Genomic DNA, 72,089 nt, shown 5'->3' with positions numbered 1-72,089 from the left:
TAGTCGCCGCCTATCCTATCTTTTATTTCTTAGTATTTAATACCCTCCTTTACTCCTTTAACCGCTATATTAATATAGTCTATATCGATAAAGATTTCTTCTATTATAAGAATATACCCTTATATTCCTATTTTACTATTATAAAGAAAGAATAAGCATAGGGAGGCTCTATAGAATAAGCTAGTAAAAAGAGGCTCTATAATATAGTCTAAGGGAATAACCCTTAAAGATAAAGACCTCTACTAGATATCTATACCTTCCTTTAGGAAAAGCGGGTTAAGATAAGCCTATCCTAATAATATAAAATATATATAAAATGCATAAGTTAATTACGAGTAGAACGGAAACCCTATTGCCTATTTTAGCCTAGCGGTTCTAAAGATATCCGCGATATAAGAATAGGTAGGGCATAAAATATTCTAGTTAAATCTACTACTTATACTAGAACCTATAGTCTTACGTTAACTATTACGTTATAATTAGACCACCTACTAAGTTAGGAAGACATACTATAGATAGAGCTTTTTAAGCACTATAGAATATACTAGAAAGCTAACTAATTAGTATACTAGTAGGCAAGCAATAGTCTATAAAAGACAAAGGATTTCCCTAGGAGTAGTAGATAGAATAAGTAAGTTTATAAGTATCCTATATAACGCTATTCTTTTAATATATTATTTAGCCCCTTATATACTCGTTATAAATTCCGGACTAAATCCTACCCTATACTCTTTTAACCGATCTTTCTACTTACGTTATCGATTACCTAATTCTATGCTTATTACTTATACCTTCTTATATCTATAGACTTAAGTAAGCTTATATAAACTTAATAGAGGACCGGCTAAAGAGGGCTAAGGTAGAGATATAGGAGATAAGGATAACGTCGGACCCTAATATATCGGTCTTACTTTATAAGCTATTAATCTTTAGCTATATATAGCCGCTCTTAAACGAATCCTATTTACTTATATAAAGGAAGATATAAGCTTTAGATATCTATGCTAATATACTTATAATTTAAATTACTATTAGTCTTAATAATATTAATAATCTAGTAAAGATAAAGCTTACTATTTATAGGCTATATAATTATAAGTCTATAAAGGAACTTTTAGCTAATTTCTATAAAAGGTATAATAAAATCGCCCTTAGTACTATAGATCTAGTTAGCTTAGCTATCTTTTTTTATTAAGAAGTATTTTTATTCTTTAAAAAGTATATTAATATAAGCTAGGAGTCTATCTTTAAGAAGATTAACTACTACTATACTATAATAGAAATAAATAAGTAAGGTAGCTTTTACTTATATAGACTTTTTTAGCTAAACGGCAATATATAGTTACTAAACTTAATAAGCGATATAGCTAATCTTATAAAAGAAGTATATTATACTTAGGTAATTTAATATATAGACCTTATTTTTTATAAGTATCTAAATAAAGATACTAGGAAAGCTATATACTAAAAGAGAAAGCCTATCTACCCTATAAAGGAGGTTATAGCTAGTACCTTAGCTCTTACTATAGCCTTCGACGATAAATCTAACTTTATTATATACTATTACTAAGTATACTCTTATATATATACCTACCTTAAGTATTCTTTTAAAGGGATCGTAGAATAAAGTATAGATCTATAAAGATAGATAGCCTACTACTTTAAAGTACCTTAGAAAATTATTAATAAGATAGGGTTTATAAAGAATAGCTTACTTTAGATTTAGTATAACTACCTACTTATTAATCGGTATAATAAGTTATTAGCGGTCGGCCTTTACTATAATTATAACGTCTTAATAATCTTAACTAAAACTAAGGGCCTAGCTATAGTATACTATATTATAAACTGTACTATTAAACTAAAAACACTAATATAGAAATATATTACTCTTACTACTAAGGTTACCTATTAACTTCGCAAAGCTAGTAGTATAAGGCTTTATATACTAGGTCCTACCCTACTAAACGATAGGTAATAAGTAGTTTTAAATAAAAGCTATTAGTTCTTAATAAAAATAGTAAGTTAGATCTTTTCTAAGTAATAACTCTTAGCTATAAAGGTCTATTACTATCTATTTAAATATAATACTAACTTTACTAACGTACTATATTAGTCTTTCTTAAACCTAACGGCGCTTTACTAGATAATCTTTTAGCTATAGGCGTATCTCTACTATTAAGCTAGCGAGCTTATAGACGCTAAATAGCCCTTAAAGACTATCCCTTTAAAGTAAGGAGGGCGAACCCCTCTATACCTAAATATATACGCCTACCGCGGTTATATTCTATAAGACTTATACCTATATAACTATATATTAATAGTTTACTTAGTACGTTAAAATAGTCTAAGTAAAGATAAGTCTTATATTTTTCTCGATAAGTAGGGCTTTAACTATAATAGCTATATATAAAAGCTTCGACGGCCTAACTAATACGCCGTCCCGATCTTTTAAGGATATATTAGTAATAACTATAAGGATAATTACTTAGTATATATTAAGCGGTACGCTCTAACCCCTTAGTAGTATTTTAGCCCCGTTTAATAGCCTATATAGAAATTCGGTCTTATATTTATCGTTATTCGTCCTTTAGGAAAACTTCGTTTTTAAAAGCTAAGGTAATATAACTAATATATAAATAAAGTATTAAGCGGGGCTTTATCCTCGCCTCTATTTCTATATCTTTAATATTTATCTTTTAAGAAAGTCTACTAAGGATACGCGTAGAGATATAAAGCTCTAGGCTAGTTAATCGGAGGGTAATAATATAATTAACGTTAAGTACCTACTTAATACTAGCCGCTATAAAGAGGAGCCTCTAGTAATAGCTTATCGTTAGGCCTATAAAGCTCTACTTTAGATTTTATAAAATACTATATAGGATATAAACGCTATTAAAGACTTACCTATCCTTAAAGGTTTAATTCGTAATCTATATAAAGAGAACCTAGTTAAAGAGGAGTAACCTTTTATTTAATATTAGGAGAATTTATAATAGAATATACCCTATAATTAAGGTAACGCTTAATATTAATTTCTAATATCTTAAGACGATATCTAGGTAGCGGCTAAGGCCTAATAACTATTATATCTTTAGATACTAGATAATATTAAGGGTAGTTCTTAGGGGACTATCCTTTTTATAGATAGCGCCGATATCGACGATACCCTAGCTTACTATAGCGATACGGAAACTACTATTATATACCTAGGAAGTAACCTTAATTAATAAGGGCCTTAAATACTTATTACCGTTAGTCTAGTATCTAGCTTTATAGAGATAAGATATACTACTATAGCTACCTTTATACTAAACTCTTAATAAACTATAGCCCTTTAACTTATTTATATATTTTTAAATAGGTATACCGCTAATTAAAACTTAGCCGGTTAATATCTTTAATATACTAGCGGGCTAAGTAGTATAGGAAAGTTAAGGATTATTAATACCTTAAAGGATATATTTATAGTAAGGAACTAACTATATCTTTTATAAATAACTAATATATCGGGCAGTTTAGCGGCCTAGATTAGTAGTATAACGATCTACTTAGCCTATAGGTTAGATTCTTATTACGATCTAAATAAACCGCCTCCCTTTTTTTTAGAGGCAAAGAAATAGATATAAAAATAAAAGCTAGTACTTATAATTAACGAGGTTAGTATACTAAGAGGAGCTACTTTATATAACGTTAGTCGTTACTTATAAGTACTCCGTAACTATCTAAATAAGCCGTTTAATAAGATGCCTATCGTTCTACTTATAGGAGACTTTTATTAGTTCGCCCTTATATAGGAAATAAGACTCTTAATTAATAGACCGCCGGACTAAATATAGACCCCCCTATAATAAGCGACTATCTCTTACTATAGCGGCTATAGATTATAGTATCTATTTAAAACCGTTATACTCCTTAAAGACTAAGTCTAGGTATATAACGATCCCTAGCTTTATATACTCCTAGATTAAGTTTATAACGGCCGCTAGATATAGTAAGACCTTGCTTTACTTAATAAAAATATCGTAGGACGCTCCTAAATTACCTTCTACGATAGTTTATATACTATAACGCTATTAAACTATACTTAGTAGGCCCTTAATATAAAAGCTATCGTAGGCTAAGCGCGCTTTAATAAATAGTATATCTATATCTTTATCTTAACTTATACCTAGTATAGCGGTATACTTTCTCTAAAAATTATAGTATAAACTATAAGGTAGGGTAACGACTTAGCCTATAAAGTCCCTAGCGTCTTCTTTTACGCTTAAGGTATACTTATTATTATAAATAAAAATATCTATATTAGCTTAAAAGTTATAAATAAGGCCGACTTTACTACTATAGATATAATACTTAATCCTAATTACCTAGGATACTACTTAGCGGGTAGTATAACTATTTACTTTAAGCTACCGCTCGGTATTCTCCTATAGTCTAAGGAGATAAAGGCCTTAGTAATACTATCCCTCTTAGTAAGGACGGTACTTATCCGCCTTATATTAGATATACTTAATTTAACTAACTCTTACTTTAAATTCTTATTAGTAAGATATATATAATATAGATTACCTATTATACTAGCGTTCGCCCTTATTAATTATAAAGCTTTAAGGTAAAACGTTTATCGAAGTACTATTAAAGCTATATAGAAATTATATTACTAATAGTAAACCCTCTAAGTATGATTTTATAAGCCTTTATATATAACTATCTAAGTATACCTTACTTTAGGGTATTAAGCTTCTTAGTCCTATAAGATACTATAATTTTAATAGTAATAAGCTAGATCCGGCTATAATTAATAAAATATAAAGACTTAAGAACTTAGCTATAGAAACGAGACGGTTATATAAGGACTAAGGTTTTAAAAAGTAATAGTAGTATACTAACTATCTTAATAGTTTAACTTTTTATACGTTATAACGCAGTAGGTAAACGTCCTATACTTTATAAGGTAACTAGACTATACCTTAGTTATCTAGATCTCGCTCCCCTCCCTTCTTAAAGTATAAGTGCTTTTAGCTTTTATAATAATTTACCTACTATTTCTTAAAAGCGTAGCAGCTATAAAGCTATCCTAGCGGCCCGTTTCCTTCCTTAAATAAATCTAAGATATAGTCGCAAAAAACGTCTATATACCTTTATAAAGAACTATCTTATAGTACTTATATCGTTTAATCCTTTAGTTAGCTATAACGACTAGTATTATTCCTAAGGGATAAACCTATTAATAGGTTTATATTAGTAGATATAATAGGGCGTGGTTTAAGTAATAATAAGTATATTACGTTAGTAATAAGTCGGAGGTTATAGACTATAGGCTATAACTAGGTAATTAAGTAATTAGAATTAAAGATAGGATTATAATAGAGATCGTAATAATTATATTAAAAGCTATCGAGCTATTTATTTAAAGGAGTAAAAGTAGGTAGCTATATATACCTATAAAGACTATCCTTAGATTATAGGCCTAGCTATAATCCCTAACGTAGGATCGTATAGAGCGTAGTAATCTTATTAATCCTAGATTACTTAGATCTCTACGATCCCCTCGATCCTATATCTATTAAATAGTTATACCGACTATTTATCTATTAGACCGTATTATATACTTAACGCGGTCGACCGTTAGCGGCTTAGTAGCTATAGTTATAATATAATATCTCCCCTCCTTTTAGTCTTATCTATAAGACCTACTATAGCTACCTTAGCCGCTATATATAAATATACCCTTATTGCATTATACGTAAGTATATCGTTCCTTATTTCTTTATCCTTTTAGGATATACTACTAATAGTATATCTAGTTATATACTAAAAAATCGTTCCTAAAAAGCCTCTAAGCGCGCTACTCTTACTAAATATATCGACTTAAGTAGAGATCCTATTAATATACTATATACTTAATAATTTAAGGTAAAAAAGACGAATTATTAGATAGCCGAAAATTCTTCGCGCTATAATAATTATATTACTAGTAGTCGTCCCTATTATAATAGTATTTTAGTAGCCTCTTCTTATAAGTATCTTTTAATTCTTTCTACGCGTAATAGCTAATATATTTCTTTTAGTAACTAAATTATTAGCGGAGTAGTATAGGCTATATTTTAAAGAGGAGGAAGCTAGGAAAGCCTTATTAAAGCTTTAGGCATAGCTTATAAACCTTTAGTCGTAAATATCTATCGCCGTTAATCGTTTAGCTTATATTTAAAAGATTTAAAATCGTACGAAGGAAAAGAGTTCTAAGTTATTTCGTTATAGTATCTAAAAAGTAGATACTAAGGATAGCGTTTTATCTACGTATAATATATATAAGCATTAAGTAGTAAATAACTTATAATTATTAAGCGTTCTTAATAAGGCAAATTAGTCCTTATTTAGTATTAGTAAGGAGTTTATAGATCTTAGTCCTTTAATCCCTCTTAAACCTTCTAGTAAAATTATTAAAGTAGAGAGCTATAGTAGGTTAAGTGCTTAAGTAGTTCCTAGGTATTTTCCTTTAGTTTATATCCCTTTTACTTAATAAGGTATTCTTATTACTAACCTTATTTTCTTATATTTAGTATTTATTCTACTTTATATTATTAATTATTATTAACTTTAATTTTTTCCTATAGTTTAGCGTTTTATAGCGCTAGTTTTAATAATAAGATATAAAATATTAGGTATATCTATATTATTATTAGTAGCGAAAGTTTATAGTTAACTTTTAAAATAGTTTTCTTAACCTTAAATAGTCTAAGTTTCTTAAAATCTAATTTATTACTTAGTTATTTTATTTTAATATTTCGTTATATAAGGTAGACTATATCTCCCTCTTAAAAGATTAGTCCCTATAATCTTTTCTAATTATAGTAAGTAGATATTCGTTCTTTAATAAATTAAAGTTCTTATTATATTTCTTTATATAATTTTTATAGCTAATCTACTTATAGTATCGCTCGTTTTACTTATAGTCCTTATTAAGTAACCTTAAATACTTCTAGGTTATATTTATAATTAGTATATACTAGTAAAAGCTTAGTTATTTCTATAACTAAGCTATTATAAGCTAGGTACGCTATTAATAGCTATTTAACTTAATCGTTTTATTTATAGCTAATATAGTATTATAAATATTATTTAAGCGTTTAGTTAAGTCGTTTTATTTATCTATTTATTTATAGGTAATAAGCTATACTAAGCTTATATTTCGTCCTTAATTATATTATAAGAGCTTACTAAAACTTAGCTATAAATATACTTTCTTTATTAAAGATAATCTTATTTAGTAGTCTATAATTACTAATAATTATTTATAGGAATATATATACTAGCTCTTCTATATTACTTACTTCTTTATATAGTAAGAAGTATTTATACTTTATTAGTCTATTAGTAATAATAAATATACTATTATACTTAACGTTAGTTATAGGTTCTTTTAATAGTAGTAGCTTTATAATATAGTTAAAAGCTATTAAATCCTATGGTTTTTCTAATACTAATAGCGGTTATAATTCTCTATATAGTTTATATTATTTAGCTTTACTTTATACGTAAAGTTTATATTCTTTAATAACTTATTATACCACTCTTTTAAGCTATAGGAAGTTATATTATCGTTTAATCCGTTCTATTATTCTTTAGATTCCTTAGTATCTATATATTAAATATTTATATATATCTTATATAACTTTATCCTATAATTCTAGTAGTATCTAGATTTTATTTTTATATATTAGAACTTCTAAATATTCTATATTATATCCGTTTAATACTTTATATTCTTTTATCTATTTTAGGATCTTTTAGTATATTAAGTCGTTAAGTTAAACTTTAAATATTATATTTAGCTATCGTTACTAATAGTTCCTATTTTCGTTAATTTCTAAGAGCTATCCTTTTACTATAAGTATAATAGCCTTAACTTAATCTTATAGTAGTAGTATAGCCCTAGAAAATATCTACCTTAGTATACTTATTTACCTCTCCCTTTATTTAGTCGTCGCGGTAGCTTTAAGCTAGGCTATTAAGCATTGCGCCGATTACTAAAACTAATAAAGCTATTATATTATTACTATAAGCTCTAGCGACTTAGCTATTACTTATTTTATACCTATTATACCTTAAATAATATCGATTAGCCGCGTTATATCGCTAATACTATTAAACTAATATATTACTATAGATCTTATACCCGCCTCGCTTATCCCGCCCTCCTTAATATATATAGCTATAGGGTCGCTATTACTAAATAAGGCTACTTATTACTTAGCGTTACGTTTTATATCTTTAGCTAATCGTCGAAGTAGCTATATATTATTAACGAGATATAATATCCTTAGGCTAGCGCGTCCGCGCTATACTTAGATACTATTAATCTCGCTTATTCCTTTACCTAGGAAGGACTCCTATAGTATAAATAGTATAAGATACTATATAGCTACCCTTTAAAGGGTTAAGTTAGCCTCTTTAATAATACTTACTAGTAAAGTAATTACTATATATACTTTTAGTAGCACGACTTATTATTATTATAGGTAAAGTCCTTACTTTAGTAGCTATTAAAGTAAATAGTAGCGTGCTTACCTAGGCGCCTAAGCACCTAAACCTAGCGTCTTCCTAGCGCTTATCTATCTTTAAAAGATACCTTCTTTTAAGCCGCCTAGCTCTTATTATTACCGATATATTTTAGTCTAATAATCGATATATAATCGTATAGGTATAGGCCTTTTAGTAGCTCTCCTTAGTACTAGCACGCCTTAATATAGGAGATTCTTAGGTTTACTTCTTTAACGACGACTAACTTATCTAAGGTATTATTTATAGCTATAGCGCTACTTACTTCTTAGAGATACTACTATCGCTAAAAGACTTCTTAGTATAGTAAAGATATATTTAGGTATACTTAGGCGCTACTATTAGTAAACTTAGCTAGATATCTAAAAAGATAAGCGATAACCTTAACCTATAATAGTAGACGCTCTATAAATACTTAGTTTACTACTCTTATTAAGAACTATTACGTCTTATTCCCCTTAATAAGGTTATCGGTAGTAGTGTCTTTACCGCTATCCTACCCTTTATTAGCCGTGCCGTTACCTATTAAAGTAGCTAGTAGCTCGGCCGCGGCCGTTATATACTTCTATACTAGGTCCTCTACCTTAGTCGCGTAGTTTATAATATAATAGATAAGGGCTATAGTCTTACGCTATATTATAATAAAGAAAATATTATAGTTATACTAAAGCTTAATAGCGATAGCCTCGTTCTATTAATTAACTATACTATATATCTTCTAGATCTATAGTACCCCGTTTACTATAAGGGCGGTCTTATCGACTAACCTCTATAGCGCTTTAAACTAATAAAGATCCCTTTTCCGCCCCCTTTTACCTAAGGAATACTTTATATAGCTCGGGCTATATATATATATTTATATCGCGCTAGTATAAAAGTTAGCCTCCTCGTTAAACGCGTCTAAGAACTACTTAGTATTATTTAGTAAGGAACTAATATTAGATATTATAGATCCCTCTACTTATATAGCATGGAACCCTTCTTAGTCTAAATCCTATTTTATATATTAGCTTAACCTATTTATCTATTAAAAGAGCACTTTAAGCCGCTAGTAATATACCTTAGGTATTCTTACTTAAAGAAGATACTATCGACGTATTAAATAATTCGTTTATAATATACCGCTTAATCCTCCCTATAAATATTAGTAAGTATTAAGCTAAAATATATAATTCTTTATAACTAAAGTAAGCTATAAATATAAAGCGCCTTTTATTTATTAGTCTTTATAGCGCTATAGTACTTACTAATATACTTAAATACTAACTCTTTACTAACTTTTATATAATAATTAAAGAATAGCTTTATCTCTTAGTAAAAAAATATAGCGGAGCTTATAGGGTCTAATATAGCTAGCTATGCCTATTTATATATATTTCTAAGGCCTTTTAAGAACTCCTTAGCTATATTAAGATCGCGTATATAGTATACCGCTAGTCGTAGCTTTACTAGGTTTATAATATTATTTAGGTTAATAGTAAACTAAATAGCTAGTATACTATAGCTAACGATAAGCGACTAGATTTTCCGCTATATATTAAGGCGGACCTCTCTTAATATAGGCTATTAATAGCTATAAAGTAAGAGGCTCTTAAGAAGCTCTTTTATACTACTATCTATTATCTTACCTAAGCTCTTTAACTTAACCCTCGCTACCCCTAACCTTTCTATAGTTATTAAACGTACTATACGCTCTACCTTATAAAAGTTCTTCCTTACTATACTTAATATACTAACCTAGCGGTTCCTTAACTATACCTTTATATTAAAGATAAGAAATATAAAGATATAATATAGCGCGAATCGACTACTATAGCGCTAGAGTACGATATTAGCCTATATCTAAAGGTTTAAGCTTTAAGAGGATATAAGATCTCCCGCGGCCGCCTCTACCTTAATAGCCCTACCTTATAAGTTAGCTATAGCCGTCCCTACGTTAACTATAGTCTCTTTAACTAGCCTTAGTCCCTTAATACTAAATAAGAATAAGGTTAAGAACGTTTTAGTAAAGAAGGATACCTTAAAGGAATTAGTAAATTCGGCCTCTTATAAAACCTAGATATATAGCTTATAACTATTATTACTATACGCTCGAACCCCCTTTACTAAGGACCCGACCTATACTCTTAGGCCTATATAGCTATTATTAATACCTTTACTAATAGCGTTATAAGTAAACTATAGCTTCTTTACGTCCGCGACGTTTAATAGTCTATTAAGCGTAAATATATTAAAAGACGTTACCTCGTTAATTACTAGAACGTTTTAATTAAAGCTATATTTAATTCTATTATAAACCTCGCTTTCTCCGTTAGGCCTATAGCCTTTACCCTAGCCCCCTACTTCTTACCTATAGTTAAGTAGGGTAAAGAGCTCCTTAATCTCTACCGACCCCTTATTATCTATAGCACGCTTTATAAGAGGTATAATATACGCCGTCTACGCCTTCCCTTACGTAGATAGCTCGTTCCGCTGTATATAATCGTATATTAATAACGGTACCTTATTTATCGGATCTCCCTAGCTCTCTATCTCCGCTATATCGATCTCGATCTTAGCGTAGTAGGGATTATTCCTCTTTAGCTAAATATAGGCCCTCTCGACTACCCGCCGCCTTATTAATAAGAGACTTAATAGGTCGCTTAGTACTAGCTTCTCTACGCTTTACCGCGAGATATAGATCTTATTTAGTACTTATAAAAGGGGTTATAATAGTACTTTAGTCGCTAGCTCCTATATATTATTTAGAAATACTATAATATAGCCCTTAATATACCTTAGGTATCTTACGGCCTACCTCTAGCTACCTAGAATACTATACCTTATAATAAACCTATAATATAAGTTTAGTAAGACGAGCTTCTCTTTAACTAGCGTAAGTCCCTTAAGCTTATTAGGGAATATATACTTATAGCTAAGGCGACTATAAAGGTAGACGGCTAGCGATAGACTCCTATACGCTAAGTATTAGCTATACTTAGCGTATACTAATATAGACTTACTTTTAGGAAAGTAGCTCTAGTATAAGAATAGTAAGCGGCCTCCTTTTAAGACGTAGCTTAATAGCTATTAATCCTATATAATCTCCCTTAACTCCTTTCTTATATACTTATAGTAGTATAGTATATATATTTATATTAGTAATATACTTATATCGTAAAACGCTTAGTAAAAGTCTTATACTATCGATACTTTCCTCTTAAGCGATATTAGTATATACTATATTTAATTATTAAATAATCTCTCTTTTATAGTAAAGTCTTCCTTTAAAAAGCCTAGTATACTCGCTAGGTCCTTAGCCTATAGCTCCCGTCTCCTTTACCTTTTAATTCTACTTTAAACTTATTTTATTAAGCGCTCGTCCTAGCTATAAAGATAGGCTCTCTTCTCCCGCTTCCTAGGCTACCTTTATTTACTTAGCTTAGCGTCTACTAGCCCTACCGCGCTATTATCTATACCCCGATCTAGTACTCCCTTTACCCGCTAACTCCGTCCTTAATATCGCTTAAGTAAACCCTATATAATCGATACTATTAATTACTCGCTTTATCTTAGGTTTTTAAATACTAGCTTCTTAGGCTAGATAGGTCGAAGTATCGCTCCCTTTTTTAAACGAACTCTTAGTATATCGCTAGCCGCCGCTATATCGCCCTACTCTAGACGATAGGGGTCTATAGCCCCTAAGCCTTTATATTATCTACGCGATATAGGCCTTAAAATCTAATTACCGGCCCTAATATAAGCAACCGCCTTACTTAGCTTCGCTATAGGACTATCCGCTATACTACTACTACCTTAATATTAAGTACTATAAATAGATAATATACTATAAAGCTTTAGCTTTAAAGCTCCTTTTCTTAGATAATCTCGCTTACTAATAACGCTACTTCTTTTAAGTAGGAAACTTCTTAGATTACTTCCCTTATTACTATAGTATTTCTTTCTTTATAGTACTTTCCTACTATACGCGTAATATAATAATAATCCTTTATATTACTTTATTACCCTACCTATATATATCTATACTCCCGGTCTTAGCTAGCCTATATATATAACTTATTAGCCTAACTTTATTAAAAGCTGCCCTTTTATTACCGCGCTCTCTCCCGCTTACTTTAATAGATCCCCGATAACCGCTATACTAAGAAGAACACTATTATATAGTTCCTTTTCCCTTTAATATAGACCTCTAGTATATATAAATATCGGTGCTAACCGCCTACCTTATACTTTAAAGTATACTCCCTAGCCCTTTAAATACTATCTTCCCTACCTTACTTATTAGTTCTTAAATAGTATCTATAAGTCCGCCTTAGCGTATAATATACTTATAGTATTAAGGTCTATCTAAACTAGACTATCGTACTAATTAAGGCTATTATTACTAAGAAGCTAGCTAGATTCCTCCTTCTAGATCGACCCTAGATATCTAACTTTACTATATCCTAATAGTAGACTTAATATAGCTCTTACTTAGCCGTATAAAATACCTATCTAACTACCGACTATAAGAGTCTAGGCGTTGCTTAGACAGTTAATAAGTATAGTTAATTAATAAGCTAGGCAGCTTAGTTAATTCGTTACCTTTTATCGCGTGCGTGCAATACACCGTACGTAGTAGAGGGGGGTAGTGGCGCGACCACAGCCTATGCCCTCTTAGGTCTACTCTATAATATATTAACTAAGCTACCTACTAGTCGTAGGTTCGAGTCCCCGTGCGTGAGGCTAAACAGGCGCGTATATATATAGGCGCCGTAGCCTAGAGGCGTGTGCATAGCGTAGGCAGCGGGGGATCTCAACCTAGGCTAATTAGTAGTGCGGCACCTAGGGGTAATAGCCTATTAACTAAGGGAGTAATGGAAGAGAGCGCGGGAAGAAACTATATATAAGAGTCAAGGCGTTGCCTAGACAGTTAATAAGTATGGTTAATTAATAAGCTAGGTAGCTTAGTTAATTCGTTACCTTTTATCGCGTGCGTGTAACACGCTATACGTAGCAGAGGGGGGTAGTAGCGCGGCTATAGCCTATGCCCTCTTAGGTCTACTTTATAACACCGACGACCTTTTAAGAAGGATTCCTATAATACTACTATAATCTCTTTCCTTCCTTTAATTTAATTTACCGCTACTATCTACTTTATAAAACAATATAATTAAAGGATATAACTAAACTTTCTTTTTCTTTTATAGACTTACGCTTAATACTTATTATTCGCTGACCTCTAACTTCCTATAATATAACTATTACCTTACTTAACTTTTAACCCTTAGCTACCGACGTTACTTATAATTATTAGGCTAAATAGTTAAGGCTCTTCTAAAATCTTTCCTAGCTAATTCCTATATACTACTACTTCCGATCTATTACCTATTAAAAGGGAGTATTTACTAACTACTATTAAGTCTCCCCTACCCTAGCCGCGAACCCTCTTTCGACCGATAAGAAAACCTACCTTATAGGATACCTACCTCTACTCTACGTAACCCCCCCTCCTTTATACTTCTACGCTAACTATATCTACTATATCCTTATAATATTAACCCTTTAGCTAAATATCGATACCTCGTCCTCCCTAGTCCTTACGGCAACCTCTTAATAGCTAGAAAAATACTAGCGCCGATATATCTATAATAGCCTTTATCTAGCCTAGCTACCTATCTAGGTTCGCCTACTAGAATAAGCATCGTATTAACGGGCTTAACGTAGAAACCTTAGTAAGGGTCTTCCTTTTAATACCCTCGTAGCTATCGACTCTAGAGTATATAGCAATCCGGTTAAATACTAACGATCTATCGAGCTATATCTTCTTTAGCCTTAATATTTCTATATATAACTAATAGATAATCCCCTTTAAATAGACTAAGCAATAGTTTTTTATAGTCGGTCGTATTTATCCCTTTACCTTAATATAGGAAATCGAGCAACGTAATAGCTTAAAGTCGGACGATAATAATATTATAGAATATACTATCCCCGCGCTTATTATCCGCGATTATAGCTACTTTAACGGTAGCTATAGCATATACCTAAAGATATACCTACGCTAACGGCAATAGTAGCAGCTAGATACCGAAGGACGAGGGGGTCTAAGGGGAACGAAGGAAAAGAGAAAGCACTAAGTAAGGCAAGGCAAAGGCAAAGAGGGCTAAAAAGGTATATTAGCAGAGAAAAGATATAGAAGAAGATAATACTAATACTGTCTACTAGCTAAGGAGGAAAAGAGACCTCTTTTATAGACTAAATTTTCCCTCCTTCTTCCCTAGACGAATAGGGGCCAAGGGATCATCTAATTAAGAAGAGGGCTAGCTAGAGACTCTGCTAAGGATCCTGCTAAGGATCCTACTAAGGACCCTGCCAAGGACCCTGCTAAAGACTCTGCTACGCGGGCTATATGTTCCTTAGGGTATAGATGCCCCCGTTAAACTCCTCTATAACAAAGAACAGACGCCCTCGTTTGCTAGGTAAGCAAGCAGGCAATAGCCAAGGAATAAAGAAACAGATAAGTAGGCAAGCAGGCAAGCAGGCAAGCAACAGCCTAACGGGAGACCAAGGAATAGACTAAGCAGCGGGTTAAGAAATAGGCTAACTAGAGACTAATAGTAAGAAATAGCAATAGAAGAAGAAAAAGAGATCCTTATAGGTAAAGGAAAGAAGAAGCTAACGAGGAAGGTAGAGGAAAGAAATCTTAAAGAAAAAGGGGGAAAAAGTCCCTAGAGAAATACCTAGAAAAATCATTTAAAATTCAAAAATCATACCCTCTTTTCCCCTAGCGACTTTTACGTCTAGCTAGCTTTACCTAGGCAAATACCTATGCCTAGGAGGAGAATACCAGAGATTGCTATTCTTATCTTATTTATTTTAGGTATTTTAAAAAGGGGGGATTTTTCATACTTTCGTTAAGACTGCTTAAAGGTGCCTGCCGCGTCGGCTGCTGCGGACCGTGCCGGGAATAGCGGAAGGAAGGATCTCTTGCGTATGCTATTATTGCTGTCGGAAAGGTCGTCTATTACGGAAGTCGTCTGCCAAGGAAACAGGTCCATCGAGGAACACGCTGTCTACCGTAGAGGAATTCGTCTGCCATAGAGGAATTCGTCTACCGAAGAAGCTGTCGGAGGAAGAAGTCGTCTTTCGAGGAATTCGCCTGCCGAAGAAGCTGTCTGCCGGAGGAAATCGTCCTTTAAGGAATTCGTCTGCTAAAGAAGCCGTCTGCCGGGGAAAGGTCCGTCTGCTATAAAGGAAGTTTGCCGGGGAAATCGCCTGCTGGGACAGAAAAGGTTGTCTGCCGGAACGTCTGCTGAGGAAGAAATCGTCTACCAGGACGGAAAAGGTTGTCTGTCGGCATCGTCTGCCGGGAAATCTGCTAAAAGGGGGGGAAACAAGGCAAAAGAGGGGTGCCTGCAGTCTCTAGGTGCGTAATCGGATAGTCAGAATAGGTGCCAAGGGGAGCCGTTGGTCGGGCCGTTGGTGCGAAAGGGAGCTGTTGGTCCGGGCCATTGGTGCCGAAGGAGCCGTTAGGACCATCTGATCGTGCGGGAAGGAATAAAATCAAAGGAAGCTGCCGTGCTAGACGAAGACTGCCGTGCTAGAGGCGCTGCCGAGGAAATTATCGAAGATTACCGAAAGAAGAGACTGCCGAAGAAGAAGACTGCCAAAGAAGACTGCTGCAGAAAGAGCTTGCAAAAGACCGTAGCCGAGGGGGCTGTCGAGACCGTAGCTAGGGAAGCTGTCGGGACTGTGGCCGAAGGAGCTGTCGAGACTGTAGCCAAGGAAGCTGTCGGGCTATAGAGACTGCCAGTCCCGTAGAGCTGTTGGTCCCGTAGAGCTGTTGATCTCGAAGAGCTGTTGGTCCCGTGGAAGCTGCTGGTCCCGTGGAGCTGCTGGTCCCGTGGAAGCTGCTAGTCGTATAGGCTGCAAAAGAAGTTGTCGTATTAGCAGAGAAAGAAAACCTAGAAAATGTCCGCTGCTGCTGCTAGCGCAGGTGTCTTCCCTCTATAACAAAGACTAGACGTCCCCGTCTGCAACTAAAGCAGCTACCGTAGATAGAGCCTACCGGAGAGCTTTATCGAAAAAGAAAGCTCTACCTAGGAGGAAAGTTCGGTTCGTTAAAAAAAGAAAGTTCCGTCTAGTGCAAGGGACTCCGGCTAGGGCAGGGGACTTCGGCCGGGATAGGGGCAGGGGACAGGGGCAGGGGCCATGGTCTAGGCCATCGGCTAGAGAAAAAGAAAAAAAGTCGGTGAAATCTTTCCCTGCCTAGCGCTTATCTCGACGGGAAAAGTGCGGCAGCACCGGCGTAGTTCGTTTAGCTCTGCCCTTTTCGTATCTTCTTCCTCTTTAAGAGAGAGAGAGAGAGAGAGGGAAAGGGAAATAGAAGCTTCACGCCCTAGAGACTAGTTTTAATAGTAGCTTCTTCACGCTCTAGAGACCAGTTTTAGCGGTGGCTGCGGCATACACCTAAAGACACACCCACGCTAACGGCAATAGCAGTAGCTAGATACCGAAGGACGAGGGGGTCTAAGGGGAACGAAGGAAAAGAGAAAGCACTAAGTAGGGCAAGGCAAAGGCAAAGAGGGCTAAAAAGGTATATTAGCAGAGAAAAGATATAGAAGAAGATAATACTAATACTGTCTACTAGCTAAGGAGGAAAAGAGACCTCTTTTATAGACTAAATTTTCCCTCCTTCTTCCCTAGATAAATAGGGGCTAAGGAATTATCTAATTAAGAAGAGGGCTAACTAGAGACTCTACTAAGGATCCTACTAAGGATCCTACTAAGGACCCTGCTAAGGACCCTACTAAAGACTCTACTACGCGGGCTATATATTCCTTAGGGTATAGATGCCCCCGTTAAACTACTAGCTATAGGTCTATACCCTTAACCTCTCCTTCGCTACTACCCTCCCTAACGATTACCGTAGAGTCGTTCCTTATACCCTTAGCTCGGCGGATGCCTTCCTAACGATATAACCTATTATCTCCTTTACGGGACTAATTATCGGTTCCGGCCGTGACCTTTTACGTAGAAACTCGGCCGCGGCCCTTAGCAATACTTAGCTAAGGTATTACGGCTTTATCTAGCCCTCGACCTTTATTTATCCTAGGATTCCCGGTAAAATACCCTATAAGGGCTTTAATCCCTTTTAAGTTTTTATTATCTTCCCTATTTACGCTAATCCTTAGACCTCCCTATATAAGAGGATAACTAAGAGGCCCGATAGCTAGTTCTAGCTAAACGCTCTCCTTACCTATATAGGTAAAATCGCCGGCTTACTAGATTACTATATTATAGCGTATACCCCGGTCTTCGAGTAAGACTATATCTTCTTTATCGTCCTTAATATATAGACCTTCCTCGATAAGGCTATTATATCTAACTAAGCTTCTTTTATAATATAACTATTACTAACGATACCTAAGCGCTTAGTTAGAAATCCCTTTAACTATACCGATATATTAGCTAAGTTTACCTCTCCTAAAAAAAACTAGGGCCGCCCTAGGCCGCGTCCCCTCTATACCGCCTATATCTAGGTCGGTCGATCCTATTATAATAATATTAAGCCTATTATTGCTAGACTCTAACTAGACCCTAACTAAGAGATAGCGACTTTCTTTAGAAACTTCTACTATAATTACGAGCGGCGATGGTTATAGCTTTATTAAATCTTTTCTTTTTTAGGAGGATCCTAAAGAGTTAAAGACGGATATTAAGCTAGTAAATTACCTAGACGTATCTATCTCTAACTCTATTATACCTCTTATATTAATCTTAACTAAACTAGGCCGCGCCCGATATCTACCTAAGAATATTCTATAATCTAATTAATATAAAAATATAATATAACTAGGAATAAGTTTTATTATCCTTAAACTTAAATATAAGAGACTTAAATAAGGTATTTCCTTTACCTCTTATTCCCCCTTTTATATATATAACTAAACTTCCTTAATATACTCCTTACCTAATAAGTTAAAACCTATAAGTTCTAGTACCTATAAATCCTATAAGCCTTTTACTTACCTAGACCTATATTACTTACTTATATCTATCTTCTTAACCTACCTTCTCGTTATACCTTTTACGCTTTTATAAAGTAAATCTCCTTATAGCGGTCTAGGCCGCCTCTTTAATACTCGGTCTCGATTTTACTTATATAATACCTCTATCTCTCGCCGCCTCTAAACCTCGCTTTTCCTATCCCTTCTTTTATCGCCTACTTCGTTCTAAAAGGCCTCTTTACGCGAGCCGCGGCTAGCGAGCCTTCCCCTCGTTTAGCTTAAAGGGCGTTCTACTTAGTTAAAAAGAATAGAGTATAAAACCTCCTCTAATTAGCTAATTAGTCTCCCTTATACTTAACTTATATAGGATTTAGTCGACCGCGAACGCTACTAAATAAAGGCCTTAGCACTAACCCCTAAGTATTAACCCCTAAGCGTTAACTAGGTAACTAGTAAGCTCTTTAAGGGCTTTTAGTTCTTCTTTACTTTAATATAATTTATTTATCGAACTTCTAAATATAATTCTAGCCTAATAAGCTACGTGCCCTATATTCTTTATACTAGCTTAGATAGCCGCTGCTTCCCTTTCCTATCGAATCTATTAAACCTACTAGTTTACTATAGGTATCTAGGTTTATATATTACCGCTATAGCTAGCTTACCTTATAATATTCCCTAGTTACCCTATCTCTAGGAAGTAGTTTAGTTCCCTCTTAATTATTTAGACCTAATCTAACTACTTTAGATAACCGCCCTATTAAGGTCTATTATAGTATTAGATATTAGCCCTTATAAAGCCTTACTTTCTAAGCTATACCTAGCGGTCTAGGTATTAAGAGGTAGATATATACACGGTTATATAGAGCACGATATACCTTAAGTAGTTTATAACTACTATACTTATAAGTAAGACCTACTTAAAGTTAAATTTTAAAGCGTAAAGGATACTACTAAGTTTATAGGATAGTATACTAGCTATAAGGCATACTAAAAGGAACGGGTAACTAAGTTTAGAGCCGCCGTTACCGCGATATAAAAAATCGCCTTAAGGCTACTACTACGTAAAGCTATAAAGAGAACTAATTCGCTAGCTAACCTAACGCTTCTAAGGCGGATTACGCTAACGCCTACGTTTATAAACAGCTTATAACCTCTTACCACGCCTGCCTTATTCTATAGCCTAGCCTCTATACTCTAGGAGCTACTTAGATCTCTACTAAGGCTATCTATCCTAAGCGTTATAAAGGGACCTTCTCCTATCCCTTCTACCCTTAGCCTACTAAGGGTAGTTCTAGGCACGCCGATTCTATAGAACACTCTTCCTACTACTTCTTCTTTACTATTATAGGATTATTATCGCGGCCGTTATACCTATTAAGGTACTTTTAACCTATAGCTATAGCTATAGCTTTAAGAGCGATAGTTTAATCGGATAGTTAATCTACCTTTTATAGCGGACCTTAATCTACCCGCCCTTAGTAAGGAAGATTAAGAGCTTATATAAGAGTTTTATACTACCCTAAATAACGATAAGATATATAGTTATATCCGCTACTAAGAGTAATAGTTCGATATAAAGCGAAATAGCTTAAAAATCTATAGTCGCTATATTAGTCGAGATAGGAAGAAAGCCCTTAATAAGCCTTACTTCCTTAGCGCTATAAATTACCTTAACTTTAAGGAAGTCCTTACTAATCTACCTAATCTAATAATAGTTAAGGAGATACTTATCGCTAGGGTTAATATATATATAAAGTCCTATAGGTGCGCGGCGCTTAGTATAAATATCGGGGCTATATTATTTACTTCCTTTATAACGTTAGTAGGCTTTTTAAAGAGCTCCTAGCCCTACCTAAAGAGCTAGATATCGTCCTCCTACGGCCTCTTAATATAGAGGGCGACCCTCGCTACTAGCAATAGTTTGCTCGCGATTTCTAGGTATATTATTTATACCTACCAGCCTAGCTATATTACCTATAGCGTTACTACCTAGGCTATTATAATAGTATTATTAGCTAGAATCGCCTATACTAGATTCCTCTTAATAGTAGTATAGTTACTTTTATTACTAGCTAAGTAGCTAATATACTTAATAGCGAGGTTCCTTAAGGCCCTATTAAGGAGGTTATAAAAGAGGACCCTAGCAATACTAATATATTAGCGATCCTAAATTTATAGATTTCTAATACTAAATTAAACGCTCTATAGTCCCGATTTCTTAATAGGACCCTTAACCTTAAGCGTATAACTAATCTAAAGTATATACCGCGTAGTATATAGACTTAATATTAGATACTACTACCTTTTATTCGTAGGACCCTTATCGACGAATTTAACCGTTCTTAGCCGCTACTATCGCTTACGTTCCCTACCCTCTACCTTAATAGTAAGGCCGACTTTATAGAGCCTTATTTATAGAGCATTATATACTAGGATTACCTTAGCTATACGATAAGATAGTATAACGGACGTTTTACTTACTATAAGATATAGCCTTTCGTCGCCCTTAATATAATATTACGTGCGTAGGTCCGAAAGCGAAGTAACTACTTCGTTAAGCAAGGCGATAGCCGCCGCTAACCCCTTACCCGCGCCGACCTTAAGGAAGCGATAGCTAAGCCTAACGAGCTAGAGGCTTAGGCTTTAATCTAGTTAATTACGCGCTAAGCTATAGTAATTAAGGGCACCCGGCCGTATTAATATAAGTAGAAGAAGGAATTAAAAGTATATACTTATAATCTAGGTAAACCTAGCCTTTTCGCTACTATAAGTATAGCCGATTACTACTAGGAATCCCTATACCGTTATATACCTATATTTAATAAGTAGTAAACTGCTCCTAAGGTAGCGCGGATAGCTCTATCCCGGTAACTACTATAGGATAACGCCTATATTACTACTTACTACTTTTATAAGCGTTATACGCTATTTAAAACTATTATCCTAAAGTAGAAGTTTAACTTAACGGACTCTTAGGGCCGCTATAAGTAGTAGGGCAGGGGCTCTAGTTACTACTACGGCTTATATTAGCTAAGTAGCTACCTAGACTTAGACCTTAATAACGATTAGTCCTATAAGTAATTCGCCTATATCTAGGGATATTATATATCCGCCGTTAACTTAGAGCTATAGTAAATATAAGCTCCTAGAAAAGGGAATCCCTTAATTAGTAGTCTATTAAAGTATCCCCTTACTATTTAGCTCTTATAGATAGTACTAAACCGCGTATAACGCTACTATTATAATAATTACTATATATAGCTTAATAAGTATACTAAGTAGGTAGAGTACTACTTTAGATTTCCTTATAGCTAGCGCTTACTAGCCTCCCTTAATAGGGTTCCTTACTTTAAATACTAAAGCTTTAAGGGCGAGCAGAATAATAGCTAGATTAACTACTATAACCGCTTACTTACTATTATATAGCTAGCTAATATAAATATTTCGCCTTATATAAGTCTATAGTAAGTAATCGATTACGCGGCTAAATACTACTTTAAGTTAGAAAAGAAGAGCGAGTCTTTTACCTAAATTAAGAGGGCCCTAATACCCTAGGTTAAGGACTATAACCCCTTAATTTCCTTTATATTAAAGCTCTTAAATTAGCTAGTTACTAAGCGGGATTACTTAAAGTAGGAGGTTAGCTACTTACTCCTTAGCCTACTATTATAAGAAGGGTTATAAACTTACCTATATATTAACTATCGTAAACTTAATAGATATTCCCGCTCCTTTTATATTAATAGCGATAAGGTTAATAAGGCCCTTAATATTTACGAAAAGTATACCTAACGCTTAGAAGCCTTAGCGGACCTAAGCTATATCTCCTTCCTAAAATACTAGAATTTCCGCCCTAGGGACCCTTCTAAGTAAAAGCTATAGTAGCTAGGCAATATTAATAGTAGGCCTTATATACTAGTTTACTTTCCTTACTATTAAGCTAATCTAGAAGGTTAATAGTAGCTAGATTACTATTATATAAAGCTAATATTAAACTACTTATATCGGCGGGTTAATAATCTCCTTATAGTTAATAGCTAGCTTTTTAGTTCTTACGCTAAGGTATTCTCTTATTATTAGCTATACTATAGTTATAGTAATAACTATTATAGTTAGCTAAAAGATACTTTATTATAACCCTAAGATAATTAATATAAGGCTCTACTTATAGAGGAAGAATTTAATAATAAAGACTAGATTCGCCTTACCGCCCTTTTACCTAGGAACCCCCTTACCTAAGAAGGTCTTAACCTTCTTAGCCGCTATAATATCGATATTAATTATAACTAGATATAGTATATAGGTATATATCTAGAACTTTAAGATAGCTACTAAAAAGACCTTATTACTAGCTAATTTATAGCTAATAATATAAAGGTCCTTAGCCCTTACTAGCGTAATACGCTAGATCTATAATAACGGCTTATATATAATATATTTATAGGTTACTTCTAGGCGTAAAGTTCTACTTAAATCCTTCTCTATATTAATAGTAGTAGTAGTATAGGTAAGTTATTCCTTATTAAGGTGCTTTTATCTTATCTTTAAGTAGCCGCCCTACTAAATCTTAGCCCTATTTACTATATAGCGCTAATAGGCGTTATAAGTAACTAGATATAGGGTAGTACTATTTATTTATTACTATGCCTCTTAATAGGAGGTACTTTTACCGACCTTCCCTTAGCCGACGTAGCCGCCCTTTAGTCCCGCCTATAGTATATTAAATACCTCGTTATCGATAAAAAGAGTATACTAAGGCTTAAGTAGCTCGCGCGAATTAATTCCCGTTTACGGTAGGCCTTTCTATAGTATAACCTTAAGTTCTTTAATAGTATAAGCGTCCTACTAATAAGCGATTTCTTTTAATTACTATTAGTCTAATAAAAGCCCTTATATTTAACTAGTACTAGCCTATCTTTATTAGAAAGGAGAGGGTAAGTAACTTACTAGTTATTTAACTATACTATATTCCTACTTATAGTATAGCGCTAGGCTAGTAATAATTAGGCCTAGTTCTATTAAGCGTTATAAGAACTACGTAATATTAAGTTATTTATATTCTCCTAGAACCTCCTTAGTAATTAGGTATAGGCTAGGCTAACGTAGAGAGAAGTAATAGCTTTAGGACCGCTTTATAAGTATATTTTATAAAGGCCTAAGTTAACTAATATAACTAAGAGTATATAGTATACCTTAAAGCCCTAGTAATATAAGTAAGGGCAAAGAATTAAGGTAAGGGCGCGGGGTAGGTATTAAGCGATAATACTAATAATCTATCTAATAAGTTCCCTATTACTAAGGGTACTAAGGTAATACTTACTACTAATCTATAGTAACTAGCTAGCTTAGTTAACGGTGCTTAAGGTACTATATATAATATCCCTTAAAGCGCTAGCGCTAATCTATTAAAAGACCTCTTAGCTATTATTATAGTAGACTTTAATAGCTATAACGGACCGCTATATCTAATAACTAATAAGGGTAGGAAAATATTACCTATCCTCTTACTTAGGTAAGACTTCCTTATAAGTAATAAGACCTATACTTATATATAGTTTCCCTTAATCGTAGCGTTTACTATTACTATTTATAAATACTAGAGCTTAATAAGGGATAAAATAGTTACTAATCTCGCTATACGCGACTTCTAAGCCGGTATTAGCTATATTACCGTCTTATAGGTTACCTCGCTTTAAGGCCTACTCCTTAAGGCGCCTTTTAATTGCTAGAGCCTTTATAACTATATACTAACGGAAGGTTATACGCCTACGTTTCCTACGTACTATATTTACGGCTAACTATAAGATAGGGATAAAGATACGCCTTACTAACTAATAACGGCGTTAGGGTTAATAGCTAAGCGATCTACTATATCTATTACTCTACTATAACTAAACGTTATCTTCTATAAGCTATAAGGAAGAGGAAGGTATAATATAAGGTATATAGTTAGACTAAGCTTACTAGGAAGTAGTTTATATAGCTAGTTAGCCGCTATAAGTAAAAGGGGGGTTTTAAGGGGTCCTTCTTAAGAAAGTCGAATATAAGTATATAATATTTACCCTTTAAGCTAGATATCTAGCCGTTAAGCTGTTTATATTAGTAACTTAATAAGTATTCGAAGTATTTTAATAATTATTAATAAGCTTAAGAATATAGAATAATATAACGAATCCGTAAATAATATATAATAATATACCGAAATTATATATTTATTTATTATTAAGATATCTACTTAAAGTACTTAAGTATATTCTTAACGCTTAGGATAAAGCTACTATACGATATATATAGGTAGTTACTATCGAGGAAGTCGACTAAGGCAATCGCCGGATTATTATAAGCTAGGGCTTAGTAGACGCGCTCGACCTATTTATAGAAGGGGATAAGGTTTAACTTAGGAATATTAAGCGCGTTAGCGAGGATAGCGCTTATCCCGCGCTACTCTTATATTACGACCACGGCTACTAGGCCGCTAATAGTTAACCGCGTTAAGCACGTAATATAGTCTAACGGATAAATAGTTAGTATAACTATCTAATAAATATAGGATCGAGGGGATTATAGAGATCTAAGTAATCTAGGATTAACGAGATTACTACGCTCTATACGATCTAACGTTAGGGATTATAGCTAGGCCTATAATCTAAGGATAGTCTCTATAGGTATATATAGCTACCTACTTTTACTCCTTTAGATAGATAGCTCTCTAGTTTTTAATATAGATCTTTATTACGATTCTATCTCTAATTTTAATTACCTAGTTATAGTCTACGGTCTACGACCTCTAACTTATTACTAATATAATATACTTATTATTACTTAGACCACGCCCTATTATATCTACTAATATAAACCCCTCGATAGGTTTATCCCTTAAGAATAATACTAGTTATTATACGTTAAAAGCTTTTATTTAGTATAATATCGCGTTACTCTAAGTAATATCGTAACTATTAATATACTTACATAGTAAACTAGATTAACTAACTTTAGAGCTACTATATCGCCTTAGGATATAATACGCGAGATTATTACCCTTCGATATAAGGTATAGTTATCGCGAAGCGTGGCCTGATTTCGCAGTTCTCGGAGATATCCCTTGGTAAGAGGGACCAAGGAAGCTGAAAAACACCTAGTATAGAAGAAGGAAGAAGGAGCTGAAAAGAGGTGCAGAAAGGAGGGTAGGGGCATAAGGGGAAGCAGAAGTGGCGATGGCTTCCTATGGAGGTGGCGAGAGATAAGACGGATGTGCCGGCAACGGCTAGAAAGGAGGGGAAAAACCGGCAAAAAGCTCGGTAGTCGAAAGGACATTAGTAGCTTCTTTAAGCAGGATCTTCTTTGGTAATTGAGATGCTAGAAGGGTATAAAGAGGGGCATTGGATAGAGGAAAGAAGGACAATCAAGGCAATACAACAATCACTCCCCTACCGCAATTGCTGCTCCCGCAAGAATCAAATCTCTCTGCCCTGCCTGTCCGACCCCTTACTTCTAATTTCACCTTCGTGCATTTTTATGCACTTCTCGCATCTCTCTATACGAGTTATAAGCCCGGAGGAATAGTATTCCTATACCTTCCGGCTGCTGTAAAGGCACCTTTCTTGCATCCTCGTGGCTTCCTTTTACCCCTCTTACTAGAAAAGCCGATTTTTAACCGACTTTTCTGCCCCCCTCTTCTTTCGCAACGATGACGAAAATCGACTCCTCTGCCGTCCCGACGGTCCGTAGGACGATTCTTATAGAGCCCTAAGATTAGGATAAGTAGGTAAAAGAGCTACGGGCTCGTGTAGACAGAACCATCCACAATTTAGTCTTCTCTGACAAGCAGGACCCTCTTTAGCCCCCTCTTCGTCCTAGGGCAACGGATTTTATAGAGGGAGCTACCCTCTTCTCCGAGCTAACCTCTGCACAACAGAGAGCTTTTTCTGCTGCCTTAGGCGACTACGAGAGTCACCGAAAGGAATACCTTTACGAGATAAAGCTACTAACGGCTGCTCGTACGGCGATAACGGAATCCGTTAGTGCCCTGCGGCTGTTGCTCCTTCGGCTCCTCCTCCCTCGAGAGCCTCAACGCCGTCGTCAACTGCAGCTGCGGCCCCGGCCCCGGCTACGCATCTTGCTCCGGGCCCGGCCCCGGTCCCGTCAGTCAGACCGGCCCGACTAGTCCCCCAATAGACCTTTCAGTCCGTTAGTCGAAAAATCAGGGAACTAGTCGAAATCGAACCTCTTCGTTAAAATCAGCAATAAGGGGTAAAAAGGGGGGGTTTTTAAGCAGACCTTCCGGACCGGGACGAGGATTCCTCGAAGAAACAACGTACGAGGAGGAATCGACCTACCTGCCAAGCGTGCAAAGAGCCCCATCGGCTAGAAGACTGCTGGCAGGTCTTCGAGGAAAACCGACCCGAAGGAGTCAACCCTTTAAAGAGGCTACGAGAAACAGTACAACAGTCTCTTAAGGAGGACCCCTCGTTGCAGAAGAAGATAAACGAGATTCGGGTTGCTAAGAAATAGCAACTAACGCCGCTACCGCAAATTCGAGGAAAAATCGTTGGTATAGTAAATCCGGCCTTCGTCTTCCCTACGGATCAACAAGGCCAAGACTAACCGTTAGAGCCCTCCGATTATCCCCTACGAAAATCAGCTATCCTTGACTCTAGTGCTTCCCTCGACATATACAATACACTCTTACGATTCCGGTCCTTTAAGAAGGCACGAAGGGAATATCTTATTGCCGGGGAATTAACCGTACGGATAGAGGGATACGGAAGGGTGAATTTTACGATGAAATTACCTAACGGATCTATACGAATTCTTCGAAGAAAAAGGGTAGCTTTTTGCCCTCGATTTTCAACGAGCCTGATTTCCTTCCGCCTTCTTCGAGAGGAAGGAATCTTCTAGGATATAACGTCTGAGCCTACGAGGCTAGTCTAGAAGAATCAGACTATTAGGCTCATCGAGGAAAAATTCGGTCAATTTATTCTCGAATTCCGACCTATCCTTAGGAAGGAACCACTCGAGAAGTCAGCTTTCCCTGCTAGGAGGAATAGGTCTACTATAAAGGACCCTCTTCCGGCAGCCCAAGGAGACGGCATTCTTTGGCACGCACGACTTAGTCACCCGGGCCCCTTAGCTTTATATAAGCTAGGACAACAACAGGGCGTACGAATAAGGGGACCAAAGACCGTCGAATGCGAATACTGCGGCTAAGGAAAGACTAGGAGACGAATTTCTAGACAAACGCCTTTACGGCCGGACCAGCCGTGTAAGGAAATTTAGGTCGATTAGACCGACGTCTCTAGGGATCAGGAAAGCTTCGTCAGGGTAATGTTTTTCATAGACGCCTTTTTAGGGATAGTTTTCCCCTATTTCTTACGGACCTACCTAAGCAAGCATAACTAGTCTGCCCTCCGGGACTTCGTTAACTAGATAAAATCCTACTTTGGCTACGAGGTAAAGAAGATACGGTCTAACGGAGAGCTATTTACGAAGGATATCTTAAATTAGCTTCGAAAAAGGGGCATTTTACCCCTCCCGTTAGCACCGAATACCTAGGCCTAGAACGGAGGGGCAGAAAGATCAGGGGGTGCTATAATAGAAAGGGCCCGTATAATAAGACTTACTGCAAGGCTTCCACACGACCTTTAGAGGGAAGTCGTTAAGACCGCCTGTTACCTTCGGAACCGGACCCCTAGAGGGACTACCTAAGGAACAGACTAGAAATCCCCCCTCGAGCTCTTTACGAAGAAGAGGGCCTCGCTAGCCCACCTTCGTGCCTACGGCTATAAGGCATACGCAATGACTGCCGATGCATAGCTAAAAAGGAAGAAGAAAAGAAAGCTTGATCCGAGAGCCTTTATTAGTTACCTCGTTAGTTATAATTCTACGAATATCTTCCGGATCTAGATTCCTCTTCTACGGAAGGTTATTTCGACTAGGGATGTGATTTTCGACGAATCTAGCTTCTTCGACGGAAAGAGGGATCAACAGCCCCTCTTACTCTCTTAACGTCAGCTAATTCAGAAGATCTAAATTCCCCCTTCCTAACAGTCTTAAGAAGAGGCCCTAGACGAGGAAATAGAAGAAGAAACCGACGTCGAAGTAGTCGAGGATAACGCCGACTTCGAAGAAGAAGAAGAGGAAGCTACTAGATTAGATGATCTAGACGAAAAAGGAGACTATAGGAAAGCGGTAGAGCTAGAATACGCCTACCTACCTACGCCTCCTCCTACGCAAGAAGAAGATCTAGAAGCAGCTTTTTTAGTTAGTCTTCCCGTCTCGACCCCTAAGGGGGTAGGAAAGGCACCTCTCTCAAAGGATTACCCGGCTGCCTTTTTATCCCTGCTTCGAGAAGCAAAGGAAGGTATAGGGCCCGATACGGATACTAAAGAAGACTAACCTCTCCCCTATTTCGATCGTTTTTCCGACTTCTATCCAACGCCTATAGAAGACGGTTCCTACGGAGCATTCACAGCAGGCCGGCTCTTTAAGCCATAGCTATCAGCAAGGAAGGCATATAAAAGAGACCTCCCGGACCTACTAGTAAACCAGAAGCAGCTAGAAAGACACCCTTTTAGAGACCAGTTTTTCTAGGCCTAGAAAGACCACCTAGCCTCATACGAAGAGATAGGGTCTTTCGAAGAGGTCCTCAAGGAAAAGGCAAGAGGAAAACAGGTCCTTAGCTGTAAGTGGGTCTTTATCTATAAGACTAATAAACACGGCTTCCTTTAAAAGTGCAAGGCCCGGCTAGTTGTCTATAGGAATTAATAGGAAAAAGGGGATTTACCTACTAGGGCAACCACCCTAGCTAGGATGTCTTTTCGGACCCTTATGGCTATAGCAGCAGAATTCGACCTCGAGCTCGATTAGATAGATATAGTTAACGCCTTTATTAACTGCCTACTCGAGGAAGAAGAAGTTATCTATATACGCCTTCTACTAGGCTTCCAACAGCCAGGAAAGGTTCTACGGCTTAGGAAAGCTCTATACGGACTACGAAGATCACCCTTCTTTAGCAATAGCATTTAATAGGTTCCCGAAGCCCTAGGCTTTACGAAAGTCCCTTAGGAACCGTGTATAATGCAGAAGGGTAAAATCACGGTCTTCTACGTCGACGACATTATCTAGCCTCACCGAAAGAGGAAGAAGCTGCTGCTAGGGAGGCTATACGAGGCCTGCAATAAAGGTATAAGATAACCAGGCTAGGGGAGCTAAAGTGGTTCCTAGGGATACGAATCCTTAGGAATAGGTCCTAACGGACAATCTAGCTTACCTAAGACGCCTATATCGATAAGGTCGCTTATAAATTCCTCCCTAATCCCTCGATAAGAAGCTTCCCTACGCCTATATTAGACGAAGAGCTTTTGCCTAATCCGTCCTTTTAAGCTAAGGAGCAAGAGAAACACCAATATTAATAGAAGGTAGGCTCCCTGCTTTTTTTAGCTATTTCTACTAGACCGGATATCTCTTTTACGGTCTCCCGGCTAGCTAGGCACAACCAGAATCCTAGCCCTAGGCATTAAGAAGCGGCAGACAGAGCAATCCTTTATCTCTATTTAACGAGATTATATAGTCTGCGCCTAGGAGGGCAAGAAAGGAAGAAATTAGCTGCCGAAATCTTCCTCTATTCGAGCGATTCGTCCTTTACGGATAATTCCTTAGATAGAAAGAGCTCACAGGGGTATATTATGTCCCTTTTTAGAGGAACTATTGCTTAGAGAGCTTCGAAGCAAGCTACCGTTACGACTTCTAGTACGGAGGCAGAGCTACTAGCTCTTTTAGAAGCGTTAAAAGAAGCGATTTTCCTTAGCCGGCTGCTAATATCGTTACGACTGCAAATTCCGTCCCCGTTAGCTATAGAATGCGATAACACGTAGACTATACGAATTCTCACGGAGGAAAACAGCAAGCTGTCGACCCGGCTACGGCATATCGATATCCACTAGTATTGGTTACGCTAAGAGGTCTAAAGGGGACTTATTTCCGTCCGTTAGGTTCCAACGGCATCAATAAAAGCCGACGGTCTTACGAAGCCCCTGCCGAAGCAGAAGCTGGCTGTCTTTTTACAGTAAATAGGGCTAGAAGACGTTCGAGAGAAGCTGTCCTTAGAGGCCCGCCTTAAGAGTCTACGAGAGGAGCTAATGGCACGTACGAGAAGGTAACGTCTGCAGCCCAAGAAAAGGAAGAGGTTTTTCCCTTTAGAGGGCCCCCTATTTTAATTGGGTTTTTTCCCTTCTAAGAAGGCCCCCCTTTCTTATAGGACTTTCCCCTCTTTAGGCCCCTTTTCCTTAAGTAGGTCTGAAAGAGCCTAGGGACCTAAAAGGGCCCCTGCTTTCCTCGAGTAAAGGGAGAAGTGTAGAGCTAAGAACCTCCTCTATACGCTCACCAGCCCGAAGCCGTATTAGCTATGCCCTTACTATAAGGGCAGGCCATAGCTAAGGGGGTGTGTCGCGAAGCGTGGCCTGATTTCGCAGTTCTCGGAGATATCCCTTAGTAAGAGGGACTAAGGAAGCTAAAAAACACCCGGTGTAGAAGAAGGAAGAAGGAGCTGAAAAGAGGTGTAGAAAGGAGGGTGGGGGCATAAGGGGAAGCAGAAGTGGCGATAGCTTCCTATAGAGGTGGCGAGAGATAAGACGGATATGCCGGCAACGGCTGGAAAGGAGGGGAAAAACCGGCAAAAAGCTCGGTAGTCGAAAGGACATTAGTAGCTTCTTTAATTAGGATCTTCTTTAGTAATTAAGATGCTAGAAGGGTATAAAGAGGGGCATTAGATAGAGGAAAGAAGGACAATTAAGGCAATATAACAATCACTCCCCTACCGCAATTGCTGCTCCCGCAAGAATTAAATCTCTCTGCCCTGCCTATCCGACCCCTTACTTCTAATTTCACCTTCGTGCATTTTTATGTACTTCTCGCATCTCTCTACGCGAGAATAGTTACTTAGGAACGGAGGAGGTAATAGATAAGTTAGGGACCTTAGAGAAGCAGTTAAACTAAAATAGCTAGGACTATTCGACGGTACTTATAGTACGCTTTAAGACTTTCTTACTTAACTTAAGGCCTACTACTAGTTTTACCCTATTAAACTCTCGGACTTAGTTAAAAAGGTACTCTATATAGGAAATTATTTATCTAGAATAGTACTCGCTTAGTTTAGACCTATTATAAGGGACTTTCTCGATAACTAACTAGTATAACGAGATAATAAGATAGACGAAGTCTTTACTAGTTTCTAAGGATTCGAAGAAGCTATTATAAAGGTATTTAGAATAACTAACGAGGAATAAAAAGCTAAATAAAAACTTTAAGAACTCTAATAAAGGATTTTAGTATCGGATTATACTATAAAGTTCCGTTAAGTTACCTTAAAGCTTAATTAGGACGACGAACCTCTTATATTACGATTCTACGATAGGCTTAAAAAAGAAGTTAAGGACGAGCTCTATAAGGAAAATCGACCTAATAACCTCTTAGACTATATTACTATAGTAGTACGAATCGACGATAGATAGTATATATAACGCTAAGAAAAGAAATAAAGAAGAGGAAACTAGAACCCTTCCTATAAGAATAACTTTAACTAACGCGCTAACTATAAAAAGAAGCGCGAAATTCTTATTACCTACGCCTATATAACTAACCTAGGTAGGATAGACCTAGACGTAATATAGAAAAGTAAAGGAAAGTATTTAAACTATAGGAAACTTAGATATTACTCTAAAGAATATAGATAACCTTATAAGGAGAAGAAAACCTATTAGGCACTAGCCCTAGAAGGTAAGAAATACCTAAACGCTACTAATAAATAGGAACTAAAGTATAAACTCCTTAGTTAGACTATATACTATAACGATAAATATATAGTATACTTAAGCGATAAGAATAGTACTAGATAGTTCTTAAAGCTATTAAAGAAGACCCTTATAATAATATAATAAAGGGATCTTAAAATATAAAAATAAGTTAAATTTATAGAACTAAAATACCCTTATCTTAAAGGAGTCTCTTAAGACTAGATTAAGAAGAACGGTAAACGATTCTAAGAAGATATATAAAATAAAAATCAATAATAACAATAGATAGTCTATAAATAATATAATAAAAAAGATATAGATATAGCCCTTATACTTATAAAACTTAGATAGTAACCTAAAGAGGAATAATAAAGTATTAACGATATAAGCTCTAAAAAATAAGAAATACCTAGAGAAATAAAAGATAAGAACGAACTTATATTACTACCCTCGCTATTAAGGGAAAATACTATAATTAAAGAACACGCTCTATACTTTAAAGAATTTAAAGAAATACTTAAAATTAAAACCTAATAAATACCTTAAATTCTTATAGAAAACTAATAAGCCGTACTAATTCGATATTAACTAATACTATATAAAGGAAACTATACTATAGCTATCGCTATAGTTAATACCTTTATAGCTCTATAATAAGAATAGTAACTATAAAGAGAATTTAAAGACGATCTATAAATACTACTTACTTATAAGTACTATAAGTATATTTTATAGATATTATACGTTTACCTAGATTATATAATATACTTTTAAATAAAGGCACGATATAACGCTTTCCCGGTTAGGTTTAAGGGATAAGTACTTTTAAAACCCTACTTAAGTATAAAACTAAATTACTAGAAAATCGATTAACGCTACCTAAACGACTAAGTTATATTATTAAAACCTAATTACGGTATACTACTTAAATACCGCGATAATTATAGTTTATTAATAAGATATCTTTTAGAGATATATAAAATCTATAAATATACTAAAATAAAGGAATAGTATAGCGCTACTCGCTTTAAGGTATCCGAACTATTAATCTTTTAAAGACTTATATAACGAATTAAATATAATAAAGAAGATTATAATAAATATATATACCTAAACTATAGAGTTTATAAATATAAAAAAGTATAAGTATAGTATAAACGATATAATAGTATACTAAAAGATTATTAGTAATATATATAAAGGCTATAGGCTATATTTAACTAAGGAAAAATTAATATAGACGAACTATATATAAAATAAAAAGACGTAAAATAAAAACTTAATTTTTAGTATAAAAATAAATAAAATTACGATATAAACTATATAATTAACTATAAAGCGACTTAGTATAAACGATATAGCGTCGAGAAATAAGAAATCTTCGACTAGTTATAAGAAGTTAGCCTCCTAAGTTAAATAATAACTTAATGCAACGAAAGAATAAAGAAATAATACTAGTAATAAATCGAAGAAGAATATATAAATAAAATAAATAAGAACTAAGTAAAAAACGAGGTACGCTATCTATAAAAGGGCTATAGACTAGTATAATATAATAAGATCTAAGGACCCTATATATAGCAACGGTAAGCTATAGTAACTAAATAGTATTAGATATTTAAATCGCGGGATATTATATATATATACTTTTAAACTATAGCGCGATAGGCAATTACGTTTTACCTAGAGTCGTTAATCGTTACTAACTTATATAGAGATATAAGAAAGATCTATATAAACTTATAAATATTAAAGGAGAGGCCTTTAACTATAATAACGGAATTATTAATATAGAGATTAATTACCTCGATATTAATATCTAGGGCTATAATAAATAAGTTAACTTCGATATTATAGATATTAAAGAATATAACCTTATATTAAGGCTTCTATAGCTATAGGAGAGTAACCTACTAATTAACTAGAAAACTAGCTAGCTATATTAGGACGAAGATATAAGTTTCTAGGACTAATAGATTTAAGAGAAAGTAAAATTTTATAATAATTTAGCTATTAAATAAGATAAAAAGGATAACTATTTAAGTAAATTATTATAGGCTTTAGTAATATAAACGAAAATAGTAACTAAACTAGCGGATATAATAAAATCGACTAATAAGACCTAAGTACTAACTAACACGGCTATATAACCTAGTATCTAATATAAATAGAATAAAGGATATAATATAAAGATCTAAAGAGTTATTACTACTTTAAGGAAAGACCTTAAATAAATTAATAAAGAGCTTAAGTTAAGAGAAACTAGCTTTTAAAAGAAAGAATAAAGCCTATAAGATAAAATAAAGAATATCCCCTAGGAATACCGGAAATATAATAAACTCTTTAAGAAAGAACTTAAAATAGGGTTACCTAAATATAGCTAATAGGACTATAAAATGTATCTTAAGGATAGAATAACGCCGACGTTCTATAAGATTTATAACTTAAACGAAAAGTAACTATAAACGCTACGCGACTATCTCGATAAGAATCTACGAAAAGGATATATATAAACGTTAATATCTAAAGTAAGCTACCTAGTTATATTTATTTTAAAGAAAAATAGTAAGCTACGACTAGTTATTAACTATAGACGCTTAAACGATATTATAATAAAGGACCGAATACTATTACTACTTATATTAGAACTATAAGATCGACTAAAACGGTAAAAAATAGTTTATAGCCCTTAATCTTAAAGGCGCCTATAACTTAATATATATAAAAAAAAGACAAGAATAAATAATAGCCTTTATCGCGTATACTATATATATTAATTAACGCTGTCGCTTATATCTAATAGGCGGCTATATCTTTTTCGTGATAGTTATAAGCCCGGGCGGAGGGGTTACCACTCTAGGAACTTCCCGGTAACTACGCACGCACTTCTTCTAGCTAGCCTAGCGCGCACTACCCGAAAGGCCTATAGTTCGAGTCCCGCTAACGCAATTAAGCGCGGTTTTAGCATAGGGCCTACCTATATAAAAATTCCCGCTATAGTCTAGGATATCTAGGTATCCTAGGACGAATTAACCCGATATCCTTAAGGGGGTATATCGCGTATACTATATACGTTAATTAACGCTGTCGCTTATATCTAATAGGCGGCTATATCTTTTTCGTAATAGCCTTTAAAACGAAATTCGGACTATTTAAATATCTAGTAATACTATTTAGACTTATAAATATACTAGCTACCTTTTAACGGATAATTAATAATATCCTATGCGAATACTTAGATATCTTTATAGTAATATACCTAGATAATATTCTAATCTTCTTAGATACCCTAGAAGAATATAAGGAATATATCTATAAGGTACTCCGCGTACTTTAGAATATAAAGTTACTAGTTAAACTAGAGAAAAGTAAGTTTTATATATAGGAAGTAAACTTCCTTAGATATACGATCTTACTAAGTAAGATATAAATATAATAAGATAAAATTAACTTAGTTAAAGAATAGCTAACGCTAAAGAACGTTAAGGATATATAAAGTTTCCTAGGATTTATAAATTACTACTAACGATTTATTAAAGATTTCGGAAAGATCGTAGTACTATTATATAACTTAATAAAGAAGGAAAAAGAATTTATATAGGACGATAAAGCTAACGAAGCTTTTAAATATTTTAAGACTATAATTATATAAGAACTAGTCTTAACTACCTTCGATCTAGAACGATAAATCGAACTCGAAACTAATATATTAGACTTTACTCTAAGAGTATAAATCGGATTAAAAGATAATAAAGGAAGACTACGACTAATTATATTCTACTTAAAAAGGCTATATAGCGTAGAACTTAATTACCCTATCTACGATAAAGAATTCCTTATAATTATTTAAGCTTTTAAGGAATTTTAATACTACCTTCTTAGAAGTAAATATAAAGTTAAGGTCTATATAGATTATAAGAATATCTTATATTTTATAACGACGTAATAATTAAATAGATAATAGATCTAATAGGCTAAATACTTATTAGAATTTAACTACGAAATAATCTATAGAAAAGGAATAGAAAACGGTCGAGCTAATACCCTTAGTCGACGAAGTAACTACGATATAAGGGCACCTATAGCGAAAGGATAGCTCCTAGAAATTAACGAAAACGGGAACTACTAGTAACGATAGCTAAATATAATATTTAAAGTATAACCTAATAACTCGACTTACTAAAAGATCCTAAAATAGATAAAAGAATATAAAGTACTAAATAGATACGATATAGGATATTTAGAAGTTCTAATATATAAAAATAAAATCTAGATACTACTAGAATTATAAGATAAAGTTATATAAGATATATATAAATATCTAATATATAGATACTAAGGAATCTAAAGAATAAAGGAACGGATTAAATAATAATATAACTTCCTATAGCTTAAAGAAGTAATATAATAAGTTATTAAAGAATATAAACTTTATATATAAAGTAAAGCTAAATAATATAAACTATATAGAGAATTATAACCGCTACTAGTACTAGAAAAACTATAGGATTTAATAGCTTTTAACTATATTATAAAGCTACTACTATTAAAAGAACCTATAACTAACGTTAAGTATAATAGTATATTCGTTATTACTAATAGACTAACGAAGTATAAATACTTCTTACTATATAAAGAAATAAGTAATATAAAAGAGCTAGTATATATATTCCTATAAATAATTATTAGTAATTACGGACTACTAAATAAGATTATCTTTAATAAAGGAAGTATATTTATAGCTAAGTTTTAGTAAGCTCTTATAGTATAATTAGGGACGAAATATAAGCTTAGTATAGCTTATTACTTATAAATAGATAGATAAATAGAACGACTTAACTAAACGCTTAAATAATATTTACGATACTATATTAGCTACGAATAAAACAATTAAGTTAAATAGCTATTAATAGTATAACTAGCTTATAATAGCTTAGTTATAGAAATAACTAAGCTCTTACTAGTATACGCTAATTATAGATATAACCTAGAAGTATTTAAGGTTACTCGATAAGGACTATAAGTAGAACGAGCGATACTATAAGTAGATTAGCTATAAAAATTATATAAAAAAATATAATAAGAACTTTAATTTATTAGAAAATAAATATTATAAGGGAACACGTATTATAGTACGATTAGTTAGGTAGTAGAGATAGCTAGAGGTACTACGCTATATATATTATATTCTCCTTATTATAAGACTAAAGCTTACGAGAAGAGGGATTTTTCCTCTTTAGTCGGAGTAGCGAGTAGTCTATAATATATAAGTAGGGTAGGCACGATTCCTTGCCGATACCCTACCGATATATTAGTACTATATACCTAAGTGCTTTATTAGCCCGTACCTCTTAGTAGCGCTCTTATAATTATCTCCCTTCCTATATAGACGTCTCGGCTATATCTTTAATATATATTACTTTCGCTACGCTATATATATTCGGTTAAAAAGAGAGGTAGTTTCGGTTATATATCGCGCGTATACGCCCGTATAAGTATACGTTAGTCTACGCTCTATAACGTTAATAGTTATTATACTAGCGGTTGCCGCCGAGTAACTATTGCGGTGTCGCCTATATATCGGCCGCGTAACTATAATATAAAGAGCGTGCGTATATATCTCCTACTTCTTCTATTTTCTTTTCTTCTTTAACTCTTCCGCTTACGATTTACTATAGAGTTTTACGCCTTTTTTTATTAATCCCTTATACCTTTTTATATTACTTTTTATCGACGATTTATTAACGATAATACCTTCTACGCTAAAGAAAATAAAGAACTATAACGCCGATTTCCTACGCTATATACGGGAGTAGGTAGCGGCGGGTTCGCCCTCGAAGTATAAGCGATCGGCCTAAAAGTCTTATAGCGACGCTAGTTCCCCCTTAGCGAAGAAAGCTAAGAAAGGCATAAGGGAATCCTAGTCCTAGGAGACTTCTAGTCCGGGACCTAACGTTAGCGAGGGTCGTGCCCCCGTTACCCCGCTAAGTACCCTAACTCTAACCACCGATAAGCCTGCCTCTATAGGCCCGGAAACTTAAAAGTCTATTACCCCCGTTAGCGATATTAATACTAGCGAGGAGATCGTGCCTAGGCGCTCCTAGGTAAGTGCCGATAACCCGGCTACTCCGTCTTAATAGGGCGGCTCTAGCTAATAGGAGATTATCGCCTAGGCCGCTCCTTAGAATAAGTAGGCCGATATTAACGACGAGGCCTAGCTAAACGAGGGCTAAGACTATCCCGATACCTAGCTAAACGAGGGCTAAGATAACGATAACGGCAATAACGGAGACGGCCGCGATCTAACTCCTCCTACTAACGAACCTAAGAATAGCGGCGCCGGAGACGAGGGCACCTAAGCGGCGGCATAAGGCGGTCGCGCTCCTACGAAGAAGTATACCCGATCTAAGGCTAAAGCCCGCCCGGTTAGGGCCTATAAGGTTATCCCTCGTAAGCTCTAGTATATATATTATTTTAGGACGGTTATTAAGGAGTATAGTACGACTAAGCCTAAGCCTATCGAGGTGCTCTCGATTAGCTATATTTTCTCGGGGGTTTCCTCGATATACTATAAGTAGTGCTATAAACGTGCCGCGACCTATAACTAAGTAAGTTTCCCCTTAACTTTAAATATTATAATTAATAAGCTAATCTTTCTCGAGGCCGCTACTCTTATATCTAGTAACTAGGCCGATATAGTCGCTATCGTTAAGTACCTACGCGAGCTTAATAAGCTAAAGACCGGCAACGAGGATACTAAGGATAATAGCTCGGACGCGGGCGTGCTTATTTTCGAGGAGGCTAATCGGCGCTATCTCGCTATTATAGTATAGTATTTAGCCGAGGCTTTCGACGCCGCTAAGACGGCCTATCGTAAGTCCTTTAAGACTATAGGTATATAGAAGTCTACTATCGTAAGTTTTATCCGACCTTTTTATTAGCGACCGCTTAACGATATACTAGGTCGAGCGTGCTAACTACTATACGCTAATTAATAAGCGCCGCGAGCTTATTATTCGCCTTAACCCCGCGCCCTTATTTAATATCGCCTATATAAGCCTAGAGTACTAGGCCTAGGAATCCTAGTTAAAACTCCGCCTTATCGACGGCGATATAGGCTATACTTTATAGTAATATGCCTTACTATTTACTAAGGCCGAGGTAAGTACCGTGCTAATAGAAATAGGTCTCGACGCGGAGGATAAGGAAGGAGCGGAGGATAGGGTGGTTCCGGTATTTCCGGAGGTATTCGGTATAGCGGAGGGGGCGCCTTAGTTAGTTCCCGCTACGCCGGCGAAGAAGAGGGGTAGTCGGAAGTAATAGATAGGTCTTATCTTTCTTTTATTTAGCTACGACTATCCTTCTCTCCTTTATCGTCAGGGCCTTAATAGAGTTACGGTTTAGTTTTATTTTCCTTAATAATATTTAATAGGTAATATAGATAGTTTTCCCTATTCTCTTATTTTACTATTTTATATATAGTTATAGGACGTTTAAGCGTGCCGATATATTAATAAGTCGGTAGCGATTTAGTAGGGATTCGTTACTAATTTAGTAGCGTCTCCCTACGCTAGTAGGTTTCCTTACCTTACTTAGTCTTATACTTCTTTTTCCTAGTTAAGCGAGTAATATATTCTTTAATAAGGTCTTAGCTATTCGCTATATTTTCGGCCTCGACCTATTAGTTATACTTAGCTAGCTATTCTTTTTATTTAATAAGGAAAAAGGTATCGCCCTTAGATCTCTTTTAGTCTTTAATCTCTTAGACTTCCTATTTGCCTTCGTCGTCCTCTAAGTCTAGTATTAGTAGGGTTTCGCTATCTTTATAGGTGCCTTTACGCTCCTTCTATAGCTCTAAGAGACTAATATAGAAAACGTTATAAAGGCGTAAGTACTTCTCGGGGAGTATAAGACGATATACTTACTTTCTAATAGCTTATAGGACCCGAAACGGTCTAATATACTTAGGTAAGAGTTTTCTTTTTTCGTCCTTAAAGCGTAAGTTCTTTATTAATAATACTATAAGGTCTCTTACTTTTAGTATAAGCGGTTAGTGCCTTAAATCGTAGTATTTCGCTTACGATTTAATAGCCTTTCCCTAGTATTCCTTAAGCCTCTTTTATAGCTCCTATAGCCTAGTAACTCTTACTCTTACTTTAGGTACCCCCCTTTAAATAATATCGTCCTCGGTATTAATATAGAAGTTTAGTTAGTAACCTATTAACGCTTCGTTAAGTAATAACCTAGTTATCGCGTTCTTTATATTATTATATATAAATTAAGTAATACATAGGAGTAACGCCTAGTTAGTTTATTCTAAGTTAGTAAAGTATCTTAAGTAGTACTATATAGCTTAGTTTATTCGTTCCGTTTACCCGTTAGTTTATAGGTAAAATACTATTAATAGCTTACGTTTTACTTATAAGATAAAATAGAGATCTAACTAGAACTTACTTATAAATAAGGACCTTCTATCTAAGACAATGCCTTTTAAAGGTCTATATACTAATTTAACTTAGTAATAGAATAATTCTACTAGCTCTAGGGCTATTATTATCTTAGAGATAGGAAAGAAGAGGTAATACTTAGTATATCGGTCTACGATTACTAAGATCGTATTAACGTCTCGTTTATTATACTATACTTTAGGTAGACCTATAGTAAAGTCTATTAATAATTCTTCCTATAGTCGTATAGGATATAGTAACGATTATATAGTACTATAAGGGCGATGCCTCCTAAACACTATACCTTAATATACTAAGTATAACTAAACGTATTTATTTATATCTTTCGTTATTCTATCTTAGTAGAAGTTCCTCGCTAGTAGTTCGCTAGTACGTTAGGAGCTAAAGTATCTTACTAACGGATCGTTATAAAAGAGCTATATTAGCTCTTACTATAAGGCTGCCTCTAAAAGCACTACGATACGACCCTTCTATAATAGTAGTCTATCTAGGCGCACTAACTAGAAACCCTTCCCTTTTAAGAAGTCTTCGGTCTCCTTTAGCCTACTAATCGCTACGTTAACCGACTAAGTGCGTTTTAGTAACTCTAGTAACGGTTCTAGAACTTCTACTATATAAACCTTTATATAGTAGGCCGCTTTTTTAGCGGTCTTCCTTAAGAGTAACTATTTATAACTAGCTCTCTCTTTAGCTTAATCGGCTAATCGTTTAGGTCTCGCGCCCGAATTATTATAGTTTTGCTATAGATAAGCTTATATATTTTCCTTATATAAAGGCACTTTACTACGCTTATATTAACTTAAGGTTAAGTATCTCTTTGCCTATAAAAACGCCTTATTATTTCTCCGTATAAATATAGTATTAATAGTAGCTAGCTTCGCTTATAGCTCCGGTAATAGTTCTATAGATAAGGGCTTCTCGCCCTTATATCTAGGCATTCTTAATAGCGCGTCCGCTAGGTTGGATTTACCTATACGATGCTTAATCGTAAAGTCGAATAGTGCTAAATATATATACTATCTTACTTACCTCTTATTTAAGGAGGTCTAGTATATAAACGTCTAGAAGTTATAGTAGTCCGATAATACCTTTACTTTATACGCTGCCCCTTTAACGTAATATCGCTAGTATTTAAATAACTTAACGATAGCGAAGAGTTCTTAGTCTAGAATACTATAATTAAGTTCGGCTCTAGTAAACTTCCTTAACTAGAATGCGATTAGATAGTAACGCCCTTTATTATTAGGTTAAGAGATAATCCCTACTATTACGAATTACGATATATCTATTTCGATATAAATACGTCTTTCTAGATCGTAATATCGGAGGAGTAAGGCTCCTTAAAAAGCATCCTTAAGAGCCTAAAACGCTACCCTTTTAGTAAGGTTTAGCTCTATACTCCCTAGCTTCTTCCTATTCTTACTCCCCTTTAGTAATATAGTTAGGGGCGCTATAACTCCTAAGTACCTATATATAAATTATCGGTAAAAATTATAGAACCTAAGGAAAACCTAAATATTATAATAGGTTATAGGTTTAGGCTATTAGGCTATTGCCTCTACCCGTTAAGGGTCTATCGATACCCTATTAATAGATAATATAAACCTAAGGAACTTAACTAACTATTAATAGAAGATATACTTCGATAGTTTTATATAGAGCTCTATAGCCCTTAGCCTTTTTATTACTTATCCTAAGTATTTAGTATATTCTTCTCTCGTTTTAGAGTATATAAGGATATCGTCGAGGTAAACTATATAGATTATATTTACGAGCCCCTTAAGCGCTTAATAAATATAGCTCTAAAACGTAGCTAGTGCGTTAGTAAGTCTAAAGGGTATTACTAGGTATTCGAAATATCTATAACGCGTTCGGAAAGCGGTCTTCTATTTATCTCCTTCTTAAATTCGAATACGTTAATACGCATTCTATATATTAATCTTAGAAAAATACTTAGCTCCTTAATAGCGGTTAATAATCTCCGAAATAAAAGGTAAAGGGTACCGATTCTTTTATATAACCCGGTTAAGTCCTTAGTAGTCTATATATAGCTATAAGGTGCTATCCTTTTTTAGAACGAAAAGGATAAGCGCCCTAGCTAGGCTCTTTAACTCCCGGATTTTTTCCTTTTTATTGCGTCTTAGATCTAGTCGCGTAATACTTAGAGTTCCCTTTACGATAGAGGGTAAATCGGTCTATAAGGAGGTTTTATATTAGGGATTAAATTAATTAAGTAATCCGTTCCCTTTCTAGCTAGTAATAAATCGGATTTATTAGCCGAGAAGGTATTTTTAAACTAGTAAAGAGTTAGTAGGATTTCGGCTTATTCTTCCTATAGAATCCCTTTATCTTTATCTTTATTTAGTAGCGGGATTAGCTTAGGATTAAGCGCTATTATATATACCCTTACTTTATTCTTATATTCCTAAAGGAATCTATAGGGATTCTATAGGGTTTTGCTACCTAGTTAATACTTAAACTACTACTATCGTTTCTATAGGATAATATAAATACGTTTATCCTCTAAGGTAGTAACTAATAAAAGGATTAGTACTTAATCGTTTAGCGTTAACTTATCGGTACCGATATAGAAACGAGTAATTATCTTTTCGGTGCCCTTTATATTTATTATTCGGAGCGGCACTAACTATACTCTATACTCCCTTACCCTACTATTATTAAGCCCTAATAACTTAGGGTATAATAGCGCTACTTATAGCAATCCCTGCTATTAGGCAAAGTATATATCTACGAGGTTAATAGTACTATAAGTATCTAAGTATATAAGGACTTTAATAGGGTTTCGCCCTAATATCGTTATAGGAGTTTTAAGTAACTATCCTATAAGTATTAAGTTTACTAAGGGAGAGGCGTTTACCCCGATATCTTACCTTTTCCCTATTTTATAGTATCGAGTCTAAGAGTCTTTACTAGGGTTTCTACTTTTAAAGAATTAGTATATTCTATAGATAGGTGTCCCGGCTTATTATATTAGAAATATATAATTCCCGATCGAGTAAAAGATCCTCTTCCTCGATAACGTCCCCTAGTTCGGCCCCTAGTAAGTATATCGCTAGCTTACTAGTTATCGGTCGAATCGGTAATATTTCCTTAACGATTTAGCCTAGCTTATCGGCCTCTCTAATTCCTTCCCTTATACGTACCGCCTTAGGGTATAGCACTACTTCTATTCCCGGTTCCTCTAAGGGTAGAAGTAGTATTAGTACGTCGCCTCTTATTAGTAGTAGTATCTTAATATCGTTAAGCGACTTATATAAGCTCTTCCTATTAGTAGGTATAGATAGGTATCGAATAAAGGTTAATTTAGTCCCGAAGTTATAGCTCTAGCTTAGCGAAAAACGGAAGAGCACGTGCCTTTTCTAATAGGCGTTCGAAATACCTCTTTAAGAAGTTAAGGTATAAGCTAAACTCTAGGGGGGACTAGCCTTCTCGTTAGCGAGCCTCCTTTAATTACGTCGCTAATAGTATCTCCCTATTCGTAGTATCCTTAATTAAGATAAATATCTATTCCTTAAAGTATACCTAATCCGTGCTATATTTAGTTCGGTTAATCGGCGTCTATTCTTTAAGGTATCGGCGCTATCTCGCTTTATAGTCGCTATATATATAATCTACCGCATAGAGGATCTTTATTTCGTCGCGATAAAAGCGTCTAGGCGCTGCCTTAAAGGCGTCCTCTAGATCGTAAGTCTAGTCTAGACGTTTCCGTATATTAGTAGGTTAGGATAATTAAGCGATATTTTTAATCTTAACCTCGCTACCGCGACTACCGTCCGATTTAGGGGAGTAGGACCGTCGACGCTTCCCTAAACGGATAGCGATAGCACTAGCGCGTTTAGCAATTTCCTCCTTTAATTATATAACGCGATCTTATAGGCGTTTCGTCTCCTTTAGCTCCTTAACGCGCGCTTATAGGGCCGTGAGCTTTTCCTTATAAGACGGTTATCTTACGCCTATAGGTAGCGATATCTTCGATATAGTTATAACGCTGTTTATAGTAGGGGTCTATTTTAAGGATATATCTTCTTATTCTTTATCTCCTAAGTAGATACTCGATATACGTAACGAAGAGGCCTCGACTAGTTAACTACTATATCGCGCTATAGGAGCGTTATATAGTTTTCTCTAAGTAGCTATCTCTACTAGGTAACTAAAAAGGGAAGCTTTAAAAATTATAAGGGAATACGTATTATAGTATAATTAGTTAGGTAGTAGAGATAGCTAGAGGTACTACGCTATATATATTATATTCTCCTTGTCGTAAGACTAAAGCTTACGAGAAGAGGGATTTTTCCTCTTTAGTCGGAGTAGCGAGTAGTCTATAATATACGAGCGGGGTAGGTATAATTCCCTGCTAATACCCTACTAATATATTAGTACTATATACCCGAGTGCTTTATTAGCCTATACCTCCTAGTAGCGCTCTTATAAATATCTACTTACTATAATTAGAAAAGATTATAAGGACTAATCTTTCGAGAGGGAGATATAGTCTACCTTATATAACGAAATATTAAAATAAAACGACTAAGTAATAAATTAGATTTTAAGAAACTTAGACCGTTTAAGGTTAAGAAAACTATTTTAAAAGTTAACTATAAACTTTCGCTACTAACGATAATACGGATATACCCGATATTTTATATCTTATTATTAAAACTAGTACTATAAAACGCTAAATAATAGGAAAAATTTAAAGTTAACGACGATTAAGAATATAAAGTAAAATAAATACTAAATATAAGAAAATAAGGTTAGTAATAAAAATACCTTATTAAGTAAAAGGGATATAGATTAAAGGAAAATACCTAGGAACTACTTAAGTACTTAACCTACTATAGCTCTTTACTTCGATAATTTTACTAGAAGGTTTAGGAGGGATTAAAGGACTAAGATCTATAAACTCCTCGCTAATACTAAATAAGGACTAATTCGCCTTATTAAGAACGCCTAACGATTATAAGTTATTTACTACTTAATGCTTATATATATCGAGCGTAGGTAAAACGCTATCCTTAGCATCTACTTCTTAGATACTACGACGAAATAACTTAGAACTCTTTTCCTTTATACGATTTTAAATCTTCTAGATATAAGCTAAACGATTAACGGCAATAGATATTTACGACTAAAGATTTATAGGCTATGCCTAAAGCTCTAATAAGGCTTCCCTAGCTTCCTCCTCTTTAGAATATAGCCTATACTGCTCTGCTAATAATTTAGTTACTAAAGAAATATATTAGCTACTACGTATAAAAAGAATTAAAAGATACCTATAAGAAGAGGCTACTAAAATACTATTATAATAGGGACGACTACTAGCAATATAATTATTATAGCGCGAAGAATTTTTAGCTATCTAATAATTTATCTTCTTTGCCTTAAAGTATCGAGTATATAGTATATTAATAGGATCTCTACTTAAGTCGATATATTCGGTAAGAGTAGCGCGCTTAGAGGCTTTTCGGGAACGATTTTTTAGTATACGACTAGATATACTATTAGCAGTATATCCTAAAAGGATAAATAGATAAGGAACGATATACTTACGTATAACGCGATAAGGGTATATTTATATATAGCGGCTAAGGTAGCTATAATAGGTCTTACGGATAAGACTAAAAGGAGGGGAGATATCGTATTACGACTACGGCTATTAGGCCGCTAACGGTCGACCGCGTTAAGCACGTAACACGGTCTAACGGATAAATAGTCGGCATAACTATTTAATAGATATAGGATCGAGGGGATCGTAGAGATCTAAGTAATCTAGGATTAACGAGATTACTACGCTCTATACGATCTAACGTTAAGGATTATAGCTAGGCCTATAATCTAAGGATAGTCTCTATAGGTATATATAGCTACCTACTTTTACTCTTTTAGATAAATAGCTCTCTAGCTTTTAATATAGATCTTTATTATGATTCTATCTTTAATTCTAATTACCTAGTTATAGTCTATAGTCTATAACCTCTAACTTATTACTAACGTAATATACTTATTATTGCTTAGACCACGCCCTATTATATCTGCTAATATAAACCCCTCGATAGGTTTATCCCTTAAGAATAACACCGGTCGTTATATCTTAGCCGACGGGGTTATTAATATAGTAAAAGTTATAAGGCTTACGATCTAATACGACTAGGTCTAAGAGCGTACTAGCAACGTCGTTAATAAGCGTTTAAAAAATAGTACCGTTAATATTAAGTAGCGCTTAAAGCGTTTATAACGATTTAATAAGGAAGGGGAAGTGCTCTATAATATTCTAATCCCTAGACCTAGCGATCTAACTTAAGCAAACGACTATAGGACGGAAGCGGTTAGGATACTAATATAGCGTCTCGTTAAGTATACGCTTATATCCCTACTTAGCGTCGCTATAACTAATAGGTAGTACTATATTAATATTTATTTACTACTTAGGCACTATAATCCTATTACTATTACTACTACTATACTTAGCTATACTATAGTAGCTAATAACGCTAATAGATAATACTAGCTAGAAGCTAAACTTAAACGACTCTAAGCGGCGCGAGGCGGTATTACGGGCTAGGTCGATAATATTACGTATTACCTAAAACTTTAACTTAAAGCCGGCGAGGGGCCGCTTAACGCTTATAGGCTATACGTTATATACTTAGCTAGCTAGGTACTCGTAGACGCTCTCTAAGAGGCCTAGTTAAGGCTTAGCCGAATTAGTTTAATAGACCTATAGCTTATACTTAAGCGCTTTAAGGAAGTAAATACCTCTTATCGCTATAGCCTTATCTTAATACTTATTAGCCTTACTATAGTTTTTACGGTTAAGGTAGACAATAGCTTTAATATCGGCTAGCTACGCGATACGCGCGACTAGGTAGTAGCCTAGGTTACTTAAGGCACCTATAACTAGGATAACCTTACCGTTATCGGCGCGCTAGGGCAACGACGCTAGGCTAGAGAAGTCGGCGATATACTTAGCTATAAGCTCGTCGACGGCCGCCTTACGGGCTTTACGTGCAGCTATATCTTTCTTATAGTTAGCCTTAACCGTCTACTAGCTTTACTCCTTAGCGGCCTCGGCGATAGTAGGCTGCTCCTCCTTAACCTTTAAGTCTAAGGCTAGTAGCTTTTTAATATCGGCTATAGTTTAGCACTTAAGGAAGAGCGACTTATACTAAATATCGAGGCCGAGCTCGCTCTAGAAGCGGCCGACGATAATAAGGGATAGTAAGGAATTAACGCCTAAGTCGGTAAAGTTAGTATCGTCGGTTAAGTCCTTTAATCCTAAGCCGCTCTCCTTAGAGATAATAGTAAGGGCGCGCTTAAAGTCGACCTTAGGGAGGGGGCTCTTAAGTATAGTAACGTCGGTAACGCTTAAGGTCCTCGATACGGACCTACTAGCCTCGCTATTAAAAGAGGGCGGGGTTAAGGTAGCGGTCTAGCTATTAAAGAAGCTCTTAAGGTCGCCGATAAGGGGGTACTTATAAAAGAAGGCGTTAAAATCGAGGTCTATATTAAGCTCGTTCTTAAATTAGGCTAAAATACTTAGGCCGAGAAGGGAATCGATGCCGATATCGCTAAAGGCAACCTTATTACTAAGCTCCTTAAGGCCGAGCCCGCTCTCCTTAGAGATAATCTAAAGCGCGTTAGCTAGACTAAAGGGGTTAACGTTAGTAGGCTTAGGTGCCGCCTATCGAGGGTTACTAACCGGAGTAGCGGTAGGCTTCTACTACTACTACTTCCGAGGCTTCTCGACCTACTATAGCTACTACTTCTAAGTCTTTTCGCTGCTCTCGATAAATAGTATTACCCCTAAGACTCTACTAGGGACGCCTTATATCTAAAGTAGGAGGTTAGTATATATATACCTATAATTTAAGTAAGTTAATAGGAATATACTATAAGCTAGCTAAAGGTAGTAATAACCTTATTACTATTATAGATAACGATACTACCTTTCTAAAGCTTATCGGCCCCTTCTTTTATATAAGTATAGGTAGTATAGACCTTATTAAAGTTAATTAGCTTAAAGATCTAAAAGAAGCCCTAACTATAATTAATAAAGACTTCTATATTAAGGTAATTATTATTATTATAGTTAATAGAAAAGCCGCTAGCTAGCCTAGGGCGTAATACGCTACCTAGTATTAGCTACTTTTATAGTAACTACGGTATATACCTAAAGATATACCTACGCTAATAGCAATAGCAGTAGCTAGATACCGAAGGACGAGGGGGTCTAAGGGGAACGAAGGAAACGAGAAAGTACTAGGCAGGGTAAAGTAAAGGTAAAGAGGGCTAAAAAGGTATATTAGCGGAGAAAAGATATAGAAGAAGATAATGCTAATAATAAAAGAAGAAGATAATAATGCTAATCCTATTTACTAGCTAAGGAGGAAAAGAGACCTCTTTTATAGACCGAATTTTCCTCCTTCTTCCCTAGACGAATAAGGGCTAAGGGATTATCTAATTAAGAAGAAGGCTAGCTAGAGACTCTACTAAGGATCCTGCTAAGGATCCTACTAAGGACCCTGCTAAGGACCCTACTAAAGACTCTACTACGCGGGCTATATATTCCTTAGGGTATAGATACCCCCGTTAAACTCCTCTATAATAAATAATAGACGCCCTCGTCTACTAGGTTAGTAAGTAGGCAATAGCTAAGGAATAAAGAAATAGATAAGTAGATAAGTAGGTAAATAGGCTAAGCAGCTAAGTAGGTAAGAAATAGCGTAACGGGAGACTAAGGAATAAACTAAGTAGCGGGCTAAGGAATAGGCTAACTAAAGACTAATAGTAAGAAATAGTAATAGAAGAAGAAAAAGAGATCCTTATAGGCAAAGGAAAGAAGAAGCTAACGAGGAAGGTAGAGGAAAGAAATCTTAAAGGAAAAATAGAAAAAGTCCTTAAAGAAATACCTAGAAAAATCATTTAAAATTTAAAAATTATACCCTCTTTTCCCCTAGCGACTTTTACGTCTAGCTAGTTTTACCTAGGCAAATACCTATGCCTAGGAGGAGAATACCAGAGATTGCTATTCTTATCTTATTTATTTTAGGTATTTCGAAAAGGGGGGATTTTTTATACTTTCGTTAAGACTACTTAAAGGTGCCTGCCGCGTCGGCTGCTGCGGACCGTGCCGGGAAGGGCGGAAGGAAGGATCTCTTACGTGCTATTATTGCTGTCGGAAAGGTCGTCTATCACGGAAGTCGTCTGCCAAAAAAGTCGTCTATTACAATGGAAGTCTGCCGGGGAAATCGCCTGCCGGGACGGAAAAGGTTGTCTGCCGGAACGTCTGCTAAAGAGGAAATCGCCTGCCGGGAAAAGACTGTCTGCTAGGGCGTCTGCTAAAGAGGAAATCGCCTACCGGGACGGAAAAGGTTGTCTGTCGGCATCGTCTACCAAGGAAGAAATCGTCTGCCGCGACGGAAAGGTTGCCTGCCGGAACGTCTGCCGGGAAATCTAGTAAAAAGGGGGGAAACAAGGCAAAAGAGAGGTGCCTGCAGTCTAAAAGACCGTAGCGGAGGGGCTGTCGAGACCGTAGCTAAGGAAGCTGTTAGGACTGTGGCCGAAGGAGCTGTCGAGACTGTAGCCAAGGAAGCTGTCCGGCTATGGCCGAAGGAGCTGTCGAGACTGTGGCCGAGGAAGCTGTCGGACTATAGAGACTGCCAGTCCCGTAGAGCTATTGGTCCCGTGGAGCTATTGGTCTCGAAGAGCTGTTAGTCCCGTGGAAGCTACTAGTCGTATAGGCAGAGAAAGAAAAACCAGAAAATGTCCGCTGCTGCTGCTAGCGCAGGTGTCTTCCCTCTATAACAAAGACCAGACGTCCCCGTCTATAACTAAAGTAGCTGCCGTAGATAGAGCTTGCCGGAGAGCTCTATCGAAAAAGAAAGCTCTGCCTAGGAGGAAAGTTCGGTTCGTTAAAAAAAGAAAGTTCCGTCTAGTGCAAGAGACTCCGGCTAGGGCAGGGGACTTCGGCTAGGACAGGGGACTTCGGCCGGGATAGGGGCAGGGGACAGGGGCAGGGGCCATGGTCTAGGCCAACGGCTGGGCCAACGGCTAGGCCAACGGCTAGGGAAAAAGAAAAAAAGTCGGTGAAATCTTTCCCTGCCTAGCGCTTATCTCGACGGGAAAGGTACGGCAGTACAGTCAACCTGGGCTATAACGATACTCTCCGGCACATCATTTTAATCGTTATAGTCAGGACATCGTTATATTTAAAGAAACGCGCTAGAAGTACCTTTATACGTATTCCCCCGCTAAATTAGCTAAAAGATACTTCTTAATAGATTGTTGTGATTTTGCCGCATCGCGTGCCGCCTGCCAATCCGCCCAAATTGCCCTCTGCCGCTGGCATAGAAAGTGAAGGCATTCCCAGTTAACTGAGCTTTGTTATTCCTCGAAGGCTATTAATTGCTCGATAGCCTCTAACGCTTGTGCTACTGTAATTGGCGTAGGCTTAGGTCGGTCGTTGTCATCGCCGTGATCCTCGTCGGGAGAGATACTAAGCTCTATAAAGGTCTTCGCGATAAATTCGAGAAGCTCGTCTTCTATTTCCTCGAGGCATTCGAATTCTAGGTTTACGAAGGCATTAAATTCGGCTAAATTAATATTGATAAGATTGTCGATGCCCATTGCCTGTTATATACGCACGCGCTGTATAGCTTCGAGGAGAGCTTGACGGGACTCGTCCTAATCCTTTGGGCGCTGGTGTGGCCTAAACCGTGTGCCAAAAAGCCGTAATATTGTCTAACAGTTAGCGATAGTGTCATTTTTCATAGAGGCCCACGCCTCAATAGCCCATAAGACTGCCCTAAATAGCGTTATATTTTATAGCGGATCGCGTTGCTAGAATGCGAGATAACTAAAGAACTCGAGCTATAGCTTTTTATAGTAGACTTTAAGGTTATTGATAATCCCTTGGTCCATCGGCTAGAATAGCGCGGTCGAATTCGGCAGCAGGAAGTGTATTTGTGTGTTTTTGAGGTCGGATTCGGTATCGCGAGCGGCATACTCGTGGGCACTAAAGTTATCAAGCAATAATAACACCTTGCGACCAGCTATTTAGGCATTAAACCACTTTAGCCACTTAGAGAAGATAGTTAAGGTCATCTAGGCAGTCTTATTAGAGCGATAATAAAGCGGCATTGCTGCGATCTTATAGTTAAGGCGGCCAAAGGCACGAGGGTTAGCTGCTGTGCTAATTACCTAAAGCTATAGACGATGTGTGCCTGTAGCGTTAGAGCAAGGGAGAAGCGTAATACGGTCTTTCTTGATCTTTGTGCCTTTCTGCGAACGTAAGGCTATCGTGTAGGTAGGCGTTGCCTTCTAGAAGAGCCTAGTCTCGTCGGCGTTATAGATATCGTTCGAGTTATACGTAGCGCAGAGCTTTTGGGTCTCGGTAAGGGCATCGTTGAAGTCGTGTTGCTCTATGGTCTTTGACTCGCCGTGCTATCGGTAGCGCTTAAGACTATGCCTTTTCTTAAAGCCGTCAAGCTAGCCCTTTGAGAAGCTTGGTGTAGGCTGCCTACGGAAGTCGGGCATCGTGTTCCATAGCTTCTAGGCTAGCGAGACGATAATGTCGCTATTAACAGGGTGCCCGGCGTTATTAAATCGCTAGAGGAGCTCGTAAAGGGCGGCTTTAAGCAGCGGCTGGTCTGCAGCCCGTCTTTTGAGTGTGTGGGGTGTGTGTAAGTCGTTAACGTAGGCGAATTTAGCGCTGAGGGTCTCGGAGATCGTAGATTGAGCAAATTTTCGTCCCTACTAGTGGTTTGCCTACGCAATAATATCCGAATGCCTCTATATCGCATTTTCTCGCGCCTTTTAACGAATTCCCTTTCTTTAAGCTTAGGAAATACCTTGCCGACGTATCGATATTACCCTTCCTATTTTTCTAATATATATAATATATATAGAATTAATTATAAAATAAGATATTAAGGTAAGGATTCAGAAAATATTATTATAGGGTAGCTAGCTAAAATATAGTAGGTACGTACCTATAACGATACCTATATAAGATAAACGGATTTATTAGTAAATATAGGGCGATATCGCTAGTATCGGGAGATAAGGAATTTTACAGCTAATTATTGCTCGTGTATATATATCTTATCGCTAAAGCTACACTATCGCTATAGCACGTGATCGTTATAGCCTAGGTTGACTATACCGGCGCAGTTCGTTTAGCTCTGCCCTTTTCGTATCTTCTTCCTCTTCTTAAGAGAGAGAGGGAGAGAGGGAAAGGGAAATAGAAGCTTTACGCCCTAGAGACTAGTTTTAACGGTAACTGCGGTATACACCTAAAGACACACCTACGCTAACGGTAATAGTAGTAGCTAGATACCGAAGGACAAGGGGGTCTAAGGGGAACGAAGGAAACGAGAAAGTACTAGGTAGGGTAAGGTAAAGGCAAAGAGAGCTAAAAAGGTATATTAGCGGAGAAAAGATATAAAAGAAGATAATACTAATAATAAAAGAAGATAATAATAATACTAATCTTATCTATTAGCTAAGGAGGAAAAGAGACCTCTTTTATAGACTAAATTTTCCCTTCTTCTTCCTTAGACGAATAGGGGCTAAGGGATTATCTAATTAAGAAGAGGGCTAGCTAGAGACTCTACTAAGGATCCTACTAAGGATCCTACTAAGGACCCTACTAAGGACCCTGCTAAAGACTCTGCTGCGCGGGCTATGTGTTCCTTAGGGTATAGAAGCCCCCGTTAAACTACCTACTTACCTACGCGGAACGCGGCCTTAACGGCTGCTACGCCTAGCGGTATAAGCTCTAATAGGTTGCCGCTATAGCTAATAGCTACCGCGGCTAGTACCCCTATATAGATACTAATAACGCGAGTCTCGTCGCCGCCGACGCTGCCGCTCTTAGCTTAGCTAAAGGGAGTATTAGCGCTATATTATAGAGTTATTAAAGAAAGTATATATATTAAAGGAGGAAGGGGGGAAGAGTAGGTAAGTATAAGAGGGAGCGGGGGGAGAGAGAGTATATAATAGAGAAAGAGAAAGGGAGATACTTATAAGATAAACGTAGCTAGCTAGAAGATATACGTTACTACTATATCGAGAGCGATCGACCGCCTCTTATACTTGTTTTATAACGCTAAGTCCTCGAGGCTCGTTAAGCGTAGTATATTCTACCGCGTCCCGTATAGTAGCTCGTAAATCTCGCCTTATAGTACCTCGTACGCCTTAGCTAGAAACTCCTCTAGTACTAGGTTATTCCTTTACTAGAGTAGGACCTTAAGCTAGGGCTAGACGTTAAACGTTTAGTCGCCGAAGAGATAGAGCTTTATATCGCTAGCGACGGCTATTATATCTTTTATCGAGGTGCTAATAATATATTTAAGGGAAAGTCTTATATATTATTAAGGGTAAGTATAAAACTTTAATTAAATAGACTTAACTAAATAAGGTATATAGATATATAAAGATATTAAAGATATTCGATAAGATATATAAGGCTAACGAGGTTAGGATTAATATCTAAAAGCTAATATAAAGGGGATTTAAAGATATTCTTTATACTCGCTCTATATATCCTCTTTATAAATAGTAATAAAATAGTAATAGATATAAATTTAATATAGTATTTAGTATTTAACTATATATAGATAATATACGATCCGGCTACCGCTAGTTTACGCTAGCTAGTTCTAAGTAAGGTTAGCCGCGTATAGTAAAACCGTTGCTTATTTATAAAAGTAAAAACCTAGTTTTCTCTTCTTTACCTTAAAATACGACTCTATATATTACTAGTATTTCTACCTCTATCCTAGGTAGCCTTTTAAGTAAATAGTACGCCTAAGCGGTTACTAGCACCTAGGTCTAGGGTAGGAGGCCCTACGACCCCTACTAGACCTTAGGTTATAATATACTATTAAGTAGTTAGCGTTATTTCCGGCCTAAGCTTATTATATAGTTACTAAGAATAGTATAGTAAAGGCAGCGTTAGCGCCTTTTAATATAGTAGAAGATACTTAGTTACTAGTAATAAGATACCCTATACTATACTAGTTACTAGTACTTACTTTAATAGGTATTACTAAGAGTATATCGCTAAGCGCTTAAAGGTTCCTAGTCTATTTAAGGTACTAATAACCGATATATATTAGTTATTAGTAGCCCTTAGTTAATAGAAACTTATAGTAGGGCGTTATTAGTAACCGCGGTCTTAGTATATTATTATTACTAGCGCTTAGTAAAGCGGCGCTTTATAATTAATAGTAACTCTATATATAGACCTTTATATATTTAGCTAGGTACCTAGTAAAGGTCGAATATAATACGCTGCTCTATATTTAGGTAATTAAAGAGGCTAGTTCCCTAGATCTAAGCTAAGATAATATAGTCCGAAGTAAATAGGGTAGGTTATAGTAAAACTATAGGGAAGTAAAGAAGTTTAGCTACTAAGGAGGACTATACTAAGGCCGAATAAGCGGGAAAAGGGTACTTATAGCTTTACTTTAGATTAATTAAACGGAGAGCTAGGTTCGTAAGCTAGATCGCCTTTAGTCGAGTATATAGCTAGGCTATAGCGGCCCTTATAAGCGGCGTTACTTATAGGCTAAGGGCTACGTTAATAACGAATACGATATTTCTAAAGATAGTATAGGCTTACTTAGAGATAGAAATTATACTTTAATTATATAAATATAGCACGCTTATTTAAATATATATATAATACTAATAACTTTCCGTTACTACCTATTAAATACCTTAAGCTAAGAAGGTATACGTATATATTAAACTATATTAGCTAATACCGTATAGTTATAAGTAAAGAATTAGAATATTTAAGGCTAAGCTAGGCCTTTAATAAGATTAATAAGTTTAATATCTCCTTATCTATAAACGGGATATATATATCTAGTAATAATAATAAAGGTATTATCCGCTTTTTAGTATACTAGCCCCTTAACTTAACTATCCTTAGATTCCTTACTTAGTTCCTCTACCTTATAGCTATATTCTAAATCTCTAGTAAGGTCGATAACTACGATCTTATATATAGCGCTAAGTAATACTATCGGTGCTTAGTAATAAAATTTATCCGCGAACTTATTATTATCTTTAGTATTATAGTATAAAAGCTCCTTATTCTAGGTATTATTTAGTATATAGCCCTTATAAACTAATAAATCCCTTATAAGGTTAATAATAAGAGGCTTATAAGTAGCTTTAAGAGATATATTAAGTGCTTATAAATTATAAGGATCGAATCTATCTAAGAAACTATTATTATATAACTCTAAGAATTTATTAAGTAAAAGATCTAGTAGTAATAGTAAGGAAGACTCCCTAAGTACTAGTATAAAGCTATATAATACGTTACTAGTAGCTTTACTACTTATAAGCCTTACTATCCTATTATAGATTCTAAAAGGTATATATAGAAAATTACTATTAAAGAGATCGATATCTTTAATAGGTAGAGTAAAGTTAATATTAGTCTTAGTATAATCTTATATATCGTTATTATTTATTACGCTATTATCTCTAAAAGGGCTAGAGTTATAGGTATATCTATAGTCCTAAGCTAAGGTAATAAAGTTAATAGTAGAATCTAAGTTATAATAATCTATAGCTAGTAAGCTTAAAGAAAGATTAATTATTAAAATATTAATAGGAGTAGTAGGTATAAAGGTAGTATTATTAAGGGTCTAAATAAGTATAAGCACTTTAGCGTTACTTAGCTAGAATAATCTAAAGAAAGTAGGTATAAGAAAAGAGATAAAGAGTAAGATATAAAGAGTAGAATTTAGCTTAGACTCCTAGGAAGGGGGCCGTCCCTTTTATATATATCCTATCGGGGCTTTACGTTATAGGTATAGTTATCTAAGAGGCAGCTATTTACTTATACTATTATTATTTACTATTACTCCTTACTATTAACCTAAAATTCCTTGCTAGTATAGGAATTAAGTATCGCCTCTTCCTTCTAGGCCTAATTATTATACTTAGTATCCTCTATTACCTAGATAATCTTCTTACTTAAGCGCTCCTTCCTTTACTTTTAAGGGCTAGCTATATAGTAAGCCGCGGAGTTATTAAGACTCCTCTTAATCTTAATCTTATTCTTACTAAGTCTACCGCTGCCCTCGCCGCTACTAGTCCTATTACTTATATTATTATTAGGTAGTATATCTCCTTTATTTCATCGCCTCTTTACTTCGACTAATTTATAACTTATAATCTCCCCTTTATTCTTTACTAGTATAGCCCTAAGAACTTCCCCTCCTATATAAAGCTCCTTTATATATACTATCTAGCTAGATCGATTAATAATTAACGGTTGCTTAGATTAGCCCTACTAATATATAAGGTATTAATAAAGCTACTAGGACGTTAACTTAAGGTATCTTATATTAAAGTGCTTTATAAACCCCGCTCTTATAAAGTATTTCTTATATAAGATATAGTACATAGGTATTATTATCCTAAGCTAAAGATTAAGGGTATATACTTTACTATACTTTTATAGGATATAGCTACTTTAGGTATATAGGCTAGCTAGAATAATATACTTATCTTATCTTAGTCGCTAGTACTCTAAGTATATAAATAAGAGATTAAAGTTATCTATATAAGTCGACTAAATATACTTAGTAAGTACGCTATTATTATAGTACGTCCTATAGTTAAAGAAGTATTATAATCTTTCTACCTTATAATTAATAGCGTCGCTCGCGTAACTACTTATTCCTTAATTATTATCGTCCTTATTATTATTAATAGCTTACTAAGACTAGCCTTAAAGGTAGGCTATTAACTAGTTAGGAGGACTATTATAAGGATACTTATCTATAAATAGTAAAGAGATATTCGCAGTAACGATACTACTAAGGCTATTATTTTTCCGCCTTAGGTTAGTTATAAAGGGATTATATAGATAGTTTATTATCTACCTAAGAACCTATAATCTATCTACCTTTATAAAAGTAAAAGCACCGTTTTTCTTATAATATAAGCTCCTTTAAGTAGTTATAAATATACTATATATATCTAGTAATCTTAGCGACCTCGTAATACCTTAAGCTTTATTTTAATATTATAACTTTTAATTACTCTTATAGGCCTATAATATCTTATTATTCTTTAAATTAGTTAAGCTCCTACTATATAAGGTAGATAGGAGTATAAGGATCGTATTATAGGAAGGCGTTTAATATTATAGACTATAAATCGTCGTCTTATTTAATAAGCTCCTTAAATACTATTTCTACTAGTTTTTCTCGAACTTAAACTAGCTAGTAGCTCCGTTTAAAAACATCTATTAAATTAAAGAGAATAAAGTTATATAGCGCCGGTATTAGACTTCTTAGATCTATATAGATTAGTAATACTTAAGACGCTTTAATACTTATAAATCGCCCTTACCTTTTAACCGGCCGCTAGCACCGACTCTTAAAGAGTATAGCCTTTTCCTTTTATATAAACCTACTATAAAGTATATAGAGTTCTATATCTTTAGAAACGTACTATATAATATTAAAATAATCTCTTTATCTAGTATCTTAGTTTTCTATTTTAGTAGTATAAAGTTAACGCCCTTCTTTAAAGGTAGGGGACGTAATACCTAGTTATAAGAATCGAATTTAGCTTTAAAAGCGTTATCGGCTATCGCTTAAATAGTAAAAAGGGAGATAAGGTAAACGAGTTTATAAGGGACGATCGGTATAAGAACTTATAAACTATTACTCGTTACCTATATAAGATAAACCTAGTAGCCTAGGAGGAAAACCTATATATAACCTTTTTATCTACCTTAGCCTATAGGCCGCTATCGTCGCGATATTAAGTATATTAGGTTATAGCCGCTAGCCTAGTATAGGTAAGGGACCTCTATCCTAAACTAAGCTAGGGCATTAGGTTCTATAGGCGCGTTATACTTAAATAGCTATTAACGCGCGCGTAGCGCGATAGAGAACTCTATCCCGCTTATACCTCCTTTCTTAGGAATTTCTTACTAGTATTTAGTTAGTCGTCTATAGCCCGCTAGGCTCCTAAGTATAAGCCGTACTAAGGGCGGCGATTAATACTATTATAAGGGTCGAGGCCCGGTAGTATATATAGGCCCTTCGCGGCTATTTAAGATTAAAAGCTAATAAGAGTAAAGACCTTTACTACTACTTTATTCTCTCTTTCTACCCTCTATCTACTTATAATTATATTATTATCGCAGCGTTAGTAGTCTAGCTTCCTATAAGATCTACTACTACCTTATAGTAAGGTATTAGCCGAAAGTTAAGAAACTATCGGATAAGGTATAGGGCTATATTAGGTTATATAAAAAGCGCGCGGAGGGCGGCGTTAGTATAAAGGGCGGCTAGGAGGAGCTTATAGTTATTAGCTTATAGGGGGTAGTAAAGGAAGACGTAAAATACTATTTCCTCCCCGCTACTATATTAATAAAGGGGGGTCGTTACGCTAGGAACGTTCTTATAATAAAGAAAGCTATTAAGACCTATCTTCCCTATATAGAGCTAGATAAGTATAGAGCTCTTATACTTATAGAGGTCGGCGTAGGCCTTTTAGCTTTCTCTAAGGCTTTAAAGGGGGCGGTTCTATATTTAATAGTTAGAGGGCACGATATAGGATAGTATGCCTTTACGTCTTATAGCTCTCTTTCCTACCTTCTTATTTATTTACGCTATAAAGCTTTATAAGGCTCTATCGAGCTTATATACTAGCGCTATCGCTACTCCTCGCCGCTATTTCTAGGTTTATACTATTAACCCTTATATTTCGAAGTATACTACTAACTTTTATATAGGCTAGATATAGCTACGCCGCTATCCCTAAGGTCTTAAGTTAACTTTAAAATCTCGCTAGTTATTTATTAAGGTAGAGGTTAAGCGGCGGGACTTTAGTCTCTATTTCTAAGGTATAGGTTAGTATAGCTTTATACGCGCTAGCGATAGTTTAAAGGCACTTTAATAGGGACGAGGGCATATACTTAAAGCACGCGTAGTACGTAGCTAAGGATTAGCAAAGCAATTAACTACGTAATTATCTAATTATCGGTCCTATATATAGCTTTAAGGGCCTTAGGTTATAAATATAAGTCTTAGAGATTTCTTTACTCTATGCCTCTTCGTCTCTACTAGAGTCGCGTAACTAGCGGTATCTACTTTAAAGGAAAAAACAAAAATTTAAATTAACTATAATTAAGGAAGATACCTAATTAGATAATCGAGGTCTTTATAACGCCTTTAAGTATACTTAGAAGTAAGTTAGAAGGGGAGTGCTAGGGGTCTTATCCTTCTAACGGGCTAATGTCTATAGGGGTGCGATCTTACCCGTTAAAGTATATTATTTATAGGCTATAGAGCGTATAAGCTACTCCCCTTAGCCGTCCGTTTAATAGTATAGGCGTATAAAAAGCTAGGCCTCTATAAATAATAGCGCTATAGATAACCTTAGTATAAATCTCCTATATATATAAGAGTCGATATCCCTATATAGATATAGCGAGCACGGTAAGTACTACCTATTAGCGCTAAAACTTAGTTTAGATTTACTTAAGGTAAGGGCCCTATTAAAGCTTATAGTAAAGCTAAACTCTAAGGAAGTATAAGGACTTTAATAGCGCTATTATAGTATTACCAAGGTAAACGTATATCTTAGGCGGGGCGTAAGCGTATATAAAGTATAGTAATTTACTTTTCGCTAGTTTAAACGCTATACCTATAGCGCGCGCCTAGCCTTTATATATAAACTATACTCCTTTAAGCCTTTCGGCGGTTTTATCTATAGTTCTATTAAAGGCGAGAATATTTAAGTCGTTTATAAAGCTAACTAGTATTATTCCCGCTATTACTTCGAGAGCGTTATAAAAGGGAGCGATATAGAAAAGAAAGAGGATTAAAGAAAGCTAGGATCCTTAGGGGACGCCTATATATATACTAAGGGGGTTTAATACGTCGCCGTCGAAGAGTAGGCAAGCTATTCTATTACTTAAGAAACTCTAGATCTAAGCTAAGAGCTATTTTAGGATACCTCTCCCTTTTAAAGCTTAAAGGAAGTAGGTATAGTCTACCTTATTAAAAGTACCCTTAAGATTAAGTTAAAGAAAGGATATAATACCGCCTCGATCCTATACTATACGCGCTAGTTCTACGATAATATAAACTATTACTTTTATAAAGCGTCTAAGGTAATTACCTATCTATCCCTTAAGGAGTAATAGATACGTCTCTATAATATCGGTAAGCCGCTATACGATCGTCGCCTCTATTATCTTACTTACTATACTAAGGAGGGAGATTAAGCGCTAGCTACTTACTAGGTTAAGTTAAGCCTAGGTCTTATTAAGTTTAAGGATAACTATTACGTTTATATAGTAAAAGCGCTCTAGGAAATACTTAAGAGTATAGCTAGAGTTTAGTAATATAAAGATAAAGATAGCGACTAGTTTATTATAAGCTTTTATTAACCTTAGGAGTAGACTATCTTCCCTTACCGCTTTCTATAATACCGTCCGTTTAATAACTTACTTAACTTTTATAAGGGAGAAGTAGTTCCTAATTATAACCGGCTCGCGGGCGGGGCCCTTAGTAGGGTAGATAAGTAGTTAAGGGTATTACGAAGAATCTTTTAGCTAATACTTTAGTTTTATTAGCGCGCGTACGAACTAAGGTTAGGTTGCCTTCTACTTATAAGAGGTTAAGAAAGCGTAATAGTATAGGTAGTTAAGTGCTTCTAAGTTTAGCCTATTACTTTAAGGCCTAGATACCTTTTATCTTTAAGGCGTCGTAAAGATATCCCTTTTATACGCTCCTATACGCCTTATATATAGCTTAACTCTACGCTACTATAGCGTCGCGTCGCGCTTCTTAGTAGGCTAGGTTCCTAGTTCTTAAGTAGAGCCTCTCGGCCTACTTAGCCGCCTAGGTAGCATTTTTAATATCGCGGGTCTACTACTCTTCCCTACCTCTATTAGCTCGACTATAGACCTTAAGCGTAGTACGATAGGCGATTTCTATTAATTAGTTAACTAGCTAGTTAGTATAATTATTAATTTCTTTAAGGGATTATAGTATAGAAGGGGCGATTAAGGGCCTAAAACGCGTCGTTGCCTCTACGCGGGCACGTTTAGGTTTAAGTAGGCGCTAGTTAATTAAAAGTCCTTAAAGCTATAAGTAAAGTAGAAGCGGTCTAACGTTAAGTTATAGGAGTTATAGGATATATTCTAAACCTATAATATCTACTTTACTAAGGTATATCGCTAAGAGGTCCCGCGAGACCTAAGCGAGGTCTATTATACTATTATACTTACCTAGCTTACTAAGATAAGTAATTTCGCTTTTAGGTATAGCGAGCGTAAGATTTTATTAGCTCGCTAGCTCTAGTATATTATCGTACTTATCTAACGTTTAGTTATAAATATCCTAGAGTAGGTAGTAAATATTAAAGTCTCCGATAAAGGCGGCTCTATAATATAGCGTGCTCGATATAAAAGCGGGAAGCGGGCTCTATTTAAGCTCCTTAGTATAGATTAGAGAATAAATAAAGAAGATTATAGTATTAAGCTTAGTAAAAGTAACGCTATACTAGTTAACGCCTCTATCGCTAGTCTATAACTTAATATTATACTATTTATAGATATAAAGCGCTACGTAGCTAGTAATAAAGCTAAGATAGTAGCTGCTCTTACTTAGGTATATTAAATAGCTAGTCTTAGCGTTCTTAGCTAGCTCTTAGATTATAATAATATCGGCGGTATATAAAGCTTAGAGTATAAGCTTAGTAAGAGTAGGTTATTAGTTTATATTTTAATATATTATTAAGATTATACTAGTAACCCATTTAAAGGTATCTAGAACTTTAACGTTAAATAAGAGGGAAAAACTAAAGTACTTAAAGGAAAACCCTCCCCTCTTTTATAGCTAGTCCGCCCTTATACTAGGTCGTAGTTATAATATATAAGAATCTTACGCTAGCTATCTTAGGTATCGTTATAGTTAGTTAGAATCGTATTAGCCCTATTATAAAGTAACCTTAGAAAGTAACTCCTTTATATACGCAGGGTATATAGCGTTAATCGGTAGTACGAGCGTTTTCTAGTTAATAGTTAATAGTTAATTATATAATTATCTCCGACCTTATCTTATAATAATATCTTCCTAGGCTCTACTTTATTTTTCTACTATAAGGCTTAGCAGGCTATTTTTTATTAATACCGGCCTTTAGCTAGGCCGGTAGTCGGGTTATCGTACTAGCTTCGCGCCGTACTTATTAAGTTACTAGTATTAGCCCTAGGTTTTTATTTTCCTAGTTAGGGGGCCTAAACTAAGGTTAAGGGGGGAGGTCTTAACGAATTCGTCGCTAGGTCTAGGTAGGCGAGGTCCGGGCCGGCCTACTTATAGTAGGGCTAGACTACTAGTATATTTATAAGCGCTTCTAAAAGCGCTAATTAGCTATTTAATAAGTAGGTTAGCGTAGTCTACTAGTCCGACTAAAAATTAATCGTGCCCCCGGCCGGATTTAAACCGACTTTAGTATTATAGCTAGTAAGCTTCCTAGGTATATAACTACTATACTATAAGGGTTATTTTAATCTATTACTATAATTAATATTTAGTATTATTTATAAGGATATTAGTAACTCTCTCTTAAGATACTCTTATTATATTAGCGGCCTACTAGCTAACTATAAAAGCTAAGAGTACTAATTAGCCTTATATATATATAGTCTTAGTTAAGGGGCGGCCTAGCCTAGCTAAGGCTAGTTAAGGTCGTTTAGGGTAAGGCGGTAGTAGCGAGTCGTTAGCTAGTTTATTAAGCTTACGTAGCTAAGGGCGCGGCGTTAGGTCGCGGCCGCGGCTTTTAAACCGCCTCGCTTTAAAGGCATAGGCCTTATACGCTCTAACTTAGTACTCTTTAGTCTTATTATAGCGGCGGTCCTATACTAGATATACGCCGCCGTAAAAGGGATACTTATAGGGAGATTAGCCTAAGGCGGCCGGGCACTTATTATCTAGGTATAGGTTAGTACCGTACCGTTTATACGTTAGCTTTACTTTATAGTAGCGGGTAAGGTAACCTATTTAGTAGTAGCGGAAGTATTATTTTAGGTTAAGCGAGTTATTATAGGGTTCTAAGTTAAAAGGTTCGGACTAAAAAAGTAGTCCTTAATCGTAAATCTTATTTACTATATTTACCCTATCTATTATAAGTATAAGGGTCGTCTTTATTACTCCGGCGCCCTTTACTTTATACGCTTTAAGGTAGATAACTTTAACCTTATTCTTTACTATAATCGCCTTTATCGCGGTCTTATTTTCTCGGTCTTATAGTACCTTAATAGGAACTCTTTTAATAATTAGCGTATAGCCGCCCTAAGAGAGCGTTACTTACGGTTTAAAGGTATTATATAGCTAGTCCGTCCTTATATAATACTATTTAGCGTTTTTATTAAAGGTAATAACTATATCTCTACTTTAAAGTACTTAGGCTATAATTATAATAGTAGCGCTAAAAGCGCGATTAATAGCCTAAACTATCTTTAAGGAGAGCGACGTTATCTTAGATCTTAGGTAATACCGCTACTACGGACTATTAATTTCCTATTAAAGCGAGTAGGGACCGGTTTCTCTATAAGGGCTAGGTATTAGTAGGCAGTCTATACGCTAGCTACGATCTCTACCTAAGTCTTCTTTATAGTCTTACCTCTTATAGCTACTTTAACTACTTCCTTAACTATCGCTAAGAGTTCTATTTTTATTATAGTAAGTTTATTTAAAGTTTAGCTATATAGCGTATACGCCTTACGATTAGCGTATAAAAGCTTTTAGATAGCCTCTTAAACGCCTTAAAAGGTCTCCCTATATACTAAGCTAGCAATATATTAGTAAGCTTCTTATATATATTCCTTAAGCTAGTCTCGGTCTATAAGAGGGTTAGGATTAATATATAATACTATTATAAACGCTCCTTAGCTAGTATTAAGGTAGTATATACTCTACGCTAACCCTTTCTTACCGCCGTCGATTACTATCGGTACCTTATCTACCCTTTAAGCGCGACGCGCTATTATATCGAGAGCGAATTAAAGATATAGATTCTAATAGAAGTATTAAATACGATTTTAAGGAGTATATTAGCCCTTAAGCGTTTAAGTGCTCTTTTATACCTTTATTTACTTCTCCTAAGTATTTAATAATTAAGAGAAAAAAATAAGTAGAATAGGTATTTTTAATTAGTAATATCCGACTTATTAATTTAATAGTTAAGTAGTAATTAGTATAGTAAATAGATAAGTAATAGGAAGGGAAAGAAGGATAAAGGAGTAGTATAATACCTTAAGCGCTAATCTCTCTTAATTTAGTTCCTTTACTACTTAACGTAATAGATCGTAATATAAACTAATAGCTAATTCTTACTTAGTTCTATTATTATAAAAATAAGTAACGATCTAGGTTTAAAGGTTACTTAGTTAGGCTAACTTTAGTAAAAGTAACTAAGAAGGATAAATAATATTATTATTAAGCGGTAGTATTAAACCTTTTAAATAATAACGTTATCTAAGTAGCCTAGGTAATAATATTACTACTATAAAGTAGTTATAGGTAATAGAACTATAAGGAGTAACTTTTTATTAAAAAAGAAAAAGAATTAAAAGATAAGGAACTTAATTATTAAGGGCTAGTATATACTTAGTATAGTAGTATAAGGCCGAATAATTATTTATCTAAAGCTAAGGAGAAAGGAAGAAAACTCTATCTTAGTCGCGATAGTTATCTATCTTCCTTAGTCCCTAGCTCGACCTATATTTAAGTATTATTCGGCCTAAGTTTAGGTCGAGCTCTACCTATATATAGGTCTACTTTAGCTTAACTTTAGTACGGTCGCTATAATATAACCTTAGCCTTTTATAAGTATAGCCTATAATACTACCCCCGCTCTCCCCTTCTTATTAGTAGTTATTTCTTACTACCTTTCTATTATTACTATCCCCTTTTTTCTTAGCGTACGCGGTCGCTTCCTTTTACTTTATACTCGCCCTATCCCTTTATATACCGCCCTTTTATATACTTATTCCGCCTTATCCTTCCCTCCTCTATATATATACCCTTATACCTTACTAACTATACGTATGCCCTACTATATATGAATACCCCTCTTTTATCCCCTCTCCCTTTTTCTTTCTTTTTCCTCTTTTAAGCTTTACTCCCTCCGCGTATATACCCTTACCTTACTTAACTTCTATCGCCGCGCCGCGCTATATTATAACTACTATAGGCCCTTATATACCCGCTAGCTTCTTTACTCTATATAGTAGCACCCCGCCTCTTAGTATACTAAGCGACTATACTTTACCGCCCTTATACTAGTTAACGCGTCCGCTTATATCTCCTAGTAAGTATAGCGCGGCCTATAGTACTACTATATAGCGGCTACCTTATCTCGCTTATATAAGCCGAATAACGTTGCTAAGTATTAAGATATAGTATAGTGCCTATTAAAATTAAGCGTCGCTATATACTTATAACTACTTTACCTATACCTACGCTATATTACGCTACCTTCCTATCTATTACTCTCCCTTAACTTTATTTAATAGGACGCTAATATAATAGTAGTATACTAAGAATATAATCGCTACTACTAACGCTCTCTAAGACTATATATTTTAAAGGTCGTTCGATAACTACTAAAGCGACCCTTATATATATACTTTATTCCCCTTTTAACCTTATCCTACCGTTTATCTCTAACTATCGTTTTAGTATACTAAGCTTACCTACGCCGCTATATCTACGCGCTAAGCCTAAACGTACCTTAATATCTTAGAGTAATTAGGCGGTAGTTAAAAGGCGTCTATAGTTAGTTAAATTAAGTTAGTATCCTTAGTACGTCTTACTATATCTATATCTTATCTTATTATATCCTACCCTTATTCTTATCCTTATCTATCCTCTATCGCTATCTATTTTATATCTATCCCTTATCTATTTTCTATCGTTTCCCTTGAATACTATAGTTCTTTTTTATCTTTTCCTTATTTCTTAATAAGCGTCCCTTATCTCTTACCTCCTTCTCTTTCTCCTTCTTTTATCCTTTATTTCCCCTTCCTTATCTTTCGCCCTCCTTTTTATCCCTTTCTCTTACCCTTCCTTTATTATTCTCCCTTATATTTCCCTACTATCTCTTAAATCCTTTTAGGGCTTCCGTTTCTTAGAAGTCGTCTAGTAAGTACTACGATAGGTTTATATACCCTTACTATTTTATAAGCACCTATTGCTATCTACCCCTCCCCTTTTACTTTTACCGCGCTTACTAGATCTCCTTAATAATATACTTAGGCTCGTCGTCCTCCTTAATTACTAGTAGCGGTTAGTAGTTATCGACTACCTATCTAGGTAGTAGGTTCTCTACCGCTTAGCGGAGAAATTCTATATAGAGCCTCTTATATACCTTCCTTAGTATATCGAGCTTTACTATATATAGGCTTACTACCTTTATTATAGTATACTTTTAGTATAGCTAGTTAAGCTTCCTATATAGCTAGTTAGTTATATATTTAGCTATATCTACCTATACTTTATCGCTTACTTTAAACCTCTCTACTAAGGCTTTTCTTTAGTTCGCTATTTCCTCTTATCTTACCTACGCCGCGATAATAGCGGTTTATAGGAAGTCGGTTACCTCTATTATCCTTTAAGCGAGCTCCTTTACCCCCCTTACTTCTAGCGCTAGCGGCCCCTCCTCTCTCGCTATTTAGACCGGCTCGATATTATATCTATATATCGCAAAGAACGAGCTTATACCTATTATCGACGCTACGTAGTTATTTAATACGGCTTATATATATAGTAGCTACGCTCCTTAGTTATCCTAGCTATAGTAGATATACGCTTAAAGGTACGCCTATACTTCTTAGTTCGCGCGCTTAGTCGACTTATCTATCTATAAGTAATATACTAAACTTAACTTCTTTTATACTCCTATTTATTTATAGAACTCCCTTTAAAAGCTTCCTATTTAGTTTATCCCTTTATCTAATATAATTAACCTTAGTATCTTATAAAAGTAAAAGTAAGCTTAGAGGAACCTTATTATATATACTATTGCCCTTATTATTAGTATCGCTTTAAGCGTTACCGCCTTTATTAGCCGGTCTATAATTACTTAAAGGTACTTTACGCTTTCTATCTTAGTTAGCGGTAGTTTAACTATAAAGTCTATCGATAGGTATATAAACGGTTAAGACGGCGGTAATAAGGGCTTTAAGAGTCCCTTTTAAAGTTACCTCTATATATACCCCTTTTTATATAGTCCGTAGTTAGTAACGAGCTGCTTTACTATCGCTAACTAGCTAGGCTAAAAGAATTCTTAGGCTAGTATCGCTAGGGTCCCTTCTCTCCCTAAGTATCTTACCGCTATTAAGTTATACGTTTATTAGGCTATCTATACCTAAAGTATATCTTATTCCTTAGCCCCCTCTTTTTTATTATACTTTAGTTTCCCTAGTACTTATAGCCTCTCTTAAAAGTATAACTATCTCTTAACGTTAATTATATATTCGCTTAGCTATACCTTTAGTTACTATTTTAGTACTAGCGATCTCTCCCCTTTATATACTACTTAGAATACCGCTTAGTATTCCTTATCTTTCCTTAGCGCCTCTATTTATTTCTTCTATAGCTCTTAGTCGTTAAATACTAATATAAGGTTAGCTTATTCCTAAGGTATATTTCGGCCTAAGTTTATATAAGAATATAGCTTTATATGTTATAGAGTAGACCTAAGAGGGCATAGGCTATAGTCGCGCTACTACCCCCCTCTACTACGTACGGCGTATTGCACGCACGCGATAAAAGGTAATAAATTAACTAAGCTGCCTAGCTTATTAATTGACCATACTTATTAACTGTCTAGGCAACGCCTAGACTCTTATATATAGTTTCTTCCCGCGCTCTCTTCCGTTACTCCCTTAGTTAATAGGCTATTACCCCTAGGTGCCGCACCACCTATTAGCCTAGGTTAAGATCCCCCGCTGCCTGCGCTATGCACACGCCTCTAGGCTGCGGCGCCCGTATACATACGCGCCTATCTAGCCTTACGCACGGGGACTCGAACATACGACTAGTAGGTAGCTTAGTTAACATATCATAGAGTAGACCTAAGAGGGCATAGGCTGTGGTCGCGCCACTACCGCCCTCTGCTACGTACGGCGTGTTGCACGCACGCGATAAAAGGTAACGAATTAACTAAGCTGCCTAGCTTATTAATTAACCATACTTATTAACTATCTAGGCAACGCCTAGACTCTTATATTATATTCCTATTTTACTATTATAAAGAAATAATAGGTATAAGGAGGCTCTATAAAATAAGCTAGTAAAAAGAGGCTTTATAATATAGTCTAAGGGAATAACCCTTAAAGATAAAGACCTCTACTAGATATCTATACCTTCCTTTAGGAAAAGCGGGTTAAGATAAGCCTATCCTAATAAAATAAAATATATATAAAATGCATAAGTTAATTACGAGTAGAACGAAAACCCTATTGCCTATTTTAGCCTAGCGGTTCCGAAGATATCCGCGATATAAGAATAGGTAGGGCATAGGACATTCTAGTTAAATCTACTACTTATACTAGAACCTATAGTCTTATATTAACTATTACGTTATAATTAGACTACCTACTAAGTTAGGAAGATATACTTTAAATAGAGCTTTTTAAGTACTATAGAATATACTAGAAGGCTAACTAATTAGTCTACTAGTAGGCGAGCAATAGTCTATAAAAGACAAAGGATTTCCCTAAGAGTAGTAGATAAAATAAGTAAGTTTATAAGTATCCTTTATAATACTATTCTTTTAATATATTATTTAGCCCCTTATATACTCGTTATAAACTCTAGACGAAATACTACCCTATACTCCGTTAACCGATCTTTCTACTTATATTATTAATTACCCGATTCTACCCTTATTACTTATACCTTCTAGTAGTTTAGGTTAAGTTTTAGTCGGTTATCGCCCTTATTCGCCTCCTTCTTAGGTCGTTTAATACGCCCCCTTACTCTATTAACGTATACTATCGCGCCTACCCCTCCTCTACCTACCTATAGCGCCGCTACTACCGCCCTATCTTAGGTTAAGCGTCTTAGTAAGTCGGCGTATTAGCCCTCGGCGGGGACTAAGCGGCCTTATAGGTATATAGTCTCTAGAATTATTTAGACTACCCGCCCTATCTCCCTTTTATTTATTTCGCCCGCCGGCTAATCCTACTTATAGTAGGATAGCGCGTTAGGTACCGCCGCTAGCCTCCTTAGCTAGAATTTTAATATAAAGTTATAGGATATAAGCTCTATCGCTTATTAGCTTTATCTCTCGTTTAACTTCTTCTTTATTATAAAGTACCTTAGGTTATTATAGTTAGTTAGTACTATAAAGGTAGGTATGTTTTAAAGTTCTACTCCTTAGAAGTCTAAGTACTATATAATTATAAGTATTTCCTTATTATAAATTAAGTAGTTATACTCTACTAGGTTTAGTCTCTTTAAGAAGAATCCTACTAAATATTATATACTATCTAGCCCTACCTATGTTAGCGCCCCCCCTATCGCGTATCTAAAATAGTCTGCCTCTAAGTATATTTCTCTTTTTAAGTTATAGAGTTATAGTACTAAAGCGTTATAAAAAGCGTTCTAAATAAACTTAAATGCTACTTAGTACTTATCTATATACTTAAAGATCGCGCCTTTCTTATAAAGGCTATCTAAGTATACTAATACCTCCGCGTAGAGTAGTATAAAGGCCTAGTAGTAGTTTATAAAGCTAAGGAAGCTCTAGACTCCTCTTACGTTCTAGGGTACCTACTATATCTATATTACCTAGATCTTCTCTAGGTCGTATTAAACCTTACCCCCTACCTATATAATAAAGCCTAGGTACTTAACCTCCTTTATTATAAAGTTATACTTCCTTATATTTAATATTAAGCTTGCCTTTTATAGCTTTTAAAGTACCTTTACTACCTTCTCTTAATAATCTTAAAAAGACCTTAATAAGTAAATTAAGCCGTTATCTATATATACTATAACGAACTTATATAGGTATTCCCTTTATACCTTATTAATATATTATTAAAAGGTAGCTAGCGTCTTTATTAAGCTAAATAAGTATACCTACTACTTAAATAATCTAAACCTTATCTAAAAGGCTATCTTAAACTTATAGCCCTTTATTATCTAGATCTTATAAAATGCCGCTATAATATTAAGCTTTATAAACTACTTTACCTTCGCGAGTATTTATAGTATCTCTATAATTAAGAGTAGTATATACCTATCCCTTTTTATAATTACGTTTAAGGCCTAGTAGTTATAGTAAAATTATAAGCGACTATTTAACTTTTAGGTAAAGAGTACTAGGGCTATAGCTAAGGAGCTACTTAAGCGGATTAGGTTTACCTTTATTAGCTCGCTTAGGGTCTTCCTTAGTACTAAGAGTTCCTCCCTTAATATATTATAAAGGGGTCCCTATAATAAGGAGGGCTTTACCTTATCTTTATTTAGTATAAAGTTAATCTTATAGTTTACCCTTAGCCTATATAGGGGTATCTTTAAAGCCTTTTTTAATATAAAGAGGTCTAGGTATATATCTAGTACTTACTTTAAGATATAGTCCGCTAGGTCTACTACTATCTTTAGCTAGAGTACTATCTTTATATCCTTTATTATAATTACCTAGATATTAATTATCCTTTACTTTCCCTTATTAACCTTTACTACCCTCTCCCTTTAATATACTACTATAAATACTACCGCGCTAATAATCTTTACCCCTTAGATCTATTCTACCTTCCTTACTACTTCCGATCCTTATAGGCCTATCTAGATCTTAGCCTTACTATATTATATATTACTTAGTTCTTTTTTATTTATAGCCTTCCTAGGAATATATCGTAGCTTTGCTTAAGGGCTATATATATAAAGGTCTACTTTATATAGCTTTTAATATCTATCTTAAATACTATAATTCCTTTTATCTATAGGGCTAGAGTATCTTTTAAGAACGGCCTTAGTTATCTTCTCCTCTTATTAGTAAGAGGTATCTATAGCTTCTTTACTACCTTCTCGCTTACTATAGTATAGTAATTATAACTAGTATCTATAAGCGCGTTAAGTCCCTTCTTCCTATTAATACTTACCCTTAGCGTTACTAGGCTTAGTATAAGATAGTCCTTTATTAACTTCTAAGCTTCTTACTATTTCTCTTTTACCCTTAGC

This window comes from Hirsutella rhossiliensis (assembly GCF_020360975.1).
Source record: "Hirsutella rhossiliensis strain HR02 chromosome Unknown scaffold00002, whole genome shotgun sequence".
NCBI lineage: Eukaryota > Fungi > Ascomycota > Sordariomycetes > Hypocreales > Ophiocordycipitaceae > Hirsutella > Hirsutella rhossiliensis.
The sequence above is the reverse complement of the archived record's forward strand: the minus strand, read 5'-3'. Positions refer to the sequence as shown.